The sequence below is a fragment of the Felis catus genome, chromosome D1 (assembly GCF_018350175.1).
Source record: "Felis catus isolate Fca126 chromosome D1, F.catus_Fca126_mat1.0, whole genome shotgun sequence".
Classification (NCBI taxonomy): domain Eukaryota; kingdom Metazoa; phylum Chordata; class Mammalia; order Carnivora; family Felidae; genus Felis; species Felis catus.
This window is the reverse complement of record NC_058377.1, coordinates 73,783,637-73,847,339: the sequence shown is the minus strand read 5'-3', so window position 1 is coordinate 73,847,339 and position 63,703 is coordinate 73,783,637. Positions and strand designations below refer to the sequence as shown.

The 63,703-nt window shown below is 54.1% G+C and overlaps 2 protein-coding genes across 2 annotated transcripts in view; both read right to left on the bottom strand.

Moving 5' to 3' along the window:
• Positions 1–3,969: 3,969 nt before the first annotated feature.
• On the bottom strand, positions 3,970–48,694 carry KCNC1 (potassium voltage-gated channel subfamily C member 1). Its single transcript, XM_003993030.6, has 4 exons — positions 47,573–48,694; positions 15,665–16,598; positions 7,397–7,585; positions 3,970–5,361 (listed from the first exon to the last, which is right to left on the bottom strand). The coding sequence occupies exons 1-4, from the start codon at positions 48,140–48,142 to the stop codon at positions 5,297–5,299; spliced, it is 1,758 nt and encodes a 585-aa protein (XP_003993079.1). The 5' UTR covers positions 48,143–48,694; the 3' UTR covers positions 3,970–5,296.
• Positions 48,695–61,507: 12,813 nt separating this feature from the next.
• The window catches only part of MYOD1 (myogenic differentiation 1), a 4,000-nt gene continuing 1,804 nt past the window's right edge, over positions 61,508–63,703 (bottom strand). The window contains exons 1-3 of the mRNA XM_003993029.6: positions 63,309–63,703; positions 62,756–62,834; positions 61,508–62,463 (exon numbers count right to left, since the gene is read on the bottom strand). The exon at positions 63,309–63,703 is cut by the window's right edge and continues 1,804 nt beyond it. Of these exons, the coding sequence (XP_003993078.2) occupies positions 62,213–62,463; positions 62,756–62,834; positions 63,309–63,703 (725 nt within the window). The 3' untranslated portion in view covers positions 61,508–62,212. The remainder of the gene's footprint in view (positions 62,464–62,755; positions 62,835–63,308) is intronic.

The window sequence follows — 63,703 nt, the reverse complement described above, 5'->3', positions numbered from 1 at the left end:
GCCCATCCCACACCACCTTCCCTTGGGGACTCAGGAGAGGATTGGGCCTGTGAGGGCTAGACTACGGTGGCTTCAGGAAGTTACACTCCCAAGATATCAGAGCTGGAGGACCTGTAATGACCTTCTCGCCTAGTGGCCTTCAAAGTGCATCTGTTAGAGCCCTAGAAGTCTCCTGAGAATTCGGTGGCCACCTGACGGTCTATGGATGAAAGGAAGCCATGTGGACAAAGATCTGGGCCCACACCCTCCACCTTATTCACAGCAGCTTTATTTTAATTTATATTATATACTGGACTCCACATAAGATTTCACTTGACAAGGGTTCCTTAAGAAAGTTTTGAAAACCATTGGTCTTATCCAACATTTTCATTATTCATGTGGGAAAACAGAGGCCTAAAAAGGGGAAGGGACCACACGCCTCACTCCTGGCTCAGTGTCCTGACTGGGAGGTGACCCGTCCCAGGCCTTGAGCCAGACCAGGGTGGGCAGATGAGGCTCAACCCTGGGATCAGGAGTGGGTTCAGCTCAATGGAGTGGGGATAAAGATAATCCTGAGCTCCCCAGGCCCGAACCTAGACATCACCCACGGCCGTTGGCTGACCTCGAACACCCGTGCATGGAGTCCTGCTCCCGATACTGTACCCAAAAAACAGCACTGCCCTGGCCAGCAAAGGCCTTGGTCCCCCACCTCCCAGAACCAGCAGGGGCTACAACAGCCTCTAAGCACTTCCGCAGTGGGAAGAAGGACATCTCTGTGCACTCTGAGCTGGTCTTGCCAAGGTTCCCATACCCTCGGAGATGGAGAAATTGGATGGTCCGGAGAGGACCACACCGGAGCAAGCCCACAGTTGTGGGCTGCCCGCCGCTGTCCTACACACAGTCCAGAAAGCAGTCCCACACTGGAGACTACTCAGGCCCACACCTCCCAGACAGGCTTTCTACTCACGAGCAGCCGGCACACATGAGCTCACAGCACGCCAGTTCAGAGTTCCCTCCTGCCTCCCTCAGCTCCTATAGAAGAAACCCCAGTTCCAAATCTTCTACTGCTGAGCCCTCTCCCGAGGCCACCTGTGGGCACAAGAAAGAAGTGTCTTGGGGCTCCTTCCCAGCCTGAAACAAGGCCAGGGGTGCTGGCTCAGAACATGACTCAGACCCTTCTTGATAATCCACACATGGAAGAGCGAATGGCCCCTGGTACTAGGTGCCACCACAGACAGCCCTGTCACCGGAAGTCCCTCCGTTCTGCCCTTCCTGCAGCGGCAGACAGGCTTTCTCTAGGCCCGTTCACTGGACCTGATGAGTGCCTGAAAGCTCAAGGGGCTGTCCACAGGGTCGCCCAGATTTTTTTCTGGGCCCTTTGACTCCCCTGGTCATCCTCAGATTTGTAGATGTCCAAGCCCCTCATTCCAAACAGACCCTCAGCTCTTCGAGAGTGAGCGATCGGGTCTTGGTCGGTTCTGGAACCCTTCACCAAAGATGGGCCCTGATACAGAGGAAGTGCCCGGTAAATGTTAACGAACTGGTGTGTACACCTTCAGGGCCACCAAGGGGGTAGGGAGGTTAAACGAGGGGGTCATGATCCCCTCACACCCACCTGTCCTCTGTGCTTACCTCTTACAAGCGTGTGATAACTGTGCTGTGCAGATTATGACCAGCTGGGAGTTAATGTCAGCATCCCCCACCTGGTTAGCTAGTGAGCCATAGAAGCCAACTTGAGTAAATACCCACTCGTTTTCTTTAATTACTTTTTTTTCTGATAGACGAAGTAGATTGGCCTTTGTATTCCTCCCGTAAGGGGAGGGGGAAGGAAAAAGAAGAGGGGAGTGAGCTCCGCCGTGTGCTCACAGCTCTTGGGCCGGGCCTCTGGAGTGATTGTGTGTGGTCACCACATTCCAGGTGATCGTGGGGTGCTTGCGTCCTCACCGACCTACCACAGGCTCTCCCCTCCTGGTCACAGGCACCCCCTCTCCCCTTGATACCCCCACCACCTTCAGTCCCAGAAGGCCATCAGGCCAGGAGGCCAAACTAGATGAGACTGTGCCTGCGAAGGTGAATCGGGGCCTGGGGCTCAGAGGAAAGCAAGCCTTCCACCCTGCCCCCAGGCACCTGCCACTTCCAAAGCAAGACCTCGTGATGGATGGAAATTGGGAGTTGGAAAGTTAGGAAGTGGTGGGACCATAGAGGGAGGGAGTTCCAGGTCCTAAGGTGCATGTGTGTGACCGCTACGGGCTCAGGCTTACAGAGCAACTGAGGCACAGAGGTGAGAGAAGAGGAGAGGTGGCCAGGAGTGGGGCAGGGGGCATGCTGGCCAATAGAAGGAGCTTCAGTTTCCCTCCTAGGGCAACAGGTGTTCAGGAAGGAGAGTGAGGTGGCCAGATGTGTGTGTAGAAGGTTTGAGCAGCCTGTGAAAAGCCCCCCTCTGTCATACCCATGGCGCATCATGAAGGAGGGCAGGAAGCCACGTCCTGAGGGTCCTGGGATTCAGGATGAGCCTCTCTAGTGTTCCTATCTATTCCGCTCCTGCCCCAAGAAGGCCCCAATTAGCTTGAGACAGCTGCACCTGAACTCTGGAGTCGGGCCTGACTGGGTTAAAATCTTGGCTTCGTCTTTCATTGGCTGTGTGGCTTTGGGCCAGTTGCTTTACCTCTCTGCACCTGTCCTCCAGGTCCAAAATGGGCAGAGTGAATTACTGTGGGCTGTCATTAGACAATGTTTCCCAGCTGCCCCCGGCGCAGCAGATGCTCAGTGTATGTCAATCCCCTTTCCCCATTAGCTAGTGTGTCCTGGAAAACCCACCTTGTAAATGGCTTTCTGTTAAGTCCACTTGAGTCCACCAGAGAGGCACTTCCTCCAAACTGGATCCCAGGTAGAGTGAACGTGACCTTCCCTGCAGCAGCTGAGGCTGTTTGGCTCCCACATCCTGATAGTTATGAATGGCTGTGACATACACCGTGTGCTCTGGCAGCTCTATGGCCGCGTAGCCCCTTGGGCAGAGGCCTTACTGTACTCACTGCTCCACCGACCCCCAGCCCCTGGTTCCCGGACCACACAGGATGGAAGTTGAGGCAAAGGCTTTGAGGGGACAAGGAACAGTGAGATGAGAATTCAGCATCCACCTTGGGCCTCCCACCTGCCCATCTGACGGCTGACTCAGGCCATGCCGGGGGCATCAAGGGAACTGAAATGGGAGAGAGACACCCACTTGTTTCTGGCCCTGGGAAGATCATTCTCTGTGGACCTCAGCTCCTCATCTGTAAAAGGCTCGGAGGTTGACTACCATGATCATTAGATATTTTCCCACCTGAATATTCCTGGATTCTCCAATGGATAAGGAAAGGATAGGAACCCCCAATCCCCACTCTATCCCCCATGAGAAGCCGAGTGAATAATCAGTCGTCACAAATCAAGACCCCTGAGGGAGGGCTCCTCCCCTTCAAGATGCCTCCAGGCTGAGAGAGATGCACGGGTGGTCCCACCAGCTGAGCCAGCAGGGTGCAGCTGGGTAGGGCACCCGGAACTGTCAGTCAGCCCCCTGCCTCTGCCACTATCAGATTCAACAATGGCCCTAGGAGGGAGGTGACTGAAAGGTCTGCACGGGGGCTGGGAGCTCTGACATGGCCAGATTCAAGGAGTCATCAAAATGGCATGACTCACATAGAAGTTTCCATGTCAGTGAACCCCCTAGAGTATGTGCTTGTTTTAGGGTCAGGTTCTTGTATGCCCCATCCCTTCTGAGAGCTGCCTCCCCTCCCCAGACCCAACGGCATCTGCAGAGGCGGGGGCCAGAGCAAAACTTCTTAAGGCCTGGTTTTTTTCCCAGCAGGAGGACAGCCAGCACCTTGCTATGTCGTTGAGACCAGAAGAGCGAGGGTTCAGGTTCACCCCACCCCAGCCCCGCCACAGCAGGCCCGATCACAGGCAGAACCAAATCACGACACTGCCCAAGGCAATAAAAACCCAAACCCGTGCTTCATCTCAAAAGTCAGCTTTTTATTATTGAGGGCCAGAGCCCAAGGAGGGGAGGGTGTTGAGCTAAAGCAGCATTGCTCTCTTTCCAGGAAATGTTTCGAGCTGCAGTGAAGGCTCGAGATGTTGCATTTTTTTTTTTTCAACTCAAGCATGTGTTTTTCAAAAATATCATCCTTCCCCACCCCCCACCCCACCACTAATTTTAGAATCAGACCAAAGCCAAGCTACTGTCCTCTGTTTCTGTTGGGAAAATACTATATTTATTCAAGATGCAGAAGTGGGTCTCTGCAAACCTCCAATTGCTTCAGGAAAACAAATCTGCTTTAGACTATACAGAAACCATGATACAAAATTTATTTCATGCTAGAATCGCTTTGCATAACATTGGGCATGCAGTTTTTTACTCTGAAGTACTAAATTGCATACAATGCCAGGTTGTGCCTTAATAAAGGTGGAGGAGGGCCACCCCTCCTGTGGTCCTGATCTTTTGGTGCTCTAAAGTAACACTTGGAAAATCCGTACGGTGTTGATTATTTACTATGAACAATTTGTAATGAAAGCTGGTCACACTGGATCTACACACCGAGAAGATGATTGAATCAACCTAGACTAGCCGCTGTCAAGGGTCTTGGGGAGACGTCCGCTGGGTCACAAGCATGCCAGACAGGGAAGAAAGCAGCAGTGCGTGTTTCCACAATTCTATTTGGAGCAAAGTTCTCAGTTTCCACGTGAGAAATGAACTATGAAGGTGAGGTCAATATGACCGATGACTGACCGACTGCCCTTTTTGGAACCTTGACTCTCGATCTCGTGTACAAAAAGGGAAGCCATCCATTCCCCATCCCCACCCCTCCTCCCACCCCCAGAAATGTACAGGTTTCTACCGAACGCCGTTACAGTCTGGCTCCAACAACGTGTGTAATAAAAGTAAAGAGCTTTGAAAGAAAATAGAGGACTTTTTCCTTTTTCTCGTCGTTGTTGTTGTTTAGGGTGATCATTACAGTTGCAGGGGGGTTGGTGGGTTTGGTTTGCTGGGTTTTCTGTTTAACTTCATGCAAGTCATGCTAAGGAACCCCTCCACCACCCTCCCCAAATAAAATAAAATTAAAAAAAAAAAAAAAAAGGAAAAGAAGGAAAAGAAATCCTCTACGGTCAGTTACCATTTGGCCGTAGAAAAAGCTACGTCCGTCCTAGTACAAGACCTGGGCCACTCGGACTCGTCCGGCAAACCTGCATGGCGTGAATTTACTCTGTCCGAGGGTGAGGAGGGGCTGCTGGTCCACCCAGATGCTTAATAGCCACCAGTGTCCTCGGCCAAGCCGCCTGGTCAAGTCACTCTCACAGCCTCTGTCGGCATATACTTAGCAATGACAGGGCTTTCTTTGCAAAGATCTGTATGTAAAGAATACAATTAACACTTGAGCTTCTCTTCTTGGCTTTCCCATCCCGCTTGGTACTTAGTTTTTAAGGAAGGAAGAGGAAAGACAGAACAGCCGCATGCAGAGGCAGGCAGATTCTTCTCCAGCGGGCTTGGTTTTCCCATGCAGTGAGCCGGCCCAGCACGCCTCTCTTTCTCCCTCTTGGGGACCGGGTTGAGTCCCTAACTCTCCTACTCTGCATGTGGCTTGTGCACTGGAATTATCCTGAGAAAATCAAGTCCTCGGCGCTGTCATGGCTCCATGAGAGCAGGGCCGGGTGGATGTGGGTGGGGGCACTTCACCCTTGGTGCCTCCCAAACACTCTGGCCCCCCACGCCTCTGTGGGATTGGGGAGCAGGTACCACCCGTGGACAGTGGTTGCCGCCGAGCTCCCTTGGCCACTACAGGGAGATGGGGCTTCTTCCGTCCCACACTCCCTGGGCTTCTGGAGGCACGGTAAAGAGACTCTCCTGTCTGTTCTTTTAGGCCACACAGATTGATCCAATAGTGAAGATAAAGGAGACAGGCAGCCCATGAGACCTTACCGGGCAGAGCACAGCCACAAAGTCTACCTGCTTTCCCCCTCACTCCCCTGGGCTGCCCCTGCTCCTGGTATTCTAGAGCCTCTACCCAGGAAAAAGCCAGGTGCAAAAGGGAGCATCAGGCCTATCCATGGAAGGTGCCAAGGATGGGCCCACCCCAGGCCCGCAGCCCTCCACCATGCAGCACCATGCGGGCAGCGGTTTGCCGCACTGGGGTCCGAGGGACCTCCAGGCAGGGCAAGGAAGCAGGGACCAGACTGGATCAGGTGGGCACACTAAGCACCAGTGACCAGAAGGACTTCCCCATCTCAGTATAGGCTGCCTCTCCTCTTCTGGGTTGGGTTTGCCCTTTATTTGGAATTCTGTGTTCTCTCCTTGTGTATTGTTGGACCACTTCAAGTACTGGAGCAGTTGTGAATGGCCACAGTCTACACCAACTATTGCTCTAAAAAACCAACTATCCCTCGGGCCCAGCCTGCTCACTCTGGTCAGCATGCATCCCGTGTGAGCATGTGAGGCACTCCCAGACATGCACCAGTTGCCCAGCCAGCCCGATATGTCAAGGATGGCTTCCTCTACCTTCCAGGCCAATGCCTGAAGCCTGGGGCTAGGGTGCTCTGGGCCCCTGCCTCAAGCTTCTCTCCAGCCCATGCTCAAGCTCTAGTAGAAATCTTTTCCCCAGGAGGTCAGCCTAAGATAAGGGTCTGCTAACAAGGAGACCTTGAACAGAGGCCACTATGGGGCTCAGCCTTCACCAACCACAAGGGGGTGCTGATCACACCCGGGGCGGTGGCCAGGGAACGAAGGTGCTGCACGGGGTGGTGCTTCACCTTCTTGGCAAGTTCTCTGACTGCCACTAGCAATATTCTGACTAGCACACATCTTACCTCTGCAATGACATTGGTCTCACCCCCAAGCCCTGAAGCCACCTCTCTTCATGCCTCTCCTCCCACTGGCCTACAGATTCTCTTTAAATGGTGCTCTTCCAGAACATGCATCCTTGGGTGGCTACGTCCACAGGGTCCTGGCCAGGCCAGGCCCACCCCACTGCCCTCCTCAACCAAGGGACAGGGGAGATCACTTTGCTTTCTGGGTCTCACCTGCCATCTGCCAGAGCAACCTGGAGGAGTCGAGACTCCTCCCACATCCCCGGGTAACACCCTGCCTTAGGGTCACAGCCCCGTAGTCAGCCAGCCCATTTCCGGCACCCCTTCCTTTCCCCTCAGCTCAGTCCCAACCCACAGCTGCCAGGACCTCAGATTCTCTGCCAGCCTGACATCCTACTTGGGAGAAAAGGACTCAGACCTCCAAGGGCCAACCCTGGGGGGGGGGCTCCTTCTGCACCTTGCCCCCCCTCAGCGTGCCTGCCTGCCCCTCAGCACCCCTCGCCCGCCGCCCCACCCGCCCATCTGCAGGAGCGCGAGGCGGCCCAGCTGATGCAGAGTGCCCCCCGCCTCCTCTACATACCCTTTCTCATTCCTCCACCAGGTGGGCACGCGTACTCCCCGGTTGATAAGAGGAAGCAGGGTCCGTATCTCTCGCGGGTGCCCGAGCGAGTAAAGGGCAGGCCCTCATCAGGAGTGAGGGCCTGGTCTATGTGGGGGCAGTCTTCGTTCGCCAGCGCGGCCTTCGCCACCTCCCCATTCAGTTTGGAATCTTCAAACATATAAGCAGAAGCTATTGAGACACTGAAAACTGTTTAGTGGGGGAGGGGGACAGGCCAGAGGTGGGGCATTGGCAAAGGGCAGCCTGTCCCTGAGGACAGAAAAGTGAGTGGACCATGGAGGGAGGCAGGAGGCTGGGGGTCCCCGGCTCATTCAGGCAGCCTATGGGCTGCCCACAGTGCAGGGAAGGAGGGGGTCCTGGGTTTGCTCAAAGTTTGCAAAAAGATGAGTTAGTGATGGGTCCAGCAAGTGCGGTGCTGGGGGCCTGGCCCAGGGCCCAAGGCAGGGCCGATGAGACAGGATGGTGTGGATGCGTCATGGGTAGGGGGCCAGACACAGAGCTCAGGGAGAAGACAGACAAACACGCAGAAAAACTCCAGTCCAGAGAGGTGGCCTTTGCAGACCTCTCTCTCCTGCTGACCAGAGCCTGGCTGCCTCCCGTCCACATCTAGCTGGCTTCTCAAGGCTTCCCTAGCCCCATCTAGACCCATCAGTCAACTCCACCCCACCCCCATCGGGATCCCACCGCATCACACCCTTCACGCTGTCCTTTACACACACCCTATCTCATCACTCATCCTGCCCCGACCCATTTGGACTCAACCTGGTCACTCTGCGTGCCCCACCCCCTGTACACACCAAGCCTGGCCACACAGTCTCCTCTGTCCCCAGACTCTGGTCACTCTGTATGCCCCACCCTCCATAAAGACTAGGGCTGTCACACAGTCTCCTCTGTCCCCAGACTCACTTTGGTCACTCTGTATGCCCCACCCTCCATAAAGACTAGGGCTGTCACACAGTCTCCTCTGTCCCCAGACTCACTTTGGTCACTCTGTATGCCTCACCCTCCATGCAGACTAGGCCTGGTCACACAGTCTCCTCTGTCCCCAGACTCACTTTGGTCACTCTGTATGCCCCACCCTCCATGCAGACTAGGCCTGGTCACAAAGTCTCCTCTGTCCCCAGACTCACTTTGGTCACTCTGTATGCCCCACCCTCCATGCAGACTAGGCCTGTCACACAGTCTCCTCTGTCCCCAGACTCACTTTGGTCACTCTGTATGCCCCACCCTCCATGCAGACTAGGCCTGGTCACAAAGTCTCCTCTGTCCCCAGACTCACTTTGGTCACTCTGTATGCCTCACCCCCCCATGCAGACTAGGCCTGGTCACACAGTCTCCTCTGTCCCCAGACTCACTTTGGTCACTCTGTATGCCCCACCCTCCATGCAGACTAGGCCTGGTCACACAGTCTCCTCTGTCCCCAGACTCACTTTGGTCACTCTGTATGCCCCACCCTCCATGCAGACTAGGCCTGGTCACACAGTCTCCTCTGTCCCCAGACTCACTTTGGTCACTCTGTATGCCCCACCCTCCATGCAGACTAGGCCTGGTCACACAGTCTCCTCTGTCCCCAGACTCACTTTGGTCACTCTGTATGCCCCACCCTCCATGCAGGCTAGGCCTGGTCACACAGTCTCCTCTGTCCCCAGACTCACTTTGGTCACTCTGTATGCCCCACCCTCCATGCAGACTAGGCCTGGTCACACAGTCTCCTCTGTCCCCAGACTCACTTTGGTCACTCTGTATGCCCCACCCTCCATGCAGGCTAGGCCTGGTCACACAGTCTCCTCTGTCCCCAGACTCACTTTGGTCACTCTGTATGCCCCACCCTCCATGCAGACTAGGCCTGGTCACACAGTCTCCTCTGTCCCCAGACTCACTTTGGTCACTCTGCATGCCCTGTCCCCTATCCAGACTACTCATGGTCACCCAAGTCTCCTCCAAATTCAACCTGGTACTCTATATAGCCCACCCCACACCGTCCAGGCCTGGCCACACAGTCTCTCTTTCCCCACACAGGTCCAATTCAACCATTCAGTCTGCTCCATCCCCCACACAGACTTAAGCTAGTCACTCAGTCTGCTCTGAGCCCCACACAGACCACGCCGGTATCCACCACCCCGTTCCGCCCCCAGCGGGCCTGGTCAGCTTGCACAGGCACAACAGGGATGTATGCATGAGGCAGTGACAGCGGGCCATGATTTGGGAGGGGTTCCCATTCCTCTGCCTCCTCACGGCAGCATCCCGGCAAAGCAGAGCAAATGGACGTGTAAAGACAACAGCGGCGGATGGACTCGGGTGGGTAAAGGGGAGTCTTGGCCTCTGTGAGAGCCTGAGAAGGAACCTGGGCAGAGGTTTGAGGAAACATTCGGGGGGCAAAGCACGGCCAGAACAGGAGCTCTCCCTCTCCCAAGTCCAGAAGCAGAGCCGTGGAAGTCTCTGGAGCTGGCAGAGGTAGCTTGTCTGACCTCGGGTCCCGCCCGTCACTCTTGGGGACTGAGCCTGCCCCTTGCTCTCTGACCTCAAAGCAGAATCTTCCAGGCCAGGGTAGGGCAAGTCAGTCCCCACGGTGGGCTTCCTCAAAGACTTCATCTGGGGTGAGAGAACCCCAAGGGAAGACGACACCAACATGGGTGTGAGCACGAGGGGAGACTTCTCTGAAAGACTAAAGAGGGGACCCTCCTCCGTGACCCTGTTCACATCATGTAACTACACGCACAAGTGATCCTTCTCCGTGTGCACACACTCAGCGTGCCCGCGGGTGGGATCACGGCCCGTGTGCACATCATGTCACTACAAAGAGGCAGTCAGTCAAAAGAGAAATGGACCAATCAGGTTTATTCGTAAAGCAAATCCAAAAAAAATCCCATCATAATTTTGGAACTTAAAAAAAAGGTCTGTCGTACAAGATGGCAAAGCATTTCACGTACAGTGCGTTTCTCGACAAATCCCAGGGGCTTCGCTCCCCGATTTATTCTGAACCAGAAAGGCCAGTTACCAAGGTAACTCTGACACCACGTGACTGGGGCCTCTCTGGGGTCTGGGAGCTGCCTAGCACTTGGGGCGTGTCTGTGGGCACACACGTGTGCACACGGACAAGCCCCGGCCTGCCCCCCATTCTGGCCGGCCCCTGTCTTCCCTCCCAAGGGAGGGGCTGAGGGAGGAAGGCAGCGGGAGAAAGAGGGGAAATCTCAGGGAGGAGAGAGTGGATGAGGATGTGGAGTTGGGGCCCACGGTACCCTGCACAAATTGTCCTCAAGGGGAAAACGGCAAATCCTACCCGGCAGCATCGCCATCTGGGAGGGGAGCCAGGACTTGCTGTCTCTCTGTTGGCCATCATCTGTCACTGGAGATATCTGCAGAGGGTAGTTCTTGCCCAGGGGCGGGTCAAAGGTGGGCGGTAGAGCCTGAGACCCCTCCTTTCGCTCGGAGTGCTGAGCCCCCACCCACCGGCTCTGCCCCCAGTGCTGCGCCCCTGCAGAATCAAGCTCCCTTGGCCTTTAAGGGACCCAAAGTCAGGCTGGTCTTCCCTGCAGGGGCAGGGGGCAGGGGCAGCCATCAGGCATCCCGGGTGGGTGTGAGCTGGGCACCTTTCTCTCCCTGGAGGGACTCCAGGATATCCCTGGGGCCTGCTGCTTCTCTCAACCATGATGACCTTGAAGGGGAAGGTGTGTTTAGGTCTTGCTCTGTGAAGGAGCCAGCTTCCTTCTCCGTGGTTTGGGGTGCTCTCAGAAAACTGGGAGCATTCTCCTGCCCCAACTCCAGAGGGGTGTCTGGAAGAGAGGCCACAAGGAGGGGCCAACTCTCGAAACCTGGAGAACCCCTGAAAAAGACCAGAGGTGCCAGCTCACCCTCCTGCCCCCATCCTGTCCTTTGAATGAGATGGCCACCAGGAGCCCCGGTTCCCACCTGCTCCCCAGAAGGCTCAGAGCCCTGCCCCCCTGGCCCCAGGCCCCTCGGCCCCCACTAGACCCGCCGGCCTGCGATGATGAAATGACAGCATGGGCAGCGTCTCACGGAGATGGTTTCCAGGCTTTGAAATGGGCTGAGATAGATGAGCATCCGCAAGAGGGTCATTTTTTTTTAAACTTTGGAGCAAGGAGAACCCGGTGTCCGGGCCCTCAGCCAGCGGGGCCGGCTTTTCTGCCCTGCTCTCCGGGCCCAGCCGATGTACTTACTGTTCACACCAGCAGCGGGCGCCAGGGGGCGCACGCCGGGCTGGGGCAGGGTGGGGGTTGCTGGGCATTTCCTTGGGTTTAGCCCCGAGGGGTGTGCCCAGCTGGGGCTCAGGGAAAAAGTCCCAGGCTAACTGGGGACAGTCTGTGAGAGACACGAGCGGAGTATAATCACGAGAACTGGCACAAGTCATGCAACAAAACGAGGAGAGAGAGAAACATGATTAGTGGAGAGAGAGAGAAAGAGAGAAAATGTGAACACAGAAAAGAACACCCATGCCTGGCCCTCAGAGTGGGTTCATTTCTCTACTGCTTCCCCCTTGGCCCACCTGGGGGCCACGAGGACCCCCCTCCGGGCCGCAGCCGCCCCCCCCGCCCTCTAACACGAGCGCAAACTCGGTGAGCCCATGCGGAGAGGCCCTGCCCACACCCTGCCTGGTCACCTCTGCCCGACCCTGTGACCCTCCCCGCGCCCCCACCCCTCCTCGCCCCGGGCTGCCACCACTCCCGGCACCCACTGCAGCCCAGCAGGGAAAAAACTGGAGGGCCAGGGCTGGGGGCACTCCGGACTCAGCTGCTCAGAGGAGAATCCCCCTCCACAGATGCCCCAGAGGCTGCAGTGGTGGCTCCTGAGGAGCCCAGATAGGAGCTTGCTCCAGGACTTCATGCTGCCCTACATGCCCATGGGCAAAAAGTGAGTCTGGCCACCAACCCTCCCCCCTGTCAGCCCCCTGCTCACCTATGGTGGGACCCCGCAGCCCCGGACGCAGCACCACAGAGGACCAACCCGTATCACAGGAGCGGAGATGGACAAGACACGCACGTGAATGAACATGGCAGGACAGGGGGAGCATTCCGAGCTCTCCAGAGCAGGACCCCGGCTGCAGACGGGGGGAGGGAGACCCTTTCTGGGAGACAAGCAGCTGCTCCTGGGCCATCAGCCCCACGCAGTCCCTGACTATGTGGGGTGCCCTGCTAGCATCCCCCCATGAGGCACTATGATCCCCACAGGATGAACCCCCCCCGCCCCCCGCCCAAACACTGAGGCCATGCTAGCCATGGTACAGAGGAAGAGACCAGATCATCCCTCACAGACACACAGACCTGAAGCTTCAGGACAGACCAAGAGGTGGAGGTGAGGGAGGGTGCTGTTGATACGACTGGGAGGCCTTGCTTGAGTCCTGGGGGGTCTGCCCCTGGGGGGGTCAGGGGTAGGGGAAGCGCCAGAGCCGGGCATTTAGCCTTCAGCCAGATTCTAAAAGTGGAATTGGAGAACCCAGGTTTCGTGGAGGCCATTTGAGTGCCCTTGGGGGCGGAGTGAGGCTGGAAAGGCCTTGGGGGCTGCATCTTAACTCTCTCAATTCTTGTAGGGTCAGATCTCCACCCACGTTGGCCTCCCTCACCTCTGGCCACCCCACTCACTCACAGACACCCCCACACCCATCTAGGTGTGTCGGTGTGAGCAGAGAAGGAGGCAAACAGGAAGGGACTCAGTGATACAGAGATGGGGAGGCCACCCCTTGAGGACCACAGACCTTGGTGATAGATCATCAGGGTCTCACACATCAGCTTTTGGAGGGAGGAGGAGTGTTCTGGGGCGGGGGGCGGGGGGGGGGATGAGGCTCACAGGGGTCTGGGAACCACGATGGATAGGTCTGGACAGCAGGACAGCACCTCCAAGGGAAGTGAGTACTTGGGAAGGGAGGGAGGGCGGAGTGTGGGGCTGGGGAGAGAAAGGCAGGAGGGTGCTGGCGTCTGGGCTCCAGAGGGCAAGCTTGAAAGGCCCCAGATCCCTCCTCAGCCAGAGATTGCCTGAGCCAGCGCTCTCTGGGTCCCTGAGATCTGGGGCGGTAACAAGGAGACTCCCGGGAGCAGAGCTGCCATGACTATGGGGCCCGGGGGATTCACCAGGAGTGAAAGGGTTCACAGGTCTGCTGCAGCACGGGAAGAGGGCTGTGTCTCTGGGATTAGCTGGTGCGCATGTCAGAACACAAACGTCTGTACTCGGTGTGTGTGCGTGTGTGTGTGTGCGTGTGTGTGTGTGCGTGGGCTCTCAGCACATGGAGAATACTGGCATTTTCTAGGAGTACAGAGGAGTCTGTGCCTGACTGGAGTGACTGGGGATCCCTGGTAGGCTGGCCTGGGCACCCAAGCCTGGGGCACTGATCCTGACAGATCCAGTGTTGGAGAGGATGTGACAGAAGGGCCAAGTAGCGCCATGGTGGTGTCACCCAGGTTGAGCTCTTCCTATGGGGCCCAGAGTGAAGGTGGAGGCTAGGCCAGGCCAGACCCTCCCCAGAGCCCCAGGAATCTTCCTTGCCATGACAGTGGCTCCTGAGGTCAAACGTCCACCTAATCCAGAGCAGAAAGGTGGGGTGGGAGATTTCCACTGGCCTGTGCCTCACCTGGTGAGCAGGAGCCATGCCTTGCCCCACTCAGGGCCCCTGTTCCAGCCTCTGAGACCCTTGCCCAACCCTGGCCCAGCCCAGGACACTAACCACACTCCTTTTGGGTGCCTACAGGAATCCAGGAAGCGGGAAGGGGAGGGGTATGGGGCCAGATGAAGGGGCAGGAAAGCCCCCATGGGCAGAGAAGTGGGCCTTGAGGGTATTGCACTAGGCAGCATAGGTGTGGGGTGAAGCCAGGTTGGGAGCAGGATGGGGTGGTGGGTGCATCAGCAGGGAAGAAAGAATCAATCATCCACTGGGCGAGGCCACTCAAACCGGGGGAAACTTGCTCATCCAGGGCTGAGCTAGCCTGGCAGACCTGGGCACAGGGACCTCCTCCATAGACTAAATGCTACTTATCACTCACTCGGCCTCCCTCACCCCGGCACTTCTTAGCTCAGTGTTGTCATTCTTCTCTGGGTCATTCATCTCCTTGAAATCCCTGTGTCCACAGAATAAGTCGATGGTATTCCATGGGTAGAGGTAGACTATGGGCTTTATATCTTCGGACCAGAGCCCCGTGATCAACTTTATGTGCTATGTGCAGGTTCTCATAAAACTGAGATAGTCCCATAACGAACCACTAGCCATGGAATATGAGAATATATCCCACGGTGACTAGTATTGTTTCATGGCCCCCCTCCCCCCTGGACCCCCACTGGATTCACGGGAATGTGGTTGTACACTGGTCTGGATGTCATGTATTGCTGCTGCAGTCCCCACTGCCGGAAACGGGGAGAACCCTCGGTGGGAGGTTGTTGCTGGTCTGTAGTGCTTTCGTCTAAGCTGCCCGGGGTGGTGGCCCCCTCTAGTCCTTTGCTCACCAGTCGCTTCCATCAGAAGGCCACCGGAAACTCCCACTCGACCATCAACCCAAACAGACAACGTGAAAGCTAGAGTCGCTCCAACAGGTTCCTAAAGATAAATGCTAAACTCTAGAGTGGTGGAAGAAGATGAGTTGGTTCGGCATGCTATGGGGTAAGTAAGCTTGTTACGGAGGGCTCCAGACGTCTCCTGGGACGCACCTGGAGCTAGGCAGCCGGAATCAGAGCAGTTCTACTCAGCTATGGAGACAGGCTCTGTTGGGGGTGAGATTCCTGGCTACTGCCTTTGCAGGGACCCTCCTGCCAGATCCCATGCACCAACTGTGCCTTCTGCACAGCCTGAAGGGAGCTGAGTAAAGACCAAATCAGAAGCTGTCTGGCATTTCCGAAACTCACCCACCCCTGCCCTGCCCCGACACTGGGACAGTGGCCCGAGTCAGAGACTCACGCTTGACTCCTGCCCACCGAGCAGCAGCCCCCTGGGCTCCTGCTAAGAGAGTCCTCAGCAACCTCGCGGGCCATGTCGTCTCTTCAGAACCTCACGAGACCAGCGCGCCAACCTCCTTACCCAGGGCCACCAGTGAGGTTCCTCCAGCAGGCTCTCGCCTTGTGAATTTGGCTGCCCAGCATCTCCCTGGGCCCCCAGGCTCCACACCTCGACACTGAGTGCGGGGTCCGGGGTTGCCCACGGAACTAAGGAAGCAGTCTGACTGAATCTGGAATCATCGCTACGGGGGGCAGAGGTGAAAGGTCAGATCGACATGCCTCTAAGAGGTTTCCTACCTGCTCTGTTAATTTCTAAAATTTCTTCCTGGGCCAGCGGGCATGTGTCACTCTGAGTACTGTGGTGTGGAGAGTTTACGACAGATTTACAATAATTGGGAGATCCCAGCTGCGGTGGCCGTGGAATATGCTTCTTTTTTTTCTTTGGTAGTTTCTGCTTAGCCATGGCTAAGGAGTAATACATCCCAAAATTGTTCACGATGACGGGCACGGGCATGGCGATGGTCAGCACGCCCGCCAGCGCACACAACGCTCCCACCAACATGCCGGACCACGTCTGCGGGTACATGTCTCCATAGCCCAGCGTCGTCATGGTGACCACGGCCCACCAGAAGCCAATGGGGATGTTCTTAAAGTGGGTGTGCTCACTGGCGCTGGGGTCATTGGGCTGTGCCCCTATCCTCTCGGCATAGTAGATCATGGTGGCGAAGATCAGGACGCCCAGGGCCAGGAAGATGATAAGCAGCAAGAACTCATTGGTGCTGGCGCGGAGAGTGTGGCCCAGAACCCGCAGGCCCACAAAGTGGCGGGTCAGCTTGAAGATGCGCAGGATACGCACAAAGCGGACGACACGCAGGAAGCCCAGGACATCCTTGGCAGCCTTAGAGGACAGGCCACTCAGGCCCACCTCCAGGTAGAAGGGGAGGATGGCCACAAAGTCAATGATGTTGAGCGAGTTCTTGATGAACTCCACCTTGTTAGGGCAGAAGACCACACGCATGAGGAACTCGAAGGTAAACCAGACAACACAGACGCCCTCAATGTAGGTGAGGAAGGCCTCCGTCTCCGCCTCCCGGTAGTAGCGCACTTGCGTGCCATTCCGAACAGTCTCGATCTCTGTCTTGTTCACGATGGGATTGAAGCGCTCGTGGGTCTCCAGGCAGAAGGTGGTGATGGAGACCAGGATGAAGAAGAGGGAGGCAAAGGCCACATACTGCGGAGGAGAAACACAGCGTCAGAGGGAGGCCCTCCCATCCCGAGCAAAGAAACCTGAGGTACCTTTTCATTGGGTCTAGTCAGAGGCCCGGCCAAGGGAAGACGCCTGCACAATGCCCCCCTCCAACGTGGGCCAAACTGATGGGCCACTTTTCCCTCCTCAGAGCACCAGGTAAGGAGGCTCGGGGGCAGGTAAGAAGTTGTGGAAGAGGTTGCTTTATTTTCACAAATGCCTTTCCTTTCCTCCTGGATGCACAGCTAGACTATATTTACCAGGCTTCCTTGGGGGTTAGGTGGGGTGACGTGACTGAGCTCAGGCCAGTGGACAGCACATAAAAGGGGCATGCACTGATGACAGGCCTGGCTCACAGAACCTATTCTACTCAATCTTCCAGGCTCTCTTTCTTCCCCCAACTGCCAGTTAAATGCTGAGGGCCTAGGGGCCAGTAGGGCCACCATAAGAATGTAGCCTCGGTCCCTGAAAAGAAAGATAGCCACTAAATACCTGAGTGGGAAATAAACTACTAATGTATTAAGCTGCTGTGACTTGGGAGTGATTTAGTAAAGCACTTAGCCCACCCTGAATAATAAAAGTGACGTAGCCTGTGGAGGCCGAAGGTGGCAAGGGAATAACGGGGAGTAGCTATGATGGCATCTGGTCCCTCAAAGGCCACATGGCCCATCTTTCCTCGTTCCTACTGCAGTCCATTTGCTCTCTCATGAATCTGTACCTTGTTGATGCGGTCTCTCTCAGGTTCTTTCCCATCTAGAACTGCAAAAGATATATATCAGCCCCAGGGCGTCGGATGACTTTTATACTCCCTCTCTGTCCCCCCTAGGAACTCCCACCACCAACTTGGAGGTGAGATCCCCCTTCCTGGAGGTATTGAAAGAGAGGCTAAATGGTCATTTGTCGGCGATACTGTGTGGCAGGTTCAGGCATCAGAAGGAGAATCGGACTGGGGTCCTTAAAGGCACCATAAACCACAGTGTCTGCTCCTCTCCAGTTGCCTGACAGCACTAGGGTAGGGGAGCGGGTGGGAGGGAGGAAGGAGCTGCTGGGGGGCTGGTGCTTTCCAAACATATGTGGGTGCCTTCTCCTCTCAGACCCTACCAGTGAGAAGGAAATGGCTGGGGTGACCCAGCCTGTCCAGAACCACCTGCTCCGGCCCTGAGCCCCTGGAGAAGGTTCAGGAGCTCCTTTGGTTTAGTTTGCCGGCCCCATCTCATGACCCTGGGCTTCTCTAGCTGCCAGCAGACACGGGTACCTGAGGGAAGAGAATGGAGCAGCTGTCTGAGTTCCAAACCCTCCTGCTCAGACTGAATTCCTCTTCTTCCAGGCTTCAGTCGGGCCTCCCAGAGCTCTAGAGGAACACTGGCCAGTGGGTTCTCCTCCAGGAGCCCGGCTGGTCATCCCTGCCTGCCTGTGCCCACAGCTCCCCGCCTCTCCGGGTGCCGCCTTCTCCCAGCCTGTGCAAGACAATGTCCGGAGCAAGGCCATCTTCCTGGAAATGGCCCCAGGCTATACAGTCTGGAAGGGGTGGCCCCTGTGTTCTCCAGAGCTGCCCTCACAGATAACTTCAAGGAGTGCCAAGACCCCACTCTGTATCCACAACAAGAGGCAGCCGTGCTACTTCTAGCGACCCTGTAGTCTGCATGGACGCACCTCCCCACCTGTGGCGGTAGGCAGGGGGCAGCACTGGAAGTCCAAGAACAGCCCTGTCTGGGTTGACCATGGCCATGGAACCTGGCACCTAACATGGCATGCTTCTCGAAACCAAGAACTATATGGCCCTTTCAAGTCAGAGAAAGGGGAGAAAGGGGAGAGGAGAGGGAAAAGGACAACGTCAGCATTTTAGAATGCTAAAGTAAGAGCAGCCTTTAGAGATTATCTGGTCCAAGGCACTACATGCTATAGATGGGAAGCCTGAGGCCCCCAAGTAGGAAGAGGTCTCCCCGAGCCATGCATGGTAGTAGGCTCATGGTCCTGTTGTTTTTAGAGCACTGGACCATTTTCAAACATTTTATCCCAGACTACTATCAAGTGCGTCCTTCCTCCCATCCACTGATCGATCCCTCCTTTCTGTCACTCATCTATCCTTACTTCTTTCCTTCTTCCCTCCCTCCCTCCCTTCCTTACTTCCTTTCTCCCTCCCTTCCACTCCTCATCCTTCCTTCCATCCTCTCTCCCTCCCCCTTCTCATCCCTCATGCATCCATTCTTCCCTTCCTTTTTCTCTTCTATTTTCCTTCCTTCCTTCTTCCTTTACTTCCTCCCTCCTCCCTCCTTAGTCTCCTCCTTCCTTCCACCTGTCTGCCCTTCCATCCCTCCCTCCCTCCATCCGTTTGCCCATCCATCCATCCTTTCTTCCTTTCACTCTTTACCAGGCACTGGGTTATGCCCAGCAGAGTGGAATAAAGCCTCAGCCCAACCCTCAGGGAGCTCCCTGCCCAGCTGAGGGTGAAGGGCACCCACAGAGACACATACAATGAGGCAGGTGGGGTTTGGACAAGGTGGGGCAGGGTAGCTACAGACTTAAGCCAGGTCTTCCAACTCCAGAAACAGCTCTTTAAAGATCCCTACAGAAGTGGACCAGGAAAGCAAAGTGGAAGCAACTGGAAAAGGCCACCATCTCTGACCCAGGTTGATCCAGCTCCGGAGCTCCTTCCATCACCAGGGCTGCCAAAGCTCTTGGGGCTAAAAACACATTCCCAAATGCCGGGTATTTGCCTCCAGTACCTCCTCTGGAGGGCCCCATCTTAGAGCTTGGCATTCACCAGATCCCAAAGGGCAGGCCATGCCCCTCCCTGGATTTTGTGAGAGAGGAGAACATGCACATTGTGAGTATCCGAGGAATGCTGAGAGGCAGGGCCCACTGCACCCCTGGGCTCCTGATCCTGGCCAACGGCAGAAGGCCCGAGACACCTCCCCTCCCCACTGCACCATCAGCCACCCACTTCCCCCAAACCTCCCCCGATCTGTCCTCCTCTGTCCCCTCTGCTCACACATGACTCTCTCTCAACAGGACCCCTACCATCGAAGCTTTAGTAGGCTTTAGACGTAGAGTCTCAGCCACCAGTCCAGTCTCCACACACCTACCAGAGCTGGCATCCCAGCTCTCTGCCCAGGCCACCTGACCATGCTGCCCACAAAGAAAAACCCTGACTCCTCAACCTAACACAGGAGACTCTCTGTGCCTGGCCCCACTGACTTCCCAGGGCTCTCTTCCTACATGTACCCAACATTCTTGCCACATGAAACTCTCTGACATTTCTGACCCCTCTCTCCATGTCTCCCCTGTCTCCATGTCTTTGCACTTCTGGAAAAACTCATTCATCCTTCAGTACCCCCCTAAGTAGCCCTACTCCTGGGACACTTTCTCCAGGTGAGGCTCCTTCTGGTAGCTGAGGCCCTAAGGAGGCAGCAAATGAAGGGATCCCCCCAAAGAGTCTCTAAATTCACCCCCAGGGGGGCAGCAAGACTCTGGCTCATTAGTGCTTGGGGAGACTCATGGAAACAGCCCAGACACGGCACTGACGTCCCAGGGGCCTTCTCACTCCCAGGGGCCTTCTCACTCCCAGGTGCCCCCACAGGCCCATAGAGCTCTCAACTTATCTGCCCCTCTCACAAGACAGGTCCTGATGGGAGCACTGAGGCCCTGAAAGACGGCAAGTCTTATAAAATTAGGGTAGAATAAATTATTGGTTCTCAGCAACCAGTGGGCATCCTGTCTAGATTCCTTCCTCTCTGGGCCCCAGTGCCCAGGGGATTGGTGGGGGTGGGGTGGCAGTAGCAGCCCAGCCTAGAGCCAGGTGCTAGGCCTCCTTTCTCAGGAGGAACCAGGGGAAGTGGAAGCCAGGCCTGCTGCCCTGTCTAGGCTTCCTGAGCACCTGCTTTCTTGGCCTCTGCTGCTAGTAGGCCTGGTTCTTAGTCACAGGGAGAGCCCCCAGCAACATCCAGGTCCAAGTGGGCCCTTAGGAGGGCTGTGGAGGAAGGTGCCCCTGGCTCGCTCAGCCTGCCACATTCTCCTAGGCCCAGAGACCAGCAGGCCAGTCACAGCACACCGCCAAAGCAAGAGCTCACACCCAGCTGAGTCCCAGCTTCTTTTGGTCCCTCCTCAGGGAAGCCGAGCACAGGAAGGAGAGAGGAGGTAGCTACCAAAGCAAAGGACCCATTCTGCACCTTTTGTCCTCTCCCTGACCTAGTGAGACAGGTGGCCTTACCCCACTGTGCCCAGAAGGGAACCCAGGGACAGAGAGGTCAGGGACTAAACCAAGGCTTCAGAGCTAGTGATGAAACTGAGGTTTGGACCCAAGTTTGTCCTGCTCCAAAACCTAAACTCTTTCTACCGCCAGAGTTGCCAAAGCTCTTGGGGCTAAAAATACAGTCCTGGACACTTGGTAGCTGGCCCTGATTGTATCTGGATGCCACCATCTTGGAGCTTGGCACCTACAACTCAGACTCCCTGAGGGAAAGCGATACCCACCCGCTGTGAGGGAGAGAACTGGGGTGCCTGACTCCTTGGGCAGGGGCCCAGCCATGTCTACATTGCTCTTGGGCCTTGCTGCCCAGGACTTGTTAGCTACTGGGGAAACAGCAGCCCCGGGGGCAGGGATGCTACCTCTGGGGATGGCCGAGCAGCCTCGGCAAGGAGCGAGATCAGGAGCCATCTCTACAGCAATCCTGGGCTGACACCCCCAGGACTGTAGGGGCTGTAGGCAAGGGCAGGGGCTGCACCCCATGTAAGTTGCCTGCCTCCCAATCCCCAGTCACCCAGAGACCACGGACACATACAATTACTCAGAGTACACACCTCCCCCCTTACCTAAACACATATGCTGTCCGTGTGGCCACACAAACTACAGCCCAGTGTCCCAACCACACATACATAGATGGATGGTACTGAAACGTATTACCGCACACGGAACATAAACACGCAGGTGCCATACTCTTCCGCAAGGTGCACACGGCTGCGGCCCCCCACAGCACTTGTGCACACACACTCAGAGCACATGGATAATGCAGCAGCCATTACCACACAGCATTCTTGCTATGAATAGAAGAGACCCCGGGCATTGCCACTCAATTGGCCCCTCCTCTGCCCACCTCACCCCCACCCCAGGTGTGACTGACTCAGTGTCTGTCTCTCCCACAGGACAACAGCTCCAGCCCGCCTTGCCTCTGCCTCGTCAGCCTTTCCGTGCCCTCAGCTTGCTTGCCCTGCTCGGATGGTGCCAGCTCCTGGATCTCCAGTCCCTAGACTTGCCCTTCATCTATCAGCTTCCTGATTTCCTGCCATCTTCCAGACCTTGTCTCCTTTCCCACCCCAGCAGCAGCCTTGCCCCCCACACCCAGGATCCAGGCTGCAGTAAGGCCAGGCTCTCCTGGGCTACTACTCTGATGGGAGCACAAAGGGAGCTTTGCCTGACATCCCAGGAACAGTTGTCACCTAGCCTGGCCACCTCAGAGGCCACCCAGTGAGATTTTAAGACAATGCAGGCAAAATCGCCTGATAATGCAGCATAAACCCAAGCTGGCAGTCCTGGCTTTTTTTTTCCCCCAGAACCAAATCACAAACTGTGAGAGACCCACCAATTGTGTTCTAGAAAGTGGTAGCCATGGCAACGGAAGGAGGCATCCCATTTCTATGGTAACCAGGGTGGTGAAGCTGTTGGCTGCAAAGTCAGACAAACCTACTAAAGATCTGTTGACTTAAGAAGATGTTTCATAAATCACCAAGTTATTTTTATTGTAACCCCACCCCTGAAACCATAAATCAGAAAAGCAATTTACTATCTATTAAAATGACCAATATGTGCTATGACTTCCATTTATAAATTATTTATGCCACAGTCATCTGTAGAAAATTGTGCTTGCCTTTCAGAATTGTTCAGGGGTTTGCCGTGGGGATCTGTGTTCTTGCAGTTTGGCGTTCCAGGAACAAGACGATGGTTGTAACGTGGCACAGGGACCGCCATTCTGGCCCGACGTTCATTTGCTGGGTGACCTTGGCAAGTCACTTCCCCTCTCTCGGCCTCAGTTTCATCACTGGCACACTGAGGGATGGACTTGGTCCCTTCCGAGGGTTCTGAGACCAGGCAAGGCTACAGGCACTGGGGCTAATCATGGGAACCCTGGCTGCTGTCCAGGCCCCGAGCCCCCTGAGGCTTCAGGTCAGTTTTTTCGCCTAATTAGATCTGCCCAGCGGGGGTACACAGCGTTTGAGTTAATCCATGCGGAGTCAGTGATGCAGAGCAGGCGGGATGGCCAATTGGCCTAAATAAATTGTCAGTCGAGTTGAGTTTGGAAACTGAATTACACTCATCTGGACTTCCTTGGACTGGGCAGGCCTGTGGTGTGCTGGGCTGGCTGAGGACCACAAGGGGGCGACCGGGGAGGGGGTTCCTTGGGGTCTAGTCCTTTTTTGGGGTTCATTAATAAATGGGGGGCCCTGAGCACTCAGTCCTGGCACCCGGGTCCCTGCCCCTGTTCCTTTTCACTAATCCTTCTCTAGCTCAGGGAGCAGGGGGAGGGCGGGGGGAGCTCCCCATAGTGCTACATGGAGGGTTTGAGCAGGAGCGTGTGAGAGTTTGCGCAAAGAACATAACATGGCCAAGTGGGTGCCTGTTGGGGTAAGTCCGTGTTTGGGGGCGAATGCTGGGTGAGGGGGAGAGGCCGTGTAAATGTGGAGTAGTTATACACATGGTGAACATGTGTCACCGGTTTATGTGACCTAACTCTAGGCATGCACGAAAGGCTTGTGTAAATGGTCACTATGTGTAGGTGTGTGCTTCATACAGGTGGTAGAAGTGTGTGTGTGTGTGTATGTGTATTAGGACACATATGAGCTGTGGTGTGTGTGCGTACAAGGACACGTATGGGGTGTGATGTGTATGTGTTTGTGTGTATAAGGACACATATGGAATGATATGGAAGGGGGTGTGTACGAGCCATCTCCTAGGGCAATCAGAGTCTCGGCACTCCGGATATGTGTTCTCTGAGGTGAGACCCAGCCCAGGGCCATGACCAGAGATGGCCACTCACATACTAGTCTAGGGGTGTGCCCCTTTCTCTGGAACTATCTGTGACTGAGAGAAAGAGGAGAGAAAGGGCAGGGATGGGGAAAAGGCCACTGAGCCAGCCCAGGGAAGACCACAAGGGGCAGGGCTGTGTTCAGATCTGAATCCACTCATGCTGCGACACCAACCCTGTCAGCCCTGGCACCCAGCCTGGGCAGTAGGGGGAACCAAGGCCAGAAAAGGCAGTCCCGGGCCTCCAGACTTCCAGAGAGACACTTCATTGACTTCACTCATGACCCTAGGCCTTGGTCATATCCAGAAAGGGCTGCCCCAACAGCCAGGCTGGCAACTTTTGAGGTGGCAGGGGTTCCCATGTTGCTTTCATGCCAGGATGCACATTGTTTCACATTTTGGAAATGATGTACACATCCTTAAAATAGTCTACCTTACCATATCACCAACATGCTGTAATTTAACTCATGTCATGTCTTAGATCGCTGGTACCTTGGACTTGTGAAAACATGGTCAGTAGAAACCTAGAACTCCAGGATGGAGGAGGCCCTCAGAGCTTTCTGGTCTAAAAGCTGCCCCTTGTGTCAGGAATGGAGAACTGGAGAAACAGCAAGGGAAAGGATCCGCCCAAGGTCACAGAGCTCTCAAGGTAGAGCAGAGATGACAGTGTTAGTACTGGGCTGCAGCCTGGAGCTTTCATCAACATGGCCTCTGAGACCTTGCTCGAAACGCCCTCCCAGGCCTCTCTGCTGTCCAGGCCCTGGTGCTGGCCAGACCCCAGGTCAAAAGGAGGCAATGGCCGTAGCAGAAAGGACAGGAGCTTGAAGTCAGATCAACCTGAATTTGGGCCCTGGATTGGCTGGTGACCTTGGACTAGTTACTGCCCATTTCTGAGCCTTCATTCTTGGATAGTAGGGGGTGGGAAGACATTCCCTGCCCTCCCCTCCCTTGGGGTGGTTGTGATGATGAAATGAAATAATACAGAGAGCAAGAAGGAGGTGTTCAAATATATCGCTTTGGTCCCCACACAACCCTTTGGCCTTCATGGGCCCTCCCCTCCTGGTCCTCTCCCATCACAACAAAGTGCTTAGGGTCACAGTGTCTCAGACGTAGATAAGTGAAGACTCTTACAGTCACGGGACAGAGACTACTGAGTTGGGAGACACCTGGGGGACTTGGGCAGACCTGCCCCCACATCACGAAACAGCACCACTGCCCTTCAGAGAGCCACGCATGTGGCATGAGTGAGGCTGGGTCCCTGCTCCTGCGTGGGCCTGACTGAGCAGCATAGTGACCAGTCTGCCCAACTAGGGCCAGCCCTGGTTCTGGCGAACAGGGGAGGAATGTTTCCTGAGAGCCAGCCCCTAGCAGACCCAGTGGGACAGGGTCAGAGGAAAAGTCTCTGCATTTAGCGCGAAGGAGAACTTACTTGGTGGTGGCCAAACCCAGACCCTTTAGGAGGGTGGACAGGAAAGCAGAGAGTAAGAAGCCCTCCCTGGAGGCGCTCGGTGGGGCACGAGGGAGGCAGGAGTGGGCAGAGGCCTGGGTGATGGGGGGATGGTGGTGGAGCGTGCCGGGGGAGAGTGACTCAGTGGAGATACAAATGCAGAGTCCTTGGCCCCATGCCCAGACGGTTCAGTAGTTGTGGGTGGGACCAGAAATTTCCCTTTAACTTGTGCCCTCGGTGACTCTGATGCCGCCAGCCCCATCTTGGCATTTGAGATCCATGAGGTCAGGTGAGACCCAGGTGCCAAGCAGCTCAATGTCTGAGCCTGAGACCACACTGGGGACTGGGAAGCCAGCAGCATGGCAGAAGGAGGAGTCCAGCACTTGGCTTTGGAGACCTGAGTTCGAATCCCAGCTCTGCCATTGGCTGTATGACTGCAGCAGGCAAGTTCCGTCTAGGAAACTCAGTCCCATCATTTTTAAAGCGGGGACATCACAATAACAACAACACACCCAGGAAGCAAGATGCTATTGGAGGTCCCGGAGGAAAAGGCCAGGTGTCTAGGGTTTCCCCAGATCCAAGGCAGAATCCTGGGATAGGGAGAAACCTCCAGACTGCCAGTTCCCTTGCACACTGGTATTCCAGGAGCTGGGCCAAGGCGTTCCTCCACAAAAATCTAAACACAGCATTTTTTCCCCTGAATTATTGGGGGGTGGTAGTTGCAAGGCGCAGCAGCAACAGCTAAATGGAGAAATGTGTTTAACTTTAAGTCTTTTTCCCTAATTTTTTCTGCTCCTGCTACCACTTGCCTGCTAACAGACCAGAAGCAAATGACAGCCTCAGGAGAGCCAATGGCATGGCCTTCAGAGCCTGTTTCCAGGCGCCACAGACCAAGGCAGAGCTATGTCCAAAGACCCAGCACTGTGGCCTCCAGCCCATGAGGGACACCCCTCAGGGTAATGGTGACTTAACATGCCCACTTCCACATGGTTATCCACGTGAGTCCCTGCCGTGGGGCTGGGAGCAGATGAGGCTTGGCGGGAAAGGACACTCAAGGTCATACAGTGAGTGGGATGTGAGCCAGAGCTCCCGGGCTTTCCGGTCTAACTCTGGTAACAAGATGGAGGCTAATGATGGCAGCTTCCCAGTCACGAGGAGGCCCCGTCTCCCGTGCTCTCCACGCATTGGCGCATTTAAACCTCACGCCAGCCTCAGAGGTAAGTTCTGGTGTTATCACTCTTCAGATGAAGAGTCTGAGGTTTACAGAGATGAAAAATCTTGCCCAAGCTCTCAGAGGTTCTCAGTGGCGCTGTCGGCGCTGGCCGGTTTCGAAGCCCTGCCCTTCAGGCCTCCCGTAGGCCCCCCGTGAACAGCTGGGCTGGCTACGCACGGTGTACGTCAGGCTGGCTGTGCCCCGAGAGCCAGACCAGGCTGCTCTGGCCGGGTTTCAACCTTAGTCAGCCCCAGGGAGGTACAGAGGCCTGCATGCCTTAGGGGAGTGGGGCTGTGCTAACCCAGAGTGCCCCTACGGCCCCACAGGCCAGGAAGGCCGAGGGTCAGGGCCCCGGACGATCTCAGCAGGAGCCAACATCCCACCCACTCCTGTGACCTGGAAGTCCCCCCAGGAGACCAGACAGTGCATACCCTCACCCATTAGCATCTTCAGCTCAGACAAACACCAGTGTTCCACGTAGGAAATCACTCTATTTCGGGACTTAGAACTGGGTCGAACTGTGTGTCTCTGTGGGGTCTACTTTTCTGTTAGTAAACGGTCAGTTATGGAACCCTTCATATTTTCTCGTTTGCTCTGACTGCCAGGGAGCTCGGTTAAATTTAGTGCTCGTTCTGAACTAATTTTTCACCTGGGCTGAGGTATTACTATTTCTTCTCTTTATTATATACTACTCCAATGTTTTCCTTTCTTCTTTTTTTCCAAGGATTCTGTTGCATGTGTGCCTCACGTGCCCCAAACTTCTTTGTGCCACAGACTGGAATACGAAATATGTGACTGAGACTCCAAGATCAGGAAGCGAGTAGGACGGCACCCCATATAGGATATTTGGCCTCCCATGCAGGCAACGCAGTAACCCCTCGCAGGAACCCTGAGGCAGACGTCTCTGTTGGTGACCGCTGGTGATGAAGACTTCCCGAGGCCACTCAACCTGTCTTTGGATAGCTCTAGAGATGTGCATTTATCACGTGTTCAGGTCAATCTTCCTGCCTTTCTCCCAGAGATCCCAGGTCTGCCCCCTGGGGTCACCAGAACATACCCCCTCCTCTTCCCTGTGACAGCCTGCCCACACTTACAGATGGACCTCAGGACCCACCCCTGAGCCATCCCTCCTGCAGGCCAGGCTTTCTCTGGCTTCCACCACATTCCCTTTCCTGGGCCAGGCTCCCCAGTTTCAGAGCCTGATTCGGTTAAGCACTCACTGTGCGTGGCTAAAGGGACCACACGCTTTGCCTTTACCTTTTCTGATTCCCCCAACAACCACCTCGGTGACAGGCGTCTTTAGCTTTGTTCAGCGTCGTCGCGCTCTGCTATCAAGTCATAATGACGACCATTACAGGCGTGATCTCACTCATCTTTAAAAACTTCTCTGAGGGAGATGTCATTATGTCCATTTTTCAGATAAGAAAACTGAGGTTCAGAGGGGTTAAGACACGTGTCAAAAAACCCCCAAAATCCACATAGCCTGAAAGGGATAGGCAGAACTTGAAACCAGGTCCCTGACTCTAAAACCACCATGCTCCACGGCTTTCATTTATAAATCTCTTTCACATCCATCCAGGTAGCCTGGGAGGAAGGGATTAGTCTTCCCATTATTGGGGACACTGGGGACAGTTATCTACAGTTTCCAACACTTCACATATTGAACCCCAAATGAATATCACACACACACACACACACACACACACACACACACACACACACCAATAGCTGAGCCATCAGCAGGACAGTCTTGATTGCCCCCATTAGGCAGATGAGAAAACTGAGGTTCGTGGTATACGCACTAGGAATCCAATGGGAAATTACCCCCAGGCCCCGCCTTGTGTTTTTGCATCGAGTTAGGGGTCCTGACTCCCAACAGGGTACACATGTGTGCATATATATGTGTGTGTTGCGGGGAGGGAATTAAAAAGATGGCCCCAAGAGGGACAGCTCAGGGAGGGCAGTGGATGCAGTGTAGGTGGGACCACAGTTGACTGCCCCACGCCCTGCTCTCCCTCCAACGAATATTTATACCTTTTCCCAGGTCTGTGCAGGGCACTGAGCACAGAGTGAGCAAAAACAGCCATAGCCCCTGGCAGGGGTGACTGGCATTTATCAAATAACCAAACAAGCAAATATGTACTTATATGAAGTGACGAGGGCTTTGAGGGGAAAGCATAAGGCATTTGATGGGCCTTTAACAATAAGTCTTGGGGTCAGAGTGGCTTCTAGGAGGAAGTGGCAAGTGGGCAGAGGTTGGAAGGATGGATAAGAATCAACTAGGGGAAGACAGGTTGCAAGGAAGGGCATTTTAGGCAGAAAGAACAGGAACAATTTCCAGTCCTCAGGTCCCTGAACCATCAACAGCATCCGAAAGCTGATCCTCCTTTTTGTCACACTCCCAGCTTCCCACAGTCTCTTGATTTTCTTCCTACCTCATTGGCTGCTCCTTCTTGACATCCTCTGCCAACCACTTCTCCCAGCGTCGAACTATTGGGGTGCCCCAGAACCTTGGTCTTCTCCATCTCCATTCATTCCCTTAGCGATTCGCCTAGTTTCCAGGCTTAAATACCATCACTCGTTCAACTATCATTGAATACTCCCAAACGTCTACCTGCAGCTCAGCCCGTCTCCTGAACTCAGGACTTCAGCAGCCAGCACCTTAGCATCTCTGATAGCGCTCTCTCCACCCCAAGGCTCCACCTGAGCTCCCGCACCACCCCCACTGCCCACAGCCTCTCTATCACAGGAGACGGCAAATCCATCCTTCCGGACATTCTGGCCCCAAACCTTGACACTTCTCTTTCTGCCACACCTCACATTTAATCTGTAAGGAAATCCCATCGGCTCAGCTGGAAATAAATCCAGAGTTTGACCACTTGCCCACCACCACCGTTACCACCTCTGTCCCCGCCAGGATCAATCATTTCGCCCTAGATTATGGGAAGAGCCTCTTAACTGGTCTCCCAGCATCCAACATTCCTGGTGCTCTGGGACTATTTTCAACACAGCAGCCAGATGATCCTTTTAAAATATAAATCTGATTGTGTCATTTCTCTGCTCAAAACCCTCGCACAGGCTCCCCGTTTCTCTCAGAGGAGAAGCCGAGCTCCTCACGTTCCCTGGAGCCCCTACGTGATCTGGTCCTGCACTGCCCCCTCCAAGCTCCTCTCCTGCCACTGTCCTCTTCGCTTGTTTCAGCCACACCCGCCTCCTCAAACATGTTCTTTAAACATGCCAGACATACGCCTGCCTTAGGGCCCCCGCACGGGCTGTTCCCCCCATCCGACGCCCTTCTCCAGGTATCCCCGCGGCTCATTCCTTCAGCATCTCCTGAGGCTTACTCTCAACCAGCACCACCCACTGATCTGATTTTCCTTCCTCTGCTTCTCCTCATAGCAATACCATCTTTGAACACTAACTTCCCCGGCTTTACTGGTGTATCATTTACATCCAGCCACATTCAGTCATTCCCCGTGTCCAGCTGGATGAGGGCTAGCACCTCACACTATCTAATTTACTTACTTCTCATACTTACTCTTTGTCTCGCTTCCACCTTACAATGTAAGTTCCATGAAGTGGCTGGATCTGGGGATCAGGGCTTGCCTGCTGTCAGCTCTGGCCACACGCCACACACCACACACTAAAAGGGGAAGGGGGCCCCTTTCTCGGGAACCGGAGCACGGCTTCCCCTCTGTGGGAAGACTGTGGATACACACCCTATGTCTGCCTGTCTTGATCCTTCTACCTATGCAATGGGCACAACAACGTTTACCCTTCTCAGCCTCCTTGGGAAGTGAAGACCTCCTCCGGTGCCCACTTCCTCATCTGCACAGGCAGTGTGCGCAGTCATGGATCACTGATTCCAGCATCTGCATCTACACTGGCAACGTACACAGATGTTGATTTCACACTTGTGTTTACACCGGCACTGACCACACTCAGTGCAGATCTACGTGTACTCTCGTAAAAGAATAATCCCCGTCTATGTATCTTGACTCAACTGACCACAGATGGAGTCACTAATCACCCAGCACTGTCCTCATTGGCCTAATCTCCACAGAGATTGTTATACTGGCAGTGGGCAGAGTGATTGAGAGCAGATCCACGTCTACACTGGCCATGGGTACACCCATTGACAGCAGACTCACATATACCCTGGCAGCAGGCACAATCATGTTCACCCCTTGACAATGGACAAAATCAGTAAACACCTGAATCCCCACCCGCTATGACCACGAATGACTGAGGACAGTGGGCACAAGGGCACAGAAGTTCCTTTTCAGGGAGGGGACAGGCCTACCCTCCCCACTCCCAGCAGGCTGGCCAGCTGAAGGCACTTATTGTGGAGTTCAACTGCCCGAGTCCTGCCCAGGGGGCATCGCTGGCTCCAGAATGTGGAATTCAAAACCTGCGTGCCGGCACTGGAGTGTGGCAACTGGAATCTGGGGCACATGGAGAGGACACGAGACCCTGTCTATTCCCAGAGCCTTGAGATCACTCAAGGTGAGGAGAGACTCAGGCTGTGTGACTCCCCAGTGTCACCCGCCCCCTCCCCACGCCATGCCCCAGCCAGGCCTAGCCGGCCTCGGCTTAAAAAAGCACCAGGAAATGTCACTTTCTTTTTGAGGAGGTGTGATGGGAAGAGATGGCCCAGGCCATTTAGCTGCCAACCTATTCAAAGGCTGGGAATGGTGACAGTAACTTATTTTTTTAATTTTAGAGAGAGAGTGCGTGCATGACGGCGGGGGGGGGGGGGGGGGAGGGGCAGAAAGGGAGAATCTTAAGCAGGCTCCATCCACACCCAGTGCAAAGCATGATGCAGAGCTCGATCTCACGACTGCAAGATCATGACCTGAGCCAAAAATCAAGAGTTGGATGCTCCATCAACTGAGCAGCCCAGGCGCCCTGTGACAGTACCTTTAGTGTTTTTTTAATTTTTACATTTATTCATTTTTGAGAGACAGAGAGGAGGAGGGGGAGAGAGAGAGAGAGAGAGAGAGAGAGAGCACGCACGCACAGTGGGGAAGGGTAGAGAGAGAATGAGACACAAAATCCAAAGCAGGCTCCAGGCTCTGAGCTGTCAGCACAGAGCCCGACGTGGGGCTCAAACTCACGAAACATGAGATCATGACCTGAGCCAAAGTAGGATACTTAACTGACTGAGCCACCCAGGTGCCCCTACAGTACCTTTAAATCCTGAATATTGGAGCACCTGGGTGGCTCAGTCAGTGGAGCATCTGACTTTTAATAATGGTTCAGGTCATGATCTCACAGTCACAGGATCAAGCCCCGTGTAGGGCTTCTTGCTGGGCATGGAGCCTCCTCGGCATTCTTTCTCTCCCCCTCCCCCAAATAAATAAACATTTCTTTTTGAAAAGAATATTATTTTTTAAAAACTTCTAAAGCTTATTTCCTACCCAGGCTGACTTCCAGCGCCTCCCCTGCAGACAGGGCCCTTGCCTAGTGACAGCCCAGGGGCCCCAGCCTGCCCGAGTGCTCAGCTAGGGCCCTGACTGCTGCTGCATGACTACTGTGTCTGTCCAAGCTGAATGAGGCACCACCCGCTGTGCAGCCATTTCCCTGTCTCCAAAATGGGGAAGGGGCGCACCCAGACACCCTGGAGCTCCTCCTCTATCTCTAGGATCCCTATGTTACCCACAAGAATATCTAGATCCTACTGGAGCCACAGCCTGGCTAAGAGACAAGTGAGGGTGGATGCCTCCTCAAAGAAGAAAGCTCCAAGGACATCCGATCATCCATTGATGCAGCCTTCAGTGGTTTGTTCATTCACTCAATCATCAAATATTTACTGAGTGCCTATCGTACACCAGGCACCACTTTTCACAACCACCTCCAGAAACGATAGCTTTAAATAAAGCTCCAAGCACAGAGCTAGGCACAGAGTAAGTACTCAGTAGTGAGGATACGGACCATGTACGACCATGTACTGACACCCACCCTGAGCCAAACCTATCCTGAGCACTTATACATGCCCCATCTCACTGACCCTGACCCTAACTCTGAGGCCTGCATTGTGGTTACCATCCCGACTGTAGAGAGAGGGAAACTGAGGCACGGAAAGGCTAAGTTGCCCACGATCATAAACCTGGGAGGTGATGAAGTTAGAACCCAGCTTTGTCTGACTATAGAACGCATGCCCTCAACCACTCTCTCAGCCCCTCAACAAACATTCATTGAACGAAAGCCTCGGTGAGTGAACGAAACTCCGTGTTGGTGCAAGTACAAGTCCAAGGCCATCAGTATGCACGAGTGTGGGGAGCGTGTGCACGCAGATGTTTGTGTGTTTGCATGTGGAGCTTTCTTATGAAAAGACTTTCCCTTGCTGTCTTGGTCTTGTATGGGCTGGAGCTATACTTAGCTGCAGCCGTGACTGTAATGAGCAGTTAGCGGCGCACCAGGCACTCTCATTGGGACCTGGTTTCCCAGGGAGATCGCTGGGGCCAGTGTATGTGTGGGGGGTGCAGCCTGGTGCTGGGGAACGCTCTGGGCTTTGGGAGGGAGGCTGGAGCTCACAGCTCTGCGTCTCGTGCAAATGGAGAGCCTTAGCTTCGGCCTGCTCCAGGCTAGCAGCATCTAAGCCTCCAGGCCCTGCCAAGCTCAACTCCTGGCCACCCATGTCTGCGGTCCCTCTACTGGCTCATGTCAGGTAATTAAAATGAGAGCCTTGGAGCTCACGTCTAGAAGCTGGGGACTGATGACAAAAAGCAGTGGAAGATGGTGTCTTGGTACCCCCCAGCCAGGTGCCTCAGGAGGGCGCACCCCTCGGCCAGGAGAGCTGCGCTGTCCCCTTGAGTACATCCCGCCACAGCTATCAGAGCGGCTTGCTCACTGAAGCCGGGGACCTAGGGAGGAAGAGCAGCCTCCCTACCCCAGAACAGACTGAAATCACAGGTATGCTCAGTGCCGCCCGGGGTTCAGAGGCCAACCTCCCACTCACCGTCTGCCCTCCGGTGGCCTCAGGGAGTCTGGAAAACCCCTGACCCTGAGGCTTCCCCATCACATGGCTCTGACTGCAACTGCTTTCCAGCCTGTCTTGGGGCTGCTTCATCAGAGCTTCTCACCCTTGGGAGGGTCAGTCTCTGAGGCCAGTCCCTGCCTCCAGCTCCAGGCTCCCTCACTCCACAAACCGTCCACCCCTGCATCTTGGAAGCCCCCTTTCTCCATTCACGGGCTAGGCTGCTCCGCCCTGCCTTCCACCCTGAAGTCTCCAGCTTCCAAGTCCTATCCTGTAGGATGTTTTCATTTAATGAGACATGAGATTTCCTTTCCCGCCTCGACAGGAACTATCCTCCTTAAGCGGCTCCTTGTCCTCTAAGAGGCTGCAGCTGAGTTGGGAAGACATGTAACCTCAATAGGACAGCTGGATCAAGGGTGGGAAAAGTTCTCTGGGAGAGCAGGCTGTTCAAGAGGGAACAGAGTAGGCAAAGGCAGGAGGCAGAGGGGAGCTACACAGCCTGCTGGGGGGATGGCTGATGTGCCTAAAGGCCAAGGATGGGCTGTCTGGGAAGACAGGTTGGGTGGGATTTTCCAAGGGTAGCACAACAGGGTTCAGGAAAGACCACAGACATGGAAAGACTTGGCCAGCCAGTACAAACCACAGCGACTCCTTACTCCGAGGATTTTACTCAGATGCCCGGACTTCCAGACAGAAAAAAAACATCTGCTTGGTGACAGCCAGGCCTCAGTAGACATGGTTCCTGCTGCCTAGAAGGGAAGCCAGCGCCTGGCATTTCTGACCTTTGTGTTGCTAAATATATCATTGGTGACAGTGGTTCATGGCCCTGAAGCTGTGGGGCCACCAGAGGAAGCTTCCACAGCTTGCTTCCTTGTCTCTGTGGATCAGCCAGGGCCTCGATACACGGACTTTCCCGGGGCATCTGAACCCAGGACCAGGTTCAGTGGTGCCCCAGGTAGCCAGATCCAACCCCTGGAAAGCGTGTCTCATGTGCCAGGCATGGTGCTCAGGCTTTGCCTTCAAAGACTCATCCCCACTTCACACAGGAGAAAACAGGTTTGGCCAGATGCCACCTGCCCGAGTCCACACTGAGGTCCAGCCAGGTCCAAGGTCTGTGCTTTCACCTCTACCTATGCCCTCCTCACAACCCCCTGCCCTCGAGACAGTGGTCTCCTCTGGCACATGGCCCTGTTTTGAACCGTATTTCCTCCCTCACAAATTATCTTTCTGCCTCTGTCTTAGCGGCTTCTCCCAGCTCCCCTGAGAGGTAGGTGATACCATTATGCACAATTTATAGATGAGGAAACTAAGGCCCCAAAAGACAAGGGCCATGCTCCAGGTGTGTGGGCTGGTCAGGCGCCAAGGCAGGAGCTCGCGTGGGAATACGAGGAGAAGCATCCTGCCCAGGGCTAGCTCTTAGCAGGTGGCAGCCACGTTAGCTACCAAGAGCCCAGCCCTCATCCCAGGGCTCTGGTTGGCTCCAGGCGGCCCAGTGGGTGACCGCGTTCCTCACAGCTGCTAAGAGAGCCCCTGAGGCTGAGCATAAAACATTAATCTCTAAGTGGTAAGATGTTGGCCCTGGCGGGAGGCCATGGTCTAAAATATGTTCACAGCCTTGCCCTGGTGATAAGGCCCAAGGGAGTCACGCCTCCCCACTCTACCACCCTCAAGGGCTGAGAAGATCCCTGGGGGGTCGCCAAAGCCTTCTGGTAACAGGAAGCTCCTGTCTAACCCCTTTCAGACATTGATTCTCAGAATCCCTCAGTGGGTGAGGCCAGTGTCTGCAGAGCATCCTAGAAAGATGCCTCATGTGCCAAATGGTGAGAATGAGAATGCATAACTTGAACACATGTGTTGTGCCCTATACTGTGCTGAAGGGCCTTCTATAACTTATCTCATTGGGTTCTCATGGCAGCCCCTTGAAGTGGGGACTGTTCGTATCCCCCCTTTACAGCTGAGGTAGCTGAGGCTTACAGAGGTCACACAGCTAATAATCAGTAGGGCCAGGTTCGGACTCATGTGGGGTGGGGAGGGGACGGCCATGGAGACGTGAACACAGCCGAGCACCAGGCTAGCACGGGCCGAGGCCCACGGGGCAAGACCCTACTACCAGGAGCCCACGGGGGCTGTGGGGAGCTGTGCTCTTCTCTTCATGACCTACCATTGTCCTCTGGCTCTCTCACTGTGGATACTGGCCTCTCACTGTGTCTCAAGCGAGACACATGTCTTAAGATATGTGTCACATATCTCCCTCCATCACCTGCTCAGGGAGGCCTTCCCTGCCACACTAGTTACAGTTGTCACCCCCCCCCCCAGCACTTCCTGGGCCCTATATATACATCTCCATTGTACATCTCCATGGCCCTCATCACCATCTGACACCCTATATGGTTATGTATGCATTTATTTCTTTGTATTCTCCCTGCGCTAGAATGTAAGCTTCTTGAGGGCAGGAATTTTTGACCGTTTTGTTCTTTGCTCTATTCCCAGGTTCTTGCCTGCCACCTAGTAAGTAGGTACTCAATAAATATTGGTTGAATGGAGGAATGAATGCATGAATGCTAACAGCCCCATCCCCACCCCACCCACACGCCTGGCAGGGAACTACACAGCCTGTGTTCACCTATAGAGTAGGGGTGTAGGGAAAGAAGTCCCTTCCTGCTCTATGGATGGAGAAGGAAAGAGGTGAGGTAGGGGCACGTCATGGGCAGGGGGCCAGGGTCTTGTGGGCAGGAGCCAGGGCCAGGGTGAAGCAGCAGGACTGCCAGGCTAGCAGGGCAAGTTCTGGATCGGGCCAGTGTGGAAGGGGCATCCAAGGCCGTGCACAGGCTTGAGAAAGCTTCCTTTGGCTGCTGTGGCCCAGGCCGAGGCAACAGAGCCCGGGCCCAGCGAGGCTCCCGAGGCCCCCCAGGCTCAGCTGTCTGGGGCTGCCCCAGCTAATATTAGCTCGTCCCCACCCAGCCTGGCGTCGGCCTGGCGGGGCAGCCCAGCCCCAGAGTGGGCACCGCCCACTGACACCAACAGGCGCCCAGCCCCAGCGGCTTCTAGGGTCTGCCTGGCCCTTGCTGCCCCTGCTCACTGTGCCGGAGGATCCCCTTGTAAAGGGGCGCATTTCAAGGACCGAAGCTGTGATCCATGGCCCCTGCCCACCAGTCCCTCCACACCGGTACTCTTGTCAGCATCTCAGGCCACCATGCTCGGCTTCCGACCACAGATGTCAGTGGCCCTCCCTGCCCCTCCACCCTGTAGGCGGAACTTCCAGTTTTCATCTCCTTCATTCCCCTCTACACTTGGAGAGGGAGGCAGAGCAGGGACCAGTGGCCCATGACAACTGATGGGGAGACTGAGGATCAGAGGGGGCCATGATCCGCCCGTGACACACAGCGGGTTCGTGGCAGAGACCAAGACAGAATCCAGGCCTGCCGGGATGACACCCTGAAATCTGGCCCCTGGGAGATAGACTCTGGAAGGAAGGGCCCCCAGGGCCAAGGGAGGTGAGGTGCCCCCTAGAGAGTTATTTGAAAGGAGAGTCAGTTGCTGAAATAAGGAAGTATAGACAATGAACAGCTGATGGTTTGGATCTTCTAGAGCCAAGCGCCAGTAAAAAGACAATAATGGAACGTACGATAATTAAGCACTTATTATGTTTCGGGTTCTGGGCTAAGTGCTTAACATATTCAAGCCTCTCGACTTCCCTATGAGTCAGGTGCTATTAATATCTCTTGAGATACAGACAGGTTAGGGAACTTGTCCAAGGTCACACAACTGGGAAGTGTAGGGCTGGGACTTGAATGCAGGCCTCCTGGCTCAAGAGGCCACACTCAGGAAAGAACTGGACTCAGGTCACATCACAGCTGAGTGGGGCCTCGAGGCCCGCCCACTTTCCGCTGAACACGTGACTGTGGGTCAAAGCAGGGGAACTTGGGACAAAAAGCACCCTAGGCTTTCAAGGGGAAGAGTCTGTGTTGAAAGCCAGTAACTAATAGAGGAAAGGGGGTGATGGAAGGGACAGGGAAGAGAAGGAGGTGGCCCGGGAAGAAGATGGGGAGGGAGAGGGAGAGAAAAAGCCTGGCTGGCCTATAGCAAGAGTCACAAGAGAAGGGAGACTTCACTTCCAGGCATCTGGCTGGACCACATGGACCTGCAAACTCTATCCCCTGCAACATCTCCGTCCTCCTGTGACAGCTCGTGTGTCCTGATTTGGGAAAATAGTTCCTTAGCCTCTGAGCTCTGGTTGTGGGAAGCGGGCCGGGGGCTCCCTGGGCTGAGTGAAGGAGGAGTTTGCAGAGGTGGGGGAGCTGGGATGGGAAGAGGCTCATCTGGCCCTGGGTGGCGACAGTGGCAGGTGGGACCTGCCCTGACTGGCGTTTGTCCCCCCCACCCCCAGCCCTGACCAGGACATGCCAGCATTCTTAGCGCTGCCTCATCCTCTTTCTCTGCCTCTCCACCACCGCTCTCGGGGATGGAGGGATGTGTTTCCAGGTGAGGCAAGGAAGAAAGGGGTCAGCCACAGGTGTGATGGCAGTGTCTGACCTAGGTCTGGCCTCCTTATCCATCCTCTCAATAAATATTTATTTAGTCCCCACTCTGTGCCAGGCCCTGTTCTAGCTTCCTCTAAGGAGGGAAATAGACAATATTCAAGGTAAATAAATAAAATACAGTTAGATGGTGTTAATGCCAAGAAGGAAAACAGGAGAGCACAAAACAGGGGCAGGGAAAGCCAGGGTGTGATCTGACCCGATGACGATGATGTCTGAGTCCAGACCTGAAGCAGGTGAGGGAGTGTGTTGGCGGGGAAAGTGCTCCAGGTGGAAGGAACAGCAAGAGTAAGGGTCCTGAGGCAGAAGCACAACCACTGAGCTGGTGGAAAACCGAGGAGGCCAGAATGAGGAGTAGGAGAGGCAGGAGAGCAGAAGGGAGATCGTCGGCTCAAGGGGCTCACGGGCAGCCCAGTAGCCTCAGAAGGACTTGGGCCTCTTCCTGAGTGAGACCGGAAGCCAGAGTTAGCAGAGCACAGAGGTGGCTTCCTCTGACGAGCATCTTACCTTGGATGGCCCTGGCTGCAGGTGGAGAAGGAACTGGAGCGGGGGACAGTTCACAGTAATCCAGGGGAGAGAAGATGGTGGCTTCAGCTAGGGACTTAGTGACGGAGGTGATGTGGCACGGCTGGGTGCTGGGAGGCTTTCAACATGGAGGCAAAGGATTTGCTGATGTGTGTGAGAGAGAGGAAGGAATCAAGCATGGTGCCAAGGGTTCGGTCTGAGCAATTTACAGATGCAGCTGCCGTTTACCGAGCTGGGGCCTCATCTCAGGTCCATTACCTCAATGCTGACGTCTTAGGCACAAGGGAAGATCAGAATCACCCCCCTTGAAGCTCTGCCGACCTGCACACACCCATTCAGGCCTCTCTGTGTCCTGATACTTCCCCTCAGCTGGGAGCAGCTGCCCGCCTCAGCACTTCTCAGAATCGAATGTGCATATGATTCATCTGGGATCTTGTTAAAATGAAGGTTCTGAATCAGTAGGCCTCCGGTGGGGCCTGAAACTCTTCATTTCTAACGAGTGCCCAGGTGATGTTGGAGGACCACACCAAGTAGCGAGGGCCCCTATGTCCCAGCCCCCAGTGCAGATTCTCCCTCGCTGAGCGTTAGTGTCGCCTGAGAGTGGACTAAACACCCTGAACACCCCCTGATCTAGGAATCAAATTCTCAAGGGACAGAGCCCAGGAGCCTGACCTTTTGGAAGCAGCCCAGGTAATCGAGAGTCAGCCGTGGGTGGGAATCCTCCAGCAACCACCCTTGCAGCTCCCGGAGCAGCCACTATAAATACCCCCCTACCCTAGCCTGGCCCCACCCAGCACAGAAGGAGCTCACTGCAACCATCTCCACAGCACCCCCTTCACCATCGGTGTTAGTCACCTTGCCCTGCTCTAGCCCCTACAGGCTGGCATAACATTCCCTCCCTGAGTTCACCTCTCTGCACCTCCCAGAGGGCAGACAGCCTAGGGAAGGGCCTGGAGAAGAGGGCAAACAGGTGCCACCTGCTGGGCCCGAGCAAGCACACCCTAAATGGATGGTACCCACAGTGGGTGAGTGGGCTGGGTGAGCCAGTGATGGTTCACAGTGGTCACAGTGACGACCCCAGGCAGGGCGTGATTACAAGACCTTGAATGAATGAATGAAAACAGGTTGAGAGAGCCTGAATGAATGTAGGAGGAAGCTCTTCAGAGCCCTTCCCCTGGGCTCCTGCCTGCTTGGTGTCAGGGCCCTTGCCAGGAGGGCTCAAATGTGTCCTAGAGAGGAGCTGGGCTGAAGACGTGGAAGGAGAGATAGGGAAGGACTAATGTGGCTCCCACGGTGCCTCTGGGAAGCCAAAGCCCGGAATTCTTAGACTCCTGGAATGTCAGAAGTGGGAAAGGACTTAGTGGTCATTTGGAATGACCTCGTATTTTACAGAGGCAACACCTGCAGACTGAGGGGGCGGTGGGACTTTCCCAAGGGAGCCCGGTTGGTGTGATGGCCCGGTTACAGATCTCGCTCTGGCTCAGTTGATGCCCGCAACTCCGGTCTTGTCTGTGGCCACATCTCTCCATGCACCTGGGCCGGTCCTTTATCCTAAGGGCCTGCCTGTCCCCAGCCACAGGCCTCCAGAAGTGACTCACTAACCTCCAGCTCAAATCATGCAAGCCTGCTGACTCCGCGCTCAACCCAGATCCCTCACTCCCAAAGGTGGTCAGCGAGGACAGGAGAAGCCAGGGTATGCATGAGCAGCCTTGCAGGATGGGTTTTCACATGTAACAAATCTAGAAAGGCCACTGAGAGAGAGGAATAGATGAACAAAAACCCAGAGGTTGGAATGAGGGCTGAAGGCAAGGAGACCAGGGAGGAGCCTGGCAGAAAGGAACAGCTCATGGCCAGGTTCCAGAGCAGAAGGCCTCAAACGCCGAGCTGAGGAGGAGCCAGCATTACCCCCACCCCCACGTCCCCCATGTATCACCTCATGCAAGACAGCTTCTAATCCTCCCTGAGCTCTCTGCCATTTCCCTGTAGACACATGGAGCCCCGGGCCCTGCCTGGATAGTAGGGGCGATGAGGCACCTCCTGAAACCCTCTCCCTGGGGGCTGCCGGAGCGCCCCTACCCCACCAGGCTGGACCCTCACCTGCCATTGTTCAGGGGCCAGAACTTGCAGAGCAGGATTCCCGGACAGGTTGTTGGGAAACAGCGTTTGCTGGGGCAGGGAGGGAACCGGATGGGAACCCAAACTGGGCCACAGACCCAACTATCCTGGCCCAGCAGTGGGAGGCTGAAGTGTGGTTATGGACAGAAATCCAGCGTCAGGCAGCCCCAGGTCTGAAGGCTCACTCGTGAGCCAAGTGACCTTGGGTGAGTTAGTTAACCTCTTTGAGCCTCAGCAGCCTCATCTGCAACACTGGCACGATAATAATAATACAGTTCCTTGGGAGTTTTGTGAGAATTAAATGAGAATATGTAAATTAAGTCCTTAAGACGGATACATAGTAAATGATTTCGTAAATAGCAGCCGTTAGTATTATGATTCAAGAAAGGAAAGGGGTTCTAGAAAATCCTGCTTGGAGGATGATAAGAACAGAATTTGGGCCAACTCTAGGTTGAACGACCTGCAGAAATTTCAACCAGCTGTGCTGGGCCCTCTTGGGGGAGTGGAGAAGGGAGGTGGGAAGGCAGGTAACTGCTTAATCTCCCTCCTTCAGGGGAGGAAATAATGGGAGTAAGTAAGAGAACAGCAGGCGCAGGTGGGATTTGGTATTCTGTTAAACCTGTGAGCCAAAAGAAATGCAAAAGGCCAGGTCCAGGGCTGAGAGGCTGGGGGTGGGAGTTTGAGTTTCACCTGTGTGGTCTTGGGCAAGTGTCTTCCCTTCTCTGACCCTGTTTCTCCACTGGATGAGGATAGTGGCTAGAGGTGGCCCAGGAACATCCATCTTCTCCGACAGTCCCATGCATGTGGAAGGTGGTCCCTCCGACCCAAGTGGTCCCCGTGAATAAGGCCCGGGCAACCAATAGTCCCAGGAGCCCCCAAGGCCCCCCTTTTCCTCTGAGCCTGCACCCAGGGAAGGGAAGCTCAAGCCAGTGGGGTGGCCAGGCTGGCCTAGGGGCTGACAGGAGGCCCTGACCTTTCTGTCCAGAGTGAGCACACTGGTCATGGGACCGCTCAGAATAGCCATAGCGCTATAGTCAGCTGTCTTGGGAGGCCCCGAGATCCCTGGCCCAGGCAGCGGGACCTGAAATGAGCCCCCTCCAGAATCCTTCCCCCAGCTCTAGGACAACCTGTCTGCCTCTCTGGGAAGCTCAAGCCAATCTTCCCAAAGCTTCAGGCAGATGCCAGGCCTCCCGCTCAGAGTTAAGGAGCACAGATACCTGCGTCCAAGGCACCAGCTTCCAAACACTCCCTGAGGCATTGGAAGGTGGATGACCGGCTCTCCGGCCACTAAGCCAGGAGTTAGAGATCTGGGAGTCTGAACCTGCCCAAGTAACCTGCCCAAGATCTGGGAGTCTGAACCTGCTCACATTTGGCCTTGGGAAAGCACTCCTCTCTGGGCCTCAACTTCCTCCTCTGTCATAACAGTCACTCCTATTATGGAGTACGTAAGAAGCTTAGAGTCTGGAGGTAGAGACAAACCTGACTCAAGCAAGGCTGCTAACGAACATTTTATTACATACCAGATAGCTTCTCTGAAGGGAAGGACTCTGAACACTGACCCCCGCTGTGGGTTCTGGGAAGGCATCATGTAGAACAACGTTTTGAGTGGGATGTGAAGGATGAAGAGGCGCAAAACAGGAGGAAAGAGTGTGCCAGGTGGAACAGCATGTGCAAAGGCCCTGAGGCAGGGGCACCTGGCACATGCAAGGAACTGAAATGAGGCCAGGGTAGCTGCAGCTCAATGAGCAATGGGGCGAGCCAGGCCAGAGGAGACTGAAGAGGGACGCAGGGCTTGAGGCACCACGGTATGGTCCAGGGAAGCACCGAAGGGTTTTAAATAGGCAAGGGAATGAGCTGACAGATTTGTGAGTTGAAGACACCTCTGTGGTTGCCAAGTAGACAATGAACTGGAGGGGCCGGGGGCTGGAGGCAGGAGAGCAGTCGGGAGCTGCTGGAGGAGTGAGGGGAAGGATGGCAACTTGAACCAGGATGGTGGACGTGGGGATGGAGGGCCAGGGACAGAATCTAGAGGGCCGTGAAGCAGAATGATAATACGCCCAACAGGAGTGATGGTAGCAGCCAACATTTATCGAGCACTTCCTGCATGCCGGACCCTGTGACTTGGGGCTCTCCACACATTACTTTGGTTAATCTTTCCATTACCTCTCTGGGCTAAGTTCTATCATTATGTCCATTTTAGTTTAGTTTACTTTAAATGTTTGTTTATTTATGTATGTATGTATTTATTTATTTATTTTGAGAAGGAGGATCCCAAACAGTCTCCACTCCGTCTGCACAGAACCTGACGTGGGACTCAATCTCATGAACCGTGAGATCATGACCTGAGCCAAAATCAAGAGTCAGGTGCTTAATCGACTGAGCCACCCAGACGCCCCTATGTCCATTGCAGAGGTGAAGGGGCTGAGAGACTGTGATGAGGAGACACTGGTTTCTGATTTTCCTTACTGAGAAGGGAGCTGGGCGGGGGCTGCAGGTACCATTCAGACATAAGGACATCTGTGAAAACATCCCAGGAAGGAGAAAAACACTAAGTTGGGGACACATTGTGGTGGGGAACACATGGGGTGGTGGAGAGGGGAACACACCAGCCCCTTCCCCACTGCCCATGGGTCTCCTTCACAGGTTACCATGACTAGAGGTGGGGCCCTGGCCTGGGGGCCAGGCTCCTGAGGTGGGAGGCTGTGTAGGAAGTCCCTGAGAGCAGCTCTCTCCTGAATCTCACCAAGACTCCAAGGCCCTGTGTCAGCTAAGACACAATGGAGGAACAGAAGTCTCTTGCTGGACTCTTCATTCCTGCCACCAAGTGCATTTCCTTCCCAGGGAGCTGAGGAGAAGCTGGGGCTGCATCAGGTCCCAAAGGGGAGGGGACAAGGCAGAGAGACAGAGAGTGGAGGGGTGGGCAGTGGGGTGGTGGGGCTTCCCCAGCTTGGGAACCACTGGAACTTCCTTGTCATTTGGAAGGTCAAGTGACTGTCATTTGCAAGAGGGACAGATGTCATCTCTCTCTCTCTCTCTCTCTCACACACACACACACCACATACTAAAGATACTTTCTGACCTGCAGAACAAGGACCAGCATTAGCCCTGACCTGAAACACAACAATGTTCCTGATGAAAACATGCAAATCATAGATAAAAGCCAAGGGCCTCAGACCTGCACTAGCCCCAAGGCAGAGAGAAGGGCAGGTTTCAAGGCAGGGCTGCTCCAGACTTCACCAACAGCCCTGCCTGCTCCCACACCTTCATGGCTTTGCTTGCCAGGACTGCCATCCCCTGCCATCTGCCTGGCTTATTCCTACCTGCCCCCCAAAGCTTACCTTAGCATTACCTCCTCTGGGACTGTTCCTTCTCCCACAAGCCCAGGAAGCCCCTTCATGGTCCTTACTGCATAGTGCCACCATCATCCTTTGCTTGTGTGCATCTGGGGTAGCACCCCTCACCCCAGAACACGAGCTGGGGTCATCCTGTCCCAACTCATTTTCCCACCCCTCACCCCCTCAGCTGGGTGCCCAGAAAAGCACAGGAGAGAGGGTCTGGGGAACAGGCAGCTCTAGCTCGCTGTCACCCCCTGAAGAGCTCAGATGGGACTTCCCACCCCAGCCAAGTAGCCCTTTCTTCCAGGGTCAACAAGAAGGCCTGGGGGAGGGTAACCTCACTGTCTGGTCCGTGCACCAACAACCGGCCTGGGCTAGAGCAGTATTTCTATCGAGGACCAGAAATGAGGAGCAAAACCGCTCACTAAAGCAGCTCAGGAGGACCAGGAGACCAAGGGAGCAAGCAGGAAGCTGGTCTGGAATTTCATCTTCCTCAAGATATACCCACACCTGGGCAACACAGGGTCTCTCTCACACACGGCCGCAATGACAGAGCCTCACACATCCACAGTCTGTGCCACATACACGGTCCCCCACCCCACATACAGACTCACACACAGATGGTCTCATGCACACAGCCTCACACACACACACACACACACACACACACACAGCCACACATGCACAGCTTCACATGGACAATGTCACACTCGCCACAGACAGCAAGGTACTCACACAGTGGCACACCCCAAGTTTCTCAGACACACACAGCATTTCTCTTACACGTACAGTCTCCCTCTCGTTCTTATATACGCACTCTCTCCCACGCTGCCTCGTTCTCACACACAAAGTCCATCTGAAAACACACAGAATCTGTCTCTCTCACGTTCACACAGAATTTCTGATACAGACCCTCACGGAATCTCTTGCACATAGTCTCACCACACGCATATACACATGCGCGCACACACGCATATACACATGCGCGCACACACGCGCACACTCCTCCCAGAGTCTCACTCACACGTATTTTTATTCTCATATGGGCTTTCTCACACACATGAAGAATCTCTCACACCCACACAGAATCTCTCTTACACAGATTCCCTTTCACACACATACAGCTTTTCTTTCACACACACGTACAATGCCACACACACGTACAATGTCACACACATCCAGGATTCTAGTCTAGAAACTAGAATGAAAATTTAAACCCTGACCCACCAGTTTGAGGAGGGGGGAGGGGTAAACAAAGGTGACAGCAGCAGCCGAGCAAAGATGGAGGGGGAGGAAGGCCAGGCAGCAGGCTGGTCCCTGCGCAGATGAGCCGCAGAGAGGCAGCGCAATGCAGCTAAGGCCAGCTTGGCGTGCAGCAGGAAGCCTAGGTTCTAATCCAGGCTCTGCCCTCAGTTCTCAAGTGCCCTTGGGCAGGTCCTTCCTCTGTGGGCCTCAGTGTCCTCATTTGTCACCCAGAGGAATTGGAGTGATTCTGTGAGGCTACAGGGAAAAGAAGGCGCAGACAGGGGGTGGGGGGTGGGGGCTTCTAACTCTCCTCCATCTCCCCACTACAGTCCAGCTTTTCCCTCAGAGTCTGTTCTTCAATGAACACTTGAGACAATCAGGAATTTTCTGCAAGGTTCAAACACCAACAAGACCCCAGACCACGCTAATCAGCCCATTTATCCGCATTGGGTAAAGACCACCCCATGGCCTAGGAATGTCAAGTGGAAGAAGATGGACAGTAAGGGGGTGGGGGTGGAACATACCCCACATGTCCCCTGTCTATCCAGAAAGTCAGGAACACAGGTCAGAAACCTAAAACTGAGCCCAAGGTGTAGGGTGAGGGTACCCAGCTTCTTACTAGGGAGCCAGGTGGCTGAGAGGACAATGAGAAAATTGGGCCTACTTCCTTCCTGGGCCAAGGGGGATGGTGGTGGTGGCGAGATGCTGTCCAAGGTCAAATGCAGGCTGAATGGGTGGCTGTCCTAACCCAGGCCTTTGCCGAGCATGCCCCCCAGCCCCAATATGTGTTGGTTCAACCTCCCAGCCCCCCTCCTCCGGCCCCTCTCCACAGCTCAGCCACAGCCTCCAGTTACATAATTCCCTGGTTGTGGTGGCCTCTGTCAGGAGAGGAGAGGGGAGGGTAGATCTCTGAGGGTCCCAGTCCATTCTGGAAATGGCAGGGAACTGGCATCCAGCTCAGGAGATGATGGGATCCCAGAGGGCCTGGGTTCTAGTCTTGCTTGGCCGCTGGCTCCCTGAGTGACCTTGTGTAGGGTCTCTAGTGGCAAAACGAAGGGCTTGGTTCTGTTGCTATCCACCCTCCCCCACATCTGTTCTAGAATTTAATGCATAAGTCTCTGACCTGCTGCCCCCTCCCTTGCATGCTAAAACACTGAGAGTTTTATCCAAGTCACAAATGTATCAGGCCTGTGCCTAAACAGCCTTTTTCTCCTCACGGACACCTCAGTGCCCCCCAAGTCCTCTTCCCCCACTGATCCTTAGCACTGATCCTGCCTCCTTCCCTGCCTAATCCTCCCCACCTCAGCTCCAGGGGGCAGGAAAGAAGGGATGTGGAGCAACAAAAGAGAGCAGTGGTTTGCCTGGTGGGGGGTTGAGGGGTGGCTCTGCTTTAAATTCACAACTCTGACCCTCCCCCTCATGCCTTCGGCTCCCTTCAGACCACAGAGCCAGTGAAGGCAAGGGGTGTCTCTGCCAGGGTGGGTGGCTGCCACCACTGTCTCCCCTTAGGGCTCAGTTGAGCAGGAAAGACCCTTAGATTCACCAGACACCTTCTCCCATTTAACAGATGAAGAAACTAATCCCAAGAAGCCTGAGAGGCCAAGGTCAGCAGCAGGGTGCCCTTTGTCTCCCGCAACAAGCTGCTGTTACTAAAGGGGAGTGGCTGATGATGACACACCCACCTCTCACACCCCTTGGGTCATGTTACCCTTTAGGCCCCTACTTTGCCCCTGACAGGTCCCAGAGGAAGCATAGTATAAGCCGAGTGGCCCCTTCCAAAACCCTCCCCTTTAGTCAGGCCCTGTTCCCAGCACTAGGTCTCAGAGTGGCCACATCCTCCTCCCCACAGCCCAGCCCCACACCAACTACAAAGCTATTAATTAGCCATAAAGATTCCCTCTCAACCTTCTCTTCACAAGGGCCTGAGGTTGCTCCCTGGGGAGGGTGGTCTGTCTTAAGCAGCAGACCAGGCCTCAAGCCCTCCTCTGTAGGCCCTGCGTGGCTCCAGATGCCGCTTACCTGGGAGGGAGGGAGGGAGGGAGGGAGGACTCCCAGCTTCCCTCCCCACACGAAAATCTAAAGGGCAGTTCACACCTTCACAGTGTACATCTGCAAAGACACAAATATGCACACACAGGCACTCCTGCACATTCAAACATACACACGTTCACTCATTCCCACTACATACTTTACCCACCCAAATATACACCACCACACTTACATAAATATGCACACACAATCTACTCATACACACAAACACCCATTTGTACTCACTCATACATATTAAATTTGGAAATACAGACACAGACCTTACATACCTACAAAACTAGTCACCCTCGAAGAGCAATCTCTCTCTTATCCCCGCTTTTATGCACGTTCTCATATGTACACACACACACACACACACACACACACACACACACACACACACTCCTTTCAATTCTGATTCCCTAGGCGCCAGTTCTCCAATCCGCCCCTGCCTGAGGGAGGCAGAGAACCCGGCCTTTACCACCCAGCTCTCCTGATGGGCAGGTTGCCACTTACCCGCGCGTAGCGGGATGAGTAGGGGTCCTCGAAGAGCGCCCAGATGCGCGGCTGCCAGCGGCGCCAGAAGCCGCCGGGCCGGCCATCTGGGGAGTCGCTGAGCGCCAGGCGCTTGGTCATTTCCAGCTCGTCCTCACCGTCGCCTGAGTCTCCGGGGCCGTCGGCGTCCGCGTCGTCGGCGCTGTTGTCAAGGGGTGCGCCGCCAAAGCTATCAAGCGCCTCTTCTGCGTCGCGATGCTGGCGATAAGTCATCCAGCAGCAGGGTTCCACGTCGGTCTCGTCGATGCCCCAGAAGGCCAGCTCCTCCTCATAGAGTGGCCCGCACACGTCGGCTGGGCAGTGCAGCTTGCCAGTGCGGTAGTAGTTCAGGATGTGCGCGAAGACGCCTGGGTGGCGATCGAAAAAGAACTCGTCTGCGCGCGGGTCATAGTCGAAATGGCTGTGGGCGTCGGGCTCCGCCAGCCAGGCGAGCCGCGTGCCGGGCAGCGTGCGCAGCGTCGAGCGGTACGTCTGGTGGCGCGTGCCGCCCACGTTGATCACGATGCGCTCGCTCTCGTCCCCTTGGCCCATCGCGGCGCCCCCTTAGGCATGGCGCGGCCCAGCGACACCCATGGGAGCGGCCGCCAGGGGGAGTTGGCGCCGGGGAGGGGGGCGCGGGGCCTCCTCCCCCCTCCCCCCAGCCGTCGGGGGGGACAGAGGATGGTGGCTCTGGCCACCCTAAGAGCGACCCAAGCCCCTCAGGGGCGCTTTCTGTCGGGTGCTGGTCCAGGGGCGTGTGCGCGGGATCCCAAGGGTCTCTAGGCGCCAGATGTGGGAGGGAGCTGGTCCGGCTGCGGAGGAGGCAGAGGAGGAAAGAAGGGAGGGAGGAAGGGAAGGAGGAAGGGAGGGAGAGGGACGGCGCTCAGCGGCGAGCCCCGGGAGGAGGGAAAAGAGGGTTGGGGGGCCGGGCTCCCGTCCCCATCTCAGCGGGAAAATGGAGAAATTGACACAAAGCTTTTTTGGGGGAAGGTCAGCTGCTCCAAAGGCCCGACAGATAGATCAGCCCCCGGAAGGGGGAGGGGAGGAGAGGGGGCCGGGAAATTCGCGCTCTGCTCTGCGGTGGTCGCCGCAGCGCGCTCTCTGCGCTGGGGAGATGGATGACCGCTGCCTTCCTCCCTGCGTGGCCGGGCTGCAGCTCGGGGCGCAGGGCGGGCTCCGGCCCCCTCCCTCTCTCCTTGCCTGGCTGCCTGCTCCCCCCGGCGGCGGGCGCGCCTGCCTGCCCGCCCGCCCTCCTCGCTCCTTCTCCCCGCCTCTCGGAGGAGATGGCGGGCCCCCTGGGCAGGGGCACCCAGGGCGCTGCTCGGTGCGGCGGCCGCGGAGCGCTTTGCTGGGTACGCTCCGGCTTGAGCTGGAGCTCCGCGGGGCTACGCTCCGACTCCGGCGGCGGTGCTGAAGGGACAGCTCCCGAGCTGTTGCGGGGCCCGCACTGGTTCTCTGGGCTGGGTTCGGTCTGCGAGGCCGGTGGGCACTGGCTCTGGCGCCTCTGCGCCCCGCGCTCCGCGCCCGGCTTCGGGCAGGCGGTTGAAGGTGCCGGTCAAGACGAAGGGGCTGCGGCGGTCGCGCCAGGGAGGCGGGGGTGGCGGGTCCAGGCGCGGCGAGGCGAGGCCGGGGAGGCGAGGCGCGGAGCGGCCGCCGCCGCCGCGACGCTTCTGCCGCCCGGGCTGCTGCTAGGCTCGCTTGCTCGCTTGCTCGCTCGCGCGGTCCGCGTCCAGCCCGCCGCTCTCCGGACACAAGCCCTCGGCGCGCGCAGCCGCACTCGCCCCCGGAGGGAGGCGCCGCGCTGGGTCCTAAAAAGCCCCGATTCCGCGCCCCCCTCCCAGCTCCGAGCGGAGCCAGCCTCCCTCAACCCCGGCGCTGGGAGCGCCCGCCCCGCGTGGCTCCTGCTGCTCTGGGGAGACCCGCCGACGCTCCGCCCTGGGGTAGCGCCACTCGATGGGCGGGGGCTCCAGGAGACGTCTAGGCCTGGCCCCCCGTATCAGACTGAGGTGAGAAGGGCGTCGGCACCCTTTCCTCTCCTTCCAAACTAGGGACTCTCTGATCCCCAAGTGAAACGAGATGCCCTCGACCGCTATCAGAGACACCTTGACCTGGACGAGCATTGGCAGCTCCAAGCAACCTTTCATACCGACCCTTTCGGTAGCGAAATCTGGAGCCCCCACGATCTTGTCATACGTCCCTCTTGAATGGGCTCAAAATAACATCCTCCAAACACAATACACATACGCTGTCCTCTAAGCCTTCTACTAACAACCCAATAATCCTGGACCACTATGAACGCCTTTTGACCCTTTACTCACCCTGGGTCCTTCATAATTCCAGGCTGACCCTAGTCTCCCGCGAGAGCCACACGCTCTACCATACTGATCCCAGCTCACTGATCCTCGCACACTAGCGCCGGATCCCTAGGTGGGCATCCCTTATGAAAAGGGTATTCTGCCCTTAGAGGTCAGAAGGAGCAACTGCAACCCCCCTTTCTCCGTTGGGCTTCAGCTGCCTGAGTGGTAAGCTGATGGCCGTGCCTGGGAGCTAGATGGGTGCAGCTTCTGCTGTGATTTCCACAGCTTCACAGTTGATCTTGGGGGTGGGGGGTTACAGGTTGGGCCTCCAAGCCTTCCTGGCCCATGTTTGCTGCCCGTGCCTCAGTTTACTCAATCACTTTTTTATTCCTTCCTTGTTCCACACTCTGTCTCAGGCACAAGAGACCTTGCCCTCAAGGGGCTCCCAGGCTTTTGGGGAAGTGGGCAGGTGGGTCTGGGCAGGGCTGGGGAGGTCAGGCCCAGCTCCAGGGTTGGCTGCACCAGGAAAGAGGCTTATTGATCCCAGCCTAGCCCAATCGAACACAAGGCTGCCTGGGCAAAGGGCGATTTAATTAAGAAGACAGGAGGCTCTTATTTACCTGTCAGCTCTTGCTAACTGTGCAGACAGCTGTCCCTCTACACTGACCTGCAGACACGGCTGTGAGCCGGGGGACAAAGCTGTGCCTTGGACATCTGTCTCCTCACTTGGCCAGGGAAATCCCAGCCCAGGGAAGTCTGTGTGTGGTAGGGGAAAGGTTTGGAGGAGTGGAAAAGGTTGGAAAGGGCAAGGGGCAGAGCAAAACACGAAGGATGGGAGAAGGACAAGGGCAGAAACAGGGGCAGTGATAGGCAGAGGCAAAGAGACAGCTGGAGTCTGGGACCAGGATGGCACCTCCTCCCACCAGAGATTGATCTAAACCAGAATTATTTCCCCTTCAATCTCAGGGTAATGCAGGGATGAGAATGCTTTTGAGTGTCTCTCTCACCATGACCAGTGTGATCCCCATCCCCTAACCTGACCTAGTGCAGCTCAGCCTCACCCAAATTCAGATTCCCCAAGAGACAGGCTCTCAGAAAGCTCTGCCCCAATCCAAGGAGGTGATAAAACAGAGGAATGGGAAGAAGAGAAAAAGATGGACACAGAGAGATGGACACACACACACACACACACACACACACACACCCCTGGCTGGGAGAAATCAAGATGGGGAGAGACCAGAAAGAGGCCTCTCCAAACCTTCTCTTCCTTCCAGCCAGGCGTCCAAACTCTCTTCTCTCTCAGAAAGCCTTCTGTGTTTCCACAAGCCACAGGGGCCCAGGACTCCCCACTTCCCTCTCCTGCAGGCAGGATCACATTGGATCAGCGTATGGCTCCCCAACCTTCACTGTAGCTCATCTCTTTCCCCCAAATGGACTATCAGCTCCTCCAGGGCTGCTTCTTGTTTGGTTCCTTCCACAGTACCCAGAACACAGTAGCTCCTTGTTAAGGGCTAGATGATTTGAGGGAGACCAGGAGAGGGCCTGGGATCCTAGCATTCAAGTGTCAGGGGCCATGAGAATCTGGAGCCCTGAACCAAGGCTGAGTCAGGGGGAAGTACATAACCAGGGTCTCTCAAGGCATCAATGCAGAGCGCACTCAGGCTACTACCCCATGGTGAGCCACAATGGGAAGCTGAAAGGTGCCCCACGTGGTGGTCAGGTGGAGAGGTGGAGAGACAGAGGCTGCTAGTAAGGGGAAGTTTGATGATCAGGAGCCCTGGTAAGGCCTGGCCCTGGAGGATGTACTAGAAAAAGAGAGGCAAGCAAGGGTTGGAGGGAGGAGAAATGTGAAAGGGTATCCACTACATCCTAAAATCCCCTACATAGCAACTGGAGAAGGCTTGGAGAAAGGATCCTCCCAGGTGGGGAGCTGTCCCTCAGGTGCCCCAGGCTGCCTCACTTTAGGATTCTCCCCTTGATCCTTGATGGCAACCCCCAGCCCAGGCCGCAAAGAATGGCCCCCCCCTTCTCCATCCTAAGCAGGGACATAAAAGTCCCTTCTCTCACTTCCTTTTCACACTGTAAGAAGGCTGGCATTTGCAGAAAGCCCAGAAAAACTGAGAGGGCAACACAGAAAGAGAGAGAGAGAGAGAGAAAAAAAAAGCCCCAGAGAAATGGGAGTGGGGGGAAGGAATTGCTGCATGAGCCTTAGCTTCTCACTCGCAACCACCAACCACAGCCCCTCAGCCCAGCCAAGACCCTCTCCCTTTCCGCTTGAGCAGGATGCCCTTATTCATAGCCATCTGTCCCTCCCTTGCAAAGGAGGCTTATATCCCATGCCAGAGGATCACTGGGATCAGTGGCTAGTGAGAAGTGTGGGCAATGAACTACCAGTGGGTTGGTATTGTTCAGTGGTCAAGAGCATAGCCTTTAGGGCCAAGCTATCTGTGTTCAAATCCTCACTCCATCGTTGACTTAGCTATGACCTTGGGCAAGTTATTCAACTTCTGTATGCCTCAGATTCTTTATTGTTGGATATGAATAATAGTAAGCCTTCTGTTCTTAACACCTCAGCTCTGGGATTTCTCTTGTTCTGGCTGGAGGGGAGGGTGTGCCAGGCTCCAGTAAGCTCTGTGGCGAGAATGGCTCCAGGAGGAGCTGGAGCTAGGAGTGGACTAGAAAAAGGTGAAGGGAGTCCTGAAGCCAAGTTTGAACTATGTTCTCACACTTGGCACTTGTAAGCCTTAGATCTGGTCCTGCTAGGCTCTGGAACTGGCCCAAGTCCAGCCCCTGGGCCTTTGTCCAGCTTGGCACACCCTCTATGCTGCTCTCTCAGGCCTAGAATCTTAGCATTCCCGGTGGGTTGGGATGCCATCTTGTGGCCACATCTGGAAACTAACCAAAACTGGGCACAAACTGAGCAGGCTTTGGGGATGACCCCACCATAAGCAGTGAAACCAACTGGCATCTCCTGCCCTGACAAGAATCCTCCCTCCAATGGACAAGGGAAACTGAAATTAGGGGTGCAATAGTGGAAAATTTGGTGACTGTGGCTGTTGGGTCTGTAGCTTGAGCACTGAGCCTGGTACCTGAACTGGGAATGGGGTAGGGGGTTTAGCTCTTCCTTCCTGCAACCCCTGGTGAGTGGAGCCCAGTTCTTTTAGGCCAGAGGAAATCTAGAAAAAAAGCCAAGGTAAAGAATGCCCAGGGGAATTGCTAGGCCAGGGTTTCTGAACCTTGGCACTATTGACATTTTGGACCAGATAATCCTTTGTTGTGGGGGCTCTCCCGTGCACTGCAGGATGTTTAGCAGCATCCCTGGCCTCTACCAACTGGATGTCAGTAGCACCCCTTCCCCACCTTCCCCAACCATGACAATCAAGAAGGTCCACAGTCACTGCCAAAAGCCTTTCGGGGGCTAAAGTTTCCTCTGGTTGAGAGAACTATGCATCTGGACAGATTTGGTTATAAGTCTCATTTGCTACTTATTAGCAACTGCTCACTTTCTTCTCTAGGCTTCTGTTTCCTCATCTGTATAAAGGAAATGACATTTTGTGAGGATTAAGTGAGATAGTGTCTCATTTAACTTCCTCTCTTTACCTTTTCCCCCTTCCCTCAGACTGCCCATCACCTCCAACCCCCCCTGACCAGCCCTTACCCCACGTGTCTCATCTCTCTCATGGGCTCCTGCCAGTTCTGAGTGACACCTGTCCCTTAGAGTGTCAGTGGGGCCTTAGGGGGCAGAGTGTCACTGCTCCCTAGGCTTGACTTTGGGGAAGATGGGGCCTCGATGCCTCGCATGCTGGTTGAGCAAGGCAGAGAGGTAGGAAATGATGAAGCCTGTGGTGAAGGATGCATGTGGATGGTAAGAGATGCTTATGTGCAGGGAGGGTGAGTGGGCACAGACCCTCCTGTAAGACCATTCCCAGCAGGACTGGCCAGAGACCGCTGAGTTTTCCTTCCGGAAGCAGCTGGAGATGTGTTGCTCTCCCAAGGGTCTTCCTCCCTCTTCAGTGCCTTTGAGAAGAGCCTTGTGGGTTTTCCTGGTGGATGCCTGTGTGTGCGTCACGCTGCAGGTAAGCCTGGTTGGCAATGTCTGGTGGGTGGGTCCAGGTTTTGTGAGGCCTGACATTTAGATATTTTGGGGGTTACACTTAAAAAAAAAAGAACAGAAAACTGGGCAAAAAAGTGAATATGTATTCAGACTTAGAAATCAGGACCAAATGTAAATTTTAGAAAGCTGACAAACACCACAAACATTTAAAAATCCAGAAAAAATTGCTTAGCATTTTTATTAACTGCCTGACACACCAACATAAGACTTAAAAAAAATTTTTTTTTGAGAGAGAGAAAGACAGAATCAGAAGTGGGTTCTGTACTGACAGCATAGAGCCTGATGCGGGGCTTGAACTCACAAACCACAAGATCATGACCTGTGCCGAACTCAGGTGCTTAAGGGACTGAGCCACCCAGGTGCCCCAAGACTTTTAAATACGTTATAGTTACTTGGAAGCCAACAAAACAGTTGCAACTTTTTTTTTTGCAACTACAGAACAATACTCAGTTAATAAAATCACATGTATTTTATTAAAACTGCATCAAAGCTGACTGAAAATGAAAATATCACCATCCCCTCATATAACTATCTTTTCTGTGCACCAGCACATAAGAACCTGCTTTGAATTTCCGTGCCAACTTACAGCTACCATATTGTACCAGGCAAGGTTTGTGGCTACTTAAAATACCACCAAGACAGGGCTACTTAAAGACACATTCGTGAAATGCAGGCGACCCAGAATAGCCACAACAATCTTGAAGAAGAACAAATTGGGAAGACTCACACTTCCTTCTTTCAAAACTTACTACAAGGCTACAGTAATCAACACTGTGTGGTCCTGACATAAGGATAGACATGTAGGTCAATGGAATAGAATTGAGAGCCCAGAAAAAAAAATACATTCATAGTCAATTAATTTTTGAGAAGGGTACCAAGAAAATTCAGTGGGGGGGATGGGGGAAAGAATAGCCCTTTCAACAAAAGGTGCTGGGACGACTGGGTCTCAATATGCAAAAGAATCGAGGGGGATCCCTTCTTTCCCTGTATAGAAAAATCACTAGAAGTGGATGAAATATCTAAATGTAGGAGCTGACACTATAATACTCTTACCTGGGTTAGGTTATGGGTTTTTAGATATAATGCCCAAAACACAAGCAACAAAAGAAAAATATAGATAAATTGGACTCCATCAAAATAAATAATAATTTTGTGCTTCAAGAGACACTGTCAGGAATGTGAAAAGACAACCCATAGAATGGGGGGATATATCTGCATATCACATATCTGATAAGAGTCTAGAATCTATAATATATGCAGAACTCTCAAAGCTCAGTAATAAAAAGACACAATCTAATTTTAAGAGGGGCAGAGTATTTGAATAGACATTTCTCCAAAGAAGAAATACAAGTGGCCAATAAACACACAAAAAGATACTCAACATCATTAGTCATTAGGGAAATCCAAATCAAAGCCACAAGCAGATACCACTTTATACCCACTAGGGAGGATGGCTAGAATAAAAAGACAAACAGTAATAGTGTTGTCAATGATGTAGAGAAATTGGAACCCCGATACATTGCTAATGGGAATGTAAAATGGTACAGCTGCTTTGGGGAAGGCTTTGGCAGTTCCTCCAAATTTAAACATAGAGTTATGATATACCCAGAAATTTCATTTTTAGGTGTATATGCCCAAGAGAATTAAAAGCATATGTTTATACAAAAATGTGTACTTGAATGTTCATAACAGCCTTATTAATAGCTAAAAATGGAAACAACCCAAATATCTATCGACTGATGAATGGATAAACAAAATGTGATGTATCCATGCAATGATGCAATATCATTCAGCTACACAAAGGAACGAAGAAGTGGCACACGCTACAACATGGATGAATCTTGAAAACATTATGCCGAGTGAAAGAAGTCATACACAAAAGGCTACATAGTGTAAGATTCCACTCAGGAAATGTCCAGAATAGACACATCTATAGAGACAGAAAATAATTCGTGGTTGCCAGGGGACCAGGAGAGGAGGGAGAGTGTGGACTGATTGCTCATGGGTAAGAGTTTCTTTTGGAGTCATGAAAATGTTCTGGATTAGATAGTAGTGGTGATGTTGCACAACATTGTGAAAATAGTACAAACCACTGACTTCGACACTTGACAAAGCTAAATGTTATCGTATGTGAATTACATCCCAATAAAAAGTTGGGAAAGTAAAGAAGGATATCAGTAAACCAGGTCATAAAGAATTTGCTTATGTGGAGAAAAATCTGTTTGTCATGGTTCCAGTTCCCTTATCTGTAAAGGATCTACTTCACTACCTTTTTCTTTTTCTGAAATGCTCTAAGCAAATTAATAAAAAATTTCACAATTGGTACATACCTTTTAAATTCACGGATCCGTGAATACAGAGAGCAAGCCCAGATCTAGATGGGTTCAATCACATTTCCAAGATGGCAGAGCTGGTCAGTGGCACAGCCAGGCTTAGATCCCGGGAATCATGTAGTCATTGACATCCTCTGGGACTCATTTACCCCTGCTACTGGGAAAGTTCTGCTTGAATTAAAACCTGCTGTTAAATTTCTTAAAAAAAAATAATAATAACTATGTGAAAATAACCCTGTGTAATATAAAAACCAACATCACATAACCTCACATTTTCATGTGTTTCCTTTAATAGTAGTGACTTGTGTGCAGAGGACTTAGTGTTTTTCTAGATTAGAAAACACTGAGCTAGAACCAACTTGTTCTTCATTAACACCATCGTCATTTTTGTCATCTTCCTCCTCATCTTTTCATTTTTCTGCCTTCCTCCTCTTGCTCTTTTTTTTTCTTGACTTTGCTCAGTCTTGTCCACCCCTTTCCACCATATCAGGCTGTATATTCTTTAACTGCTTCTTCATAGGACAGTGGTTTTATGACATCATTTTCCGTACAGAGAATTGAGAGATCGTTCAACTAGTTCAATCTTTCCTTCAAAAGATCGTGGTGATCAAAACTTGTTTTGTATATCACTGATAATTCAGGGAAGCTTTTTTCAGGCTCCCCACCATATAGGACACGTCATGCACAATTTTAGGATTGGTGTCAAATTGGGGAAAACTCTATCAAGTTTGTTTCATCTGTAGACTTTAAGAGTTCAAGGCACATTGGTTTCCATATAACACCCAGTGCTCATCCCGACAGGTGCCCTCCTCGATGCCCATCACCCACTTTCCCCTCTCCCCTATCCCCCATCAACCCTCAGTTTGTTCTCAGTATTTAAGAGTCCCTTATGGTTTGCCTCCCTCCCTCTCTGTAACTTTTTTTTCTCTCCTCCCCTCCCCCCTGGTCTTCTGTTAAGTTTCTCAGGATCCACATATGAGTGAAAACATATGGTATCTGCCTTTCTCAGCCTGACTTATTTCACTTTTGACAATAAATTATATTTTATAAAAAAATCACTAGAAATTTTTTAAAAAGTTGCCGATTTGGCTTATGGCAAACATAAAAATAAAACAACAAAAAACGTTGTATCCATAAAAAAAAAAAACAGAGTTCAAGGCATTTTGTGGGGTGCCTGGGTGGCTCAGTCAGTTGAACATCCAACTCTTGATTTCAGCTCGGTGTCATGATCCCAGGATTGTGGGATCGAGCCCCGTGTGATCCTGAGCTGCACATTGAGGATAGAGCCTGCTTGGGAATCTTTCTTTCTCTCCCTCTGCCCCTCTCTGTGCACGCTCTCTCGCTCTCTCTCAAATTCAAAAAAAGAGTTCAAGGTACTTTGAGTTTTCTTATGTAGTGATTATTTTAAAATTTAAAAAAATTGACAGTGTTCACCAAAACGTTTGTTGATGTTGACGTCTTTTGAGAGTGGCATGTTATGAATTTTACTCTGTAAAATTTACTTTGTTGATGCCAGTACTTTGTGTTAGATCAGCAAAATATTTAAAATCACTTTCCAGTGTGTTCATACAATTCAGTCCTCATTGACTGGATTATCAAACAATGCAGGAGTCTTCAATAATTCCATTCAAAAGCTATCACTTTCTTTTAATACACTGCTTTTTGGTATGATCTAAATATATATTTTGGGTACAATTGTCTTCTCAATGTCCGATTGTTTAAATTTATTTCATTCTTCATGATTATCGCTTCTGTTTCATTTATATTCTATTTATTCTATTCTATTTATTTCTATTTCTATCTTCTATTTCTATCTTCTGTTTATATAAAACACATTCCACTGAACCCACCCAAATGTATACCTTTAGATTGGACCCCAACATGCTCATAAATGCCACCCACCAGAAGAGAGAAATCAGAGTGGAAAGGGACAATGGTCATACTAATTGGCCTTGGCAAATTAAGAAGGAGGCTGGACCAGGGCCTTAGAAGGGACCTAAGCTTAAACTTCATTGGTTTCAAGATGCATCAGCCCCTGGTGATATGCTCTGGGTACATGTATGCTGTTGTATGAACACACATGTGTAGACATGGACCCAGTGTTTCCTTAGATCCAGCCCAGGTAAAAATGGCCCCAAGAACAAGGGTCATTTCATCTACACTGCAAATGGAGTTGGCCTTAGCTAGATAGCACCCCCCCTCCTGCCATCAGTCCAGAGGACTGAGGTGGGAGATGGGCCAGGAGGGGGACCTCAAATCCCATCATCAATGGAGGGACCCAATCTCCAGCTGCTTCCTTCCCTCCCGACTTTCTCTCCTTCCTCTCTCCTTCCTTCTTGTGTAGAGGTCCGGGGCAAGGCAGCAAAGAATACAGTCTCTGAAGCCTCTCTGCCTGGGTTCACATCCTGACTCATGACCTAAGCTAGTCCAGTGAGCGTTCTTCTCTGGGAATTTTCCAACTAGAGTTCAATGGTGAAATTCAAGGTAATCCCTGAGTTGCTGGAGAAAACTAATATGGACTTGGAGAGCGTGAACCAAGTATAGGCAAGCAGGGGAATGGTGGAAGCCTAAAAGGGGCTCCAGTCCCAGGTGTCAAGGCTCATGGTGGCTGTAGTGCTGCTTCCATATGTGAACTGTCCCCTGTCCTTCCAACACACCCCTCTGGGGGTTAAGCTTGTTTGAACTGGGTTTCTGTCACCTGTAACCAGAAGTGTCCTGGACTAAATCTGTCCCCATACCTGCTTTTTCTTCTCCTGGTGTCTCCATCTTTGTGATAGCAGAACTGTCCTCTCTGAACCAAACTGGAGCCTGAGTTAGCCTTGGCTCCCCCTTTTCCCTCACATCCTTAGGGCCTCCGTACACAAGACTCTGTGAATGGTTATGCAGGTTGTGCACTGAACAAGTGAACCTGGTTAAGAAGGTCAGTGGGGGCTGAAGTCCAGCCTGCTTTTTGCTTGCCTAGCCATGAACCCTGGTGAAGAGCAGTGTCCTCGGGAAAGAAGGGATACCTTCTAGTACACCCGAAGCTGGTACACCAGCTTTTGGGCCTTTTTTCCTACATGCAGTTTGTTCCCTCAGTGCAGAAACTCTGCATCCTTCTTTCTGCACTTTCTTATACCCCATTATCATCTTTCATTGCACCCTTTACTTTTCCTTATAGTATTTCTCACCATTTATTCACTTGGTTCTTTGTCTCATGGCCATTTCCCCCGTGAATTTTAAGCTGTGTGAGGTAAGGACTGTGCCCTTGAAGTTCTCCACTGTACTGTCAACACTTTATCCGACACTACTGTCTCCACTCCCATGCTTGCTTTCACATCCTAGTCATAGCCCCAACTCAGGCCATGTCTCCTTTGAGCAACCCTCACGGCCTCCTGATAAATCTTTCTCCCTCGAGTCTTGTTGCCTCCTACCCGTTCTGCCAGCCCAGGCTGGCCTTTCTAAATACAGATTTATTTGTACCCTTCCCCTGGTTAGATTCCTCTATAGCTCCCTATTGCCCTCAGGATAAAGTCCAAATGAGGTCCCTTGGGGCCCTGCCTCTGCTTTTTCCCTGTCTCACCTCTGGGCTCTCCTGTGAACATGTTTGGTTCCATGAAGGCACAGTTTACTTTCTGTCACATCAGGGCCTTTGTCCTTGCTGTTTCCTCAGCTTGGAGTACCCTTCTTTGGCTCCTCTTTCCTGACCAACTCCTTTAATATTCTTACCAGAGGTTACCTGCTTTTTTGTATCTTCTGTTCCTACTGTGTTCTTCTACACATACACCCCCATGACAGCACTTAATTCATTGGGATGGAACCAGCTGCTAAGAATGCAATCTTCCCAAAGGGTGCTTCCCAAGGTCAGGAACTGTCCACTGGCCTCTGTTTTCACACAGCATAGGACCTGGTAACTGTTGAATGAGTGAATTCATAAATGAGCCCCAAAGGGTCTCAGAGGAGTGTAAAGAACTCCAACGAGCATCTGGAAAACTAGCCAGAAGAAAAGCCGAGGATCATTAGAAACAGAGCAGCTCTGGGCAGCTCTTCAGGGACCCTGTGTTTTGGGGACATCACAGGCTCTTCTCCGAGTAGAGAGCAGAGGTCCTTCTTGCTGGCAACACATCTTCCCTACAACCCTCAGGGTCAGCCCACCTGGCGAGCAGAAGGTGGGCTTATAAGGTTTTTAGGAAAAAAGGGTCTGTAAGGGTGAGATGTGGGAGACATGGAGGCCCTAATGACAAATGTATGTATGTTTGGGAGTGGGCTTGGGGTGGTATGTAAATGGGGAGGAACTTTTACCCTACCATCCTTCCAGGGGTGCCCTTCCAGCTGTGTGTGTGCGTATGGGTCTATGGGCATTGGGTTGTCTTTTCTTGTTTCTCAAGACACAGTTCAAATGGCACCTCCTTCAGGAAGCCCTCCTTCCACCTTGGCTAAATCAATGGCCCCTCCTCTGCTCTCAGAGCATCTATAGCCACCTGCGATGGTGCAGGTTTGCACTGCCCCTGTCTCCTCAGGCCTCTTCTTAAGAAATCTGACAGGACCAGGATGCTCTAAGTGCTGGGTTACTGGCTGAGTAGAGACATCTGTGTCTTAAGATTACTCCTATCACTAAGCGCCTGTAAGTGCCATACAGCTTACATGGCCCCTTCACACTTACCTCGTTTCTCCTCAGAATGCTGTGAACACCTCATGACATTCTCTGCACCCATGAGGCTTCCGAGTGGCACCTAGAGCTACGAATTTCCAGTGATCCTTCTGGACACCACACCTGGGTTCACTCTGCGTATGGAAAGGCGTGATTCTCAACCTTGCATGCAGTTTAGAATCACTTGGGCAGCTTTTGAAAAATAACAATACCTGGCCCAGGATATCAGGGGCAGATATGTTAAATCAGAATCTCTGGAGAATGAGGCCCGACATGTATCTTTTTTTCCCCCACTACTCAAATCAGCCTAAAATGCATCCTGACCGCAGAACCACTGACCTGCATGAGATGATGGATCAAAGGAACCATCCCCAAGTATAGGAGCCAAACTCACCCCTCCCTTCCTAGCCCCGCCCCAGGTTCCTTTCTTGCAATCCGTCTTCCGCCTACAGGGGTCGCTGCGGTACAGCTGACCCAAGTCTGCAGGTTTTCCTCCCAGCCAAAAAAAATCTTGCCCCCGTCCCCAGGGAGAGCCGGAGCCACCGCGGTATAAATTAGCGTCTTTATTTCGAACACCTGAGCGAGCGCCCGCGGCTCGCCCACTTGTGGTATAAACGTACAAATTCCCTGTAGCACCGCACACCATGCTTCAGAGATAAATACAGCCCTAGGGGCTCTTGCTCTGGCAAAGCAACTCTTATTTACAGGAATAGATTACAAAAGTGTTACAAAAAGTGGTCCTGAAATGGGGGAGGAGGTGGAGTGGTTACTGTTAACACTTGTTAGACGCAGAACGCGAGCGCACCCAGACGGCGCAGGGGAACAACAAAGTCGGCAGGGCTCTGGGAAAGAGAGGCCACGCCCCCTCAAACAACAGGAGCGTCCGGAGGCGGGGCTTAGACCTGCGCGGGTTCCACCCCGCGTAGGGAAGGGGAAAAGGAAGAGGAAGGGTCTGGCCCCTCAAGGATCAGCTCTGGCCTCAGGAGAACTCCGAAAGGCCATTGCAGCAGGTCTCAGGGAAGGGTGTTGCGTGGGGAAAAAGGACTGTGTCCTTACTCTGGAGTGCGGGAGGCGGAAACACACATCAGTTCTCCCGCCTCTCCCAATTCGGGAGAGGGGTCGCTTTTAAAGCGAAATTGGGAACGGGCGTTGGCATTTAAGCTCAATCTTTTGGGCCCGAGGGACCCTAGGGGCACTATCCCTCCGGCGCGTGGGCAGCGGAGCCCTCCCATGCGGCCGCCCACCTCCTCAGAGCACCTGGTAGATGGGGTTGGGGTTTGCGCCCGCTGGGCACTGCGGGGCGGCGTCCGGGGAAGGGGTGGGGGCGCCGCGCTCGACCTCGCTCTGGGCCGCCGCCTCTTGTGGGCCCGGAGACGACTCCGGCGGCGCATCCGCCAGCAGAAGGGAGGGCGCCGTGGGGCTCTCGGTGGAGATGCGCTCCACGATGCTTGACAGGCAGTCGAGGCTCGACACCGCAGCACTCTTCCCGGGCCTGGGTTCTGCGCGAGGAGGGGTAGGTAGGTTAGTAAGCAGTTGAGCCGCGGCCAAGTCTCCACGTATGGATTCAGTGCTTTGGGGCAGACAGGAAACTGAGGGCATGCCGGAATCCGCGAGGACCCAGCGTAGTCCGCAAGGACCCAGTGAGAGTGCGGAGCGTAAAGGGAGCTGCGCCCTTAGTTATTCCATTCCCTGTACCGTCTCCCAGAATTGGGGGTGGGGAGGGGGGTCCTGGGTAGAGGGAAGCCAGGGCAGCCCAAAGGGGATAACGCGGAAGGAGGCGCGAATACGCACCGCTGGGCGCCTCGCTGTAGTAGGTGCTGTCGTAGCAGTTCCGCCGCCGGGCACCGCTCGGGGGGCCGCTGTAGTCCATCTGCAAAGGGCAAGGGCGACCGAGTCAGTCTCGGGACCGCATGGGGCCAGAGCATCACTCCCTGTAGCCACCCCGCCCCAAATCCCTAAGCCTCAGCCACGAGTTCTGGGCCCTGACTGGGGGATAGGGGCGGACAGGAGCTGTCTGCAGCCTGCCCAGCCAACCAGAGGATGGACAGTCACCTAGGAGCACAAATCTGCATTTTGTAAATAGGGATAAGTGGAGAAACGCAGATCTTCATGCCGCTGCAGCAGAGTTCTAACAGAGCCCCTAATCGGGTGGATCGCATTTGTCCCGTGCGCCCCCAAGGCACCAGGCCACCCCAGTGACAGCTGCTCAGGCCACCGGGGTCCACTCCCAGCAAGGTTCCCAGCCCAACCCTCCCTCTGGAGGACCAGCTCCCCGCTTTCGGAAACACGTCCCAGATATACAAAGGGCTGCCCTCACTTCTCGAGCTGGGGGTCCCGGCCTTACCATGCCGTCGGAACAGTTGGAGCGCGGGCTGGACGCGTCCGAGTCGCCGCTGTAGTGTTCGCCGCCACGGCCTGGGGGCAGCGGGCCAGGCGCGTAAAAGGCCGCGGCGGCGCCAGGGGGCGCGGCGTCCTGGTCGCGCAGCAGCGCCTGCAGGCCTTCGATGTAGCGAATCGCGTTGCGCAGGATCTCCACCTTGGGCAGCCGCTGGTTTGGGTTGCTGGACGTGCAGCGCTTCAGCGTCTCGAAAGCCTCGTTGACTTTGCTCAGGCGGCGCCGCTCGCGCATGGTGGCGGCCTTGCGGCGGTCGGCGTTAGTGGTCTTGCGCTTGCACGCTTTGCAGGCCCACAATAGACAGCGGCCAGCCTGGTGGTGCCCGCTGGGCGCGCGCACATGCT

Coding starts and splice junctions, on each gene's coding strand:
- KCNC1 (XM_003993030.6), bottom strand. CDS start 48,142: ATGGGCCAAGGGGACGAGAGCGAGCGCATCGTGATCAACGTGGGCGGC. Junction 16,599..47,572: donor ACTCATCCCGCTACGCGCGG/GTAAGTGGCAAC, acceptor TCTCCTCCGCAG/TATGTGGCCTTTGCCTCCCT. Junction 5,362..7,396: donor TGGTGGAGGAATGAGAAAGG/GTATGTAGAGGA, acceptor CTTTACATACAG/ATCTTTGCAAAGAAAGCCCT.